Raw genomic sequence first — 72,089 nt, 5'->3', positions numbered from 1 at the left:
ACTACGGCCAGCAGTATTTGCCATTTCTATTTCTATCTACAAGGACTTGAATTTCTTTGTTGAATGCAATAAACAGATCTCACTCCCAAAACTAGCATTACATCATTGTACACATTTCTGTATATAGCTAAAAAAATCAAAACTCATCATAAGAAATCAACCCACTCTTTCTCATCCTTAATCCTCTCCATAGCCCCATCAACAGCAATATCAAAAGCATCCCTAAATCTCTTCACCCCTGCATTCGGCTTAGAATAGATAATCCTCGGAATCATCTCAATCACTCTCTCCCTCTTCCTCTGTATCTCCTCCTTGCCATACCTCTCCAGCACCTCCTTCACCACCACCTTCCCACTCCTCACCTCCTCCTGCTCTATCAAAACCGAGTAACTCTCCTGCTCCCCCGGCAGGAACCACTCATACTGCTCCTCATAAGCCCCCTTCCTGAAGAAAACCGGCACCGCCCCCGCCACCAGGCACTCGAACACCGCCCTGCTCGTGAAGCTGTCGCTCTTCGGCTGCAGGCAGAACTCCGCTTCCAGCAGCGGCAGCAGCGTTATGGAAGAATTCCTCGCGCAATCGCTCTCCCCGCAGTCCACGGCGCGGCAGGAGCTCGATTCGCGGCGGCACTCGTCCATCAGGAGGCGCCGGAGGTCGTCTCCCCCCCAATTCCGATCGGTGCCGATGAAGGTGAAGAGCGCCGCGCGCTTGTGATCGCGCACGAATCTCTGCCATTCGGCTAATTCATCGCTGGTTTTGGGGTGGAATCCGGTGGGGTAGGGCACGCTGACGTCCATTTCGTCGCCGGGGTGTTTCTCGATGATGAATCGGATGACTCTCTGCATCGACGGCATGTTGAGGAAGCTCGATCCCCACGATTTCCCCGGATCGGTCAATCGGCGGAAGTCCCAAGTGATCCGGCCGATCGAGATGAAGTGATCTGAGCCGTTCATGATTTTCCAGTAATTCTGCGATTTGATCCACGTCAGCATCAATTCGCAGTGACGATCCCTCGCTGACGTGTCGTTGCCCCATAGGTGCTTCCCGACGGCGAGGCCTGCGTAGAAGGGGATGTAGAAGGCGGTGGCGAGATCCGGATCTAGGGTTCGGCATTTGTGCTTGAGGATGCGGTGGTGGAAGAGGAGCTCCAGGGTGAATTCATTGGTGTGGTACCACGATTTGTGGAGGTCCCCGGGGAGGGTGCGGCGGAGCTCGGAGGCGGCGCGGCCGTAGCCGTGGTTGGGGGAGATGCCGCATTGCCAATCCCAGGGGTCGAGATCGGGGCAGGCGGAGGGAACGAGGTCGCGGTTGAAGGAGGGGGGGAGGTCGTAGGCGTAGACGCGGCCGGAGGGGCAATCGGCGGTGTAGCGCGGCGGGGGAGGTTCCGGCGCTGCGGGGGCGGTGGAGGAGGTGGTGTTGGGGGAGGGGATTTTGACGTAGCGGACGGAGAGGGGAGAGGAGCGGTCGGGGAAGCAGGGGGTGGGGGTGCGGGCGAGGGAGATGATGGTAAATTGAGCCCATAGGAAGAGGAGGAAGACGCAGATACGACCGGGGCTGGAGAAGATGTGGAGCTTGATTGAATTCAGAGCGGTCATTATGGAATTGGAAAGCATTGATTGGGGATGAAGAAGATGAGTTTGTAGAGAGAGTGAAAGAGTGAAAGAGAGAAAGAGTTTGTAGAGAGAGTGAAAGAGAGAAAGGGGGGAGTGATGAGACCTAGCACCGACTCAACATGGCCTATTGTTTTTACTCAGCCGCGGTAATGGTGCGCATATCCCGACTGACATCCCAACGGACTTCCCAAAAACATCTTCTGTCACATCATAAGACATTCCACTGCACAATGGCGGATATTCCGACGGACATCTACAATAATAAAAATTCACAAATTCACTAAATTAAACAACTTACGTAATTAAAATTTCAACACGAAAATAAAAAAAATTAACAAATCGGGACGTCCACGCGGGACGTCCGTCGTGTCACCGCAATGGCGGACGTCCCGCGCGGACGTCGCCAGATGACTGCGGATATGCGGTGTCTGCAGCGGACGTCCACATCCACCCTTCTCACGTTTAATGGTGGACGTCCCGCGCGAACACCCAGCACTCCGATCGGACGTCCTCCAGGAAATCCACGGTTGCGAATGCTCTCAATCTTATTATAGTAGTCATTTTTAATTAATGATATTATTCAGTCTTTGTAATTGATTTTGTGTCAATAATATTTTTAACCCTTTATACTTCCTATTATCAATGATATTTGATAGACATTTTAATACTACTACATTTATATAATCAAATTAGTTGTGATTATTGACTTTGACCCGTGATTGATTGCCTGCATTGCGTTTTATAATTGCGACCAAAATGGAATTATTTCAACAAATATAGTAGTACTAGGAATTTGTTGCTTTTTATAGTAGTATTACGATATGGTAAGTGTTGCATTGGAGGTTTTTATTTTAATTTTAGTATAGGTAGGAGTAGTAATCTACAGATGCTCAAGGTTCCAGAACGCCAGTTAAAAGTTCGGAATCTCCACTTCCAGTTCCGGAAAAATTTTGAACCAGAACTGAACTTTGAGCGTATTTCGCGGTTATGGTTACGGTTCGAAAAACCATCGGTTCCGATTTCGGTTTCGAACCTGCGGTTTTCCTCTAGTGTTTTGCGGTTCCGATTCGATTTCACGGGTTTTCTGTCGGTTTTTCGCAGTTTCGGGTTAGGTTTTGGTTCCGAAATTATGGAACCTAAACCGACCCACAGTTCTAAAGGTATCGGTTTCGGTTCCATTTAAATCTAAGGGTTCCGATTCGAACCATAACCGCCTATTACAGTTTTGCGATTAACCGCCCGAACCGTAAACCTTGGATATCTCTAATTAGTACTCCCCTCATCCCATAAAAATAAGAAAACTTTCCTTTTTCTCTTGTCCCATAAATATAGCACATTTCTATTTATGGAAAAATTTCTCCAACTTATTACTTATATACATCAATTTATTTATAACTTATACCATTAGGATCTACCATTAAATACCAATAATAATGTGAGTCTTACTATCCACTAACATTATTTTAATTATTTTCTCCTAATTTCTCTTACTTTATCAATTATGCATTAATTCTCGTATCATCCCAAATATCCCTATTTTATTTATTTGCAAGTGTATGGCTATTGTGATTAAAATCAATTATTTATTGATTAAATGAAAAATTACTTAACAATACTAGTATATTACTCCATCGGTTTACGAAAAATAGTTTTATTGTAGATAACATGAGTTTTAATGAAAAATTGGTAAGTAAGAAAGCACGGGGAAAAATGGATAAAGTAGAAGAGAGAGAGAAAGTACTAGAAGAAAAAGTAAGAGTAAGAATGAGAAAAGGTAGATAATATATAGGAGAAAGTTTCTGTTATTGAAATGATAGTCTCTTCGTTCAAAAGTATTAGAATCATTTCATTTTCTTCGCTCATTTTGAAAAAATAATTAAAAATAGTTAAAGTGGAGAAAAATAAAGTACCATAGCGAATAATATAGGTAAGACTATTTTCTACATTATTCTCTATATTACTTTCTATCTTTCTACTTTAACTATTTATTAATATCATTTTCCCTAAACGATGCAGAAAATTAAATGAGTACAACTATTTTTTTATGGACCCTCAAAATAGCAAAATGAGACTATTTTTCTTAGACGGAGAAAATATTACATTTAATTGTTTCACAATTAATATACGATTTTATCTCTCCATATAACACATAAAACAATATATCCTAAAATCTCGTGTCGTTACCCAAGTGTACCATCTATTATGGCAGGAAATGGGTATTATTTATTAATAATACATACTACTGTAATAATAATAAATAAAATTTATTCCCAATTATTAATCTCATTAAATAATTCAAATTATAATTATAGTTGGAATATTCATTAAGTAAAGAATTAATTATGATTTTCACTAGTTAAGAAATAATTAACATAATTATTCTCATTTATGCACAAAATCAATGCATAAAATTATTCATGCAAATATTACTCCTTCCGTCCCTGAAAAATATGAACATTTGGTTTGTCACAGGTTTTAATGCATAATTGGAAAAGTAAGAGAGATAAAGAAAAATGTTTTAAAATATTTTTAGCAGAGAATGTGTCCCACCTTATTAAAGAAAAAAAGAGTTTCTAAAATTAGAAAGTCATAGTATTTTTTAGGGACGGATTAAAAAGGAAAAAATTCATACTTGTCAGAGACGTATGGTGTAATATACAAAATTATTCTCATAATCAACACAATTATTCCATTTCTTTTTTCTTTTATGAATCTTGCTTTAAACTTATTAGTTTGATTTTGGGCTAAGCAAGTGTATCATATTGGTTACTTTGTGGGCTAACTAAATATATAATGTTACATCTTCTGCTATTTATATCAATTTTGTCGATAGAAAGGAAGGCTATAGGGGGTATATTGATCTCATTATTACACAACATCTACTAAGTGTAGAACTAGAGACCAAAAATTAGGTATTTGATCTAATTTTTTATGGATGAGATCAGATATGGTACATTTCATTTCCGTCATTCATCCTGAAGGTAAATTTAGGGCTAGGAATTCAGTCATCGGTTAGTCGGTTAACCGATAACCGAACCGAAAATATCGGTTCTCGGTTAACCGATAACCGAAAAAATCGGTTATCGGTTCGGTGTCGGTTCCCGTGTGAAGGTCACGATCGGTTCTCGGTTATAACCGAGAACCGATCGGTTATAACCATAAAGAATCGATTGGGCTTAGCTGATTTAATTTAATTATTTAAAAATGGCCCAAAGACTCATTTTAATTTTGAGCCCAAGTTACATGAGCCCAAACTTGATAAAACAAATACAAACCCTTTCTCCCACTCCCAGCGTCTGAACCACAGTCACACGACTCACTCCGCCCCTCCCACACGCCGGCGACACCCACCCGCCCGCGACTCTTTCCGCCGGCGACACCCACTCGCAGTTGTGTGTCTCTTTCCGCCGCACCGCCAGTCTCGCCGCCGCGTCTCCGACTGCCGTAGCCTCCAGCAAAGCCACATCAGGTAAGTCGCACAACCACAACTTATGCTCTGTCAGAATTATAGATTGGAAAAAATATGAATGCTAGTGCCAGAAAACTGTTTGATTAAATGCTTGAATGAATTGCGATGAATGCATCCTTGCGAGGATTGGAGAAATACTAGTATATAGGAGTATATAAATAGTTATGCTGTTGATTGACTCTAATGTCAGTAGAGATGAAACAATGCTTTTAGTTTTAAATATGAGTAGAATGTTCTTGGTTACATGCATATATGTAGATACATGTGTTAAATTTATGCTTTTTATTTAATTTTGATGTTGATCTTCATTGTCAATGATCATTCTTGGATACATGTGTTAAATTAAAGTAAGAAATGTATCTACACATATATGTAGATACATGTGTTAAATTAAAGTAAGAAATGTATTAATAAATTTGATATAATTAATATGAGTGGTTCTGATTTGAATAAGAAATAGGTATATTCAAGTTTGAATGTTGGTTTTAAATTATTTATTGTGCTCAATTGTGTAGTCTATCTCAATCAGCTTCCATTGATTCTTTATTTGTTGTCTGTTGAAGATGGAAACTTCAGAATCTCTCACCCAAGACGTAGGTAGCAACCGGCCAGACCTCGATATTCTTGAAGATATTGAAATTGAAGAACTAGGGCTAGGGGAAAAGGGAGAAGGAAAGGGAATGGCGTCAAAAAATGGGAATTCATCAAAAAAGCGTAAAAATGTAGAGAGGTCGGATGTGTGGGCTGAATTTGATAAAGTGATTGTTGATTCGGTTCAAAAAGGAAAATGCAAACGGTGTGATTCGTTGATAGCGGCTGATCCGAAGTTAAATGGCACATCCGCGATGTGGAGGCATCATGCTTCATGTTTGAAGAAGAAGAAGGATTGGTTGAGGTCTAGTTCAAGTGATCCAGATCAAAGTTAAATTAATCGTGCATTTGTTTTGGAATTTTGAAAAATTGAACTTGGAGGTTTTCTTTTGAATATTTGAACTTTGAATGTTTGTTGGATTGAGTAGGTTGTAAACTTTGTTGGATTGACCATGTTGTTTTGGAAACTTTGAACGGTGTTTACTTTTTTTGAATATTTGAACTTTTGGTACTATAATACTATTAGGTTGGCTGGCCATGTTTACTTTTGGATTGAGCAGGTTGTAAATTTTTTTAATTGTTGGATTAAGCATATTATAATAGGTTGTTTTTATTTTTTTTTAATTTATAATACGAAATATAAACATAAGTATTTCTACAAACATAAGAAAAACAAAGAGCATTGTAGCGCAAGTGGTAGGTTGGCTGTTTTTCTCATGCATTGACTAGGGATCGAATCCTGGCAACAACCTTTTTATTTTTTTTTCCAATTCGGTTCCTATCGGTTAGAACCGAACCGAACCGTGTAAAATCGGTTCCTAACCGAACCGAACCGATTCCTTCTCAGTTCCGGTTCTTTGTTTTTGAAAAATTGGAGAGTCGGTTAACCGACTTTTCGGTTCGGTTAGAACCGAACCGAACCGATTCCCAGCCCTAGGTAAATTACTTCATCCCTGGGGCTATTTAGTACTCCCTCCGTCCCATTCAAGATGATCACATTCTTGAGTGGCACGAGATTTTAGAAAATGTAGTTAGGTGGAATAAAGTAGAGAGAAAAAAGGTAATTGAATATTTTAATGAGAAGAGATGAGAGAGGGGGTTATTTCTAAAATTGAAAAGTAGTCATCTTAATTGGACAACAAAAAAAAAAGAAAAGATGGACATTGGATGAAGGGAGTAATTCTGTATAAGTCAACGCATTTTATTTTTGAAAATCCCATAAAATCAGGCTGTAAAATATCATGGGCGATTTAATTTTACCACAATCGACTTCTTGCTAAAGCACCCATTCATCTCTCCCCTCTTTCCTTGCAATTTTCTCCACGCGCCGATTTTGTGCCCATGTCGCATATTTCAATTTAAACCTTAACTTCAACATACAAGATTCCAAATCGGTTCATCATTAACGTTTATTTGGTTAATTTTGCAGTAAATATAGTTCATCACTATTGTTCGCCAATTTGAATCAATGGATGGGCGTGTTCGTAGGCCGGTGAAAGGCTTGAATCCTTCGAGTGTTCCTTTTTCTTGTTCTTGTCTTTAATCCGTCGCGCCAACTAAAGTGTGGGTTGATTGTTGCAGATTGATCAAAGTAGAGTACCCAATGGATCCGGTTGAACTATGTCTTCTGTTACTTGCACGTGTCCCATGAACGGACCCAGTGGAGAACCTAACTGATCAACTTAATTCAACCTACTCTTGTTATGTGAATATGCGAATGGGTGAACTCAAGGGCTTTCAAAAAAACTTAAGCCACAATATTATTACGTAGTAAATAGAAGTAAAGGTCGAATCCCACAGAGAAGATGCGTTCTACATTTGTTGAGGACAAGTTGGGGATGACTGCTATCACACTATAAAAGTGGGTTAAGTTGAGATTACTAAGAATCTAAACAAACTGAGAGACTAACTGAACTAAACTGATCAACTAAGCTAACTTGACTGAGGAACTTGTACAATGATTTCTGAAATAGCCACAGAATAAAAGTGAGCTGGTGTCAGAGCTCTGCAAAACGTACAATAAAGCAAAACTTTACTAACAAACTCATCTTCCTCATATCATCAATTCAAAAACAGAGTAAATCAGATCTGCAGAAACTTCCATCATAACAAACTTCGCATGAAGAAACAAACTTGCAAAATTGAACTCACGACTCTAGATTAAAGCAGAAAGAGATGACTACAAACCCGTAGATAAACTGATCGACCCATAATCATGCAGAAATCAAAATTCAACCATCAGATCTACAACTTCAGGAATTCAAATCAAGCATAATCACACCATCAATCAACAGAAATATACTCAGGTCTACTTCGTCATACTGCAACGAACAGATCTAAATATCCTAAAACATTCCATCCCAGATTTCTTCGCAACCAAACGAAATTTGTAAACCAAAAGCTCAGATTTAGCAAATAAAACAAAAGCAAAATCACTTAACTAAGCACTGCTCGCAAATTAGAAACCAAAGGTTACATAGTGAAATCATGCATGGTAAATAAACACATTTAAGATCAGCAACAACCATAGCATCAAATTTACTGCATCAAAAGCATCAGAGTCGATAACAGATCTGAATCTGCTCGATCAGTTTGCACCATCTACTTGATCCAACAGATGTGTCTTCATGTGGTGAGCTCCTCTTGATCAACTCAGTCATCTCATGTCTTTATGTTGTGAGATCCTCTTGATCAACTCAGTCATCTCATGTCTTCATGTGGTGAGCTCCTCTTGATCAACTCAGTCATCTCATGTCTTTATGTGGTGAGATCCTCTTGATCAACTCAGTCATCTCATGTCTTCATGTGGTGAGCTCTTCTTGATCAACTCAGTCATCTTATGTCTTTATGTGGTGAGATCCTATTGATCAACTTGCTAGCTAGCCAGGCTCCACTGCTCCGCTTGTCTCCAACTGATCAATTTGTCTTCAGCTCTGGCCATTTTTCGCTCCTTTTCTGAGTTGATCAAGTTGTTCCTACACTCTGTCACTTCAACACTTTTTTAGCTCATGCACACTTAAATTCACCACTTTTTCGCACATTACCAATCTGATTAGTATAATAAACCCTATAAAACCATGCTTGGAACGAGCCCTATCAATGGTATACCATAATACAGTTATACAAAAAAATATATTTTATACACAAATTATTTAAAATTATTATTTTATGGGATTTTTTCTATTTAATTCTATTTGATAAATGAATATAATATGATATTTATATAATATTTCAACATATATTAATTTTTCAGTATACACAAAGGATTCGGTATACCAAATCTACGTTATATACCGAATATTCGGTATACCGTGGTATAGGAAAATTGATACCGTTACCGCATCGAAAATTGCGATATATCGAAAAATCGATATTTTCAGTTTTTCGGTATGGTAAGTGTGTTATTTTGGTATCCCCCTCGAAATCTAACTAGTACTCTCTCCGTCCCACTCAAGATATCCACATTCTTGAGTGGCATGGGATTTTATAAAGAATTATTAGGTGGAATAAGTAGAGAGAAAAATGTAGTAGAATATTTTATAAGAAAAAAGAAGAGAGATATTTATTTCTAAATATAGAAAATAACCCTCTTGAGTGGGACGATGGGAATAGCAATATATTTAATGAGATTCATCACTATTTTAGTATGGAATTCTTGATATGCTTTCCATATCTGGGATACTATTAGTATCTTCCTACAGTCAAACATCTCAAGCATGTGTCTAGTGTGATATGAGATTTAAAATTTAACTAAGAAAAAAGAAAAATAAGTGTATAGATGTGTATACCTCTTGCGCATGTGTAACATGTAATAAAATGACCCCACGACATAAACAAGCAACTTCTTTGATCATCGTAGCATAACACACATATCTTTCCATCATATAAATCATCTGATGATGAAGTGCAACTCTTATTACGATTTGACTTAGTACCATCTTTGTTTGTCCCATACAATGAAATGGACCAAGCTTCTACATTTTGCGACAATAGACCACTCGTCTCACTCATCCTCATTCCTATGTCGTTGTCTTCATTGTTGGTATTCCACAAGAGTTTCATCATTATTGCAATAACCATAACAAACACAACTGAAATTCCAGCACCACAAAATAAATAAATGAATATAATGTTGAGCTACTAGCCAAAAAATACATCAAGTTTTGGTCAATTCGCGTTTTTACCATAGATGGAGTATTAAATATTGTAAAAACATACACAAACTTTTAAATTAGAGTAGTAAATTTTTCACAAAATTAAATTTCACCAAAATTTAACACTGCGTGATGCACCGGGATGTTCACGTTATTTGACTTTCAATTCCGTTAAACGACATAGTTTATAGGAGACAGTGACGAAGCCATGATTTCTACGTTGGGGGGCCCAAATCGCCGTTAATAGTTGTAGGGTATTCAAGTCATTTTAACATATGTGGGATATTTTCTCGTCGGTGCACAATGATTATCGTTAAAAGTGATGTCGATATCGGTAGATCACACTAAAATTCAATGTATATGACAAGAAATTGAATCAATGTAAAATGAACTTGGACAGTAAGAGTGTGTATAATAATAGAATAGATTTTTGTGAGTGTTTATGTGAAAAAACTTAATTAAAATGACATAGAAAATAGATAACAAGAAAAAGCGCATACTTTTTTGGAGCGAGATCATTTGGAATAAGGAAACAATTTTGAAATAACTAAAAAGAACTAGTACTAGTACTAAACTTGACTATATAATTAAATTGAAATGAAGAAAATCGCATGATTTTTGAACGAAGACAACTTGGAATAAGGAATAAAACAAATAAAAGAATCAGCACATATTTTTTGGAGTAGGATAATTTATGATGAGAAAGCAATTCTTAAATAATTATCAAGAACTATACTAAACTAAGATGAAATGGAGAAAAAAATGCATGTCTTTTTGTACTAAGACAATTTGGAATTAAGAAGTAAAACAGAAAATATTAAAAAGAACTAAACTAAAGTGAAATAAAAGTAAATTAACTAAATTAGAAGAACAGGATGCATTTCAAAACAAATGGGAGAGCCAAGGAATCAATCCTAGAGCTATTAGAGTGTAGAAATTGATGCACCAATACTTAGTGGAAAAATGAAGTGGGAGAGCCAGGTTCAATCCTAGAACTACTGGAGGGCAGACCACCACACCAACCATCTAAGCTAGATAACTGGATATTAATTTATACATGATATATATATATATAGTAATAGTTAGAATAGCTGAGGGGCCCATAGGCCCCTAGGCACCAATGTGGCTTCGTCCCTAATAGGAGAAACTTATAATGTTGAGAAATACTACACAAATTTAAATTCACCGAAAATTAAATTTAGTCGTGGTAAATTTCACAAGTTAAAAGTTGGTATTTTCACAATATTTAAATGTCGTGATCAAACCATAATTGGCTAAAAGTTAGTGTATTTTTTAGCTGTTAGCCATTTGATTATTCGCCTCATAATCAACGAAATGAATTGCTATGTTATGCGCTAACTTTAACCATAGAAAAAAATCCAATTAATAATCATAAATAGGGGTCTTTGATATAGTAATATTGCTAATCAAGAGTTTAAAAGAAGAAGTTGTGGGTATCCTTTAATTATAAAACTTGTACAGTGTATTTCTATGAAACCCTTGTTGCAAGCAACAATTAATGTATTGAGCAAAAATATTATTTACACATCAACTTTAGCAGTTGCAATTTGCAAGTTGCAAGGTTGGTTTCATCTCTTCGATCAACATTGTAACAAGACTGTCAATCCTAATTTACACCAGAAAATTAGATCTCAGTGTGGCAACAATTTCGAGTTTTCGAGTTACACTACCACTTATTGCGACGTAAATAACGACTTCTATAGTGAAGTCCGAGCTCGGATCGTTGTTCTGCAACACGAAAAAAGAGGATTAGAGATACAAGTTTAATCATAAGTAAATATGAATTATAAGCTCCTAATTTAACTTCTGACTCTTTATTTATGAATGATAATGTTTATATATTTGATCGTGTTAAAAAATATAATACGGAAAATAATAATTTCCTTATTCCAACAGATCGAGTGTAAAATAAAACAAAAAAGAAGTGAAAATATGATAGAAAGAATATTGTTTACCATGAGAGGGATCATGGCTCTCTGAGATTTTAAGGTTTTCGAATCGCCCCATAGGGGGTGAGGTGGTATAGTCTTTAATTTTTAAGGAAAAAATTGGACACTTATAGACACATAACTTTTATTTCTTAAATTAAAATGGAATATATTCAACATTAACTTTAAGTTAAAATAATGATTTCTTTTAACAAAGGTACGAATGGCTTGCACTTAAAGTACAATATTTCTCTAAATAATTAACAAGGCAACCATTGTTGTAGAACAACACATGGTCTCTCTCTTTTCACTCTCCAGATACTGTATAATTATTGTAGTTTTTATTAGTATTAATTCTCGTTATAGTTTTTTAATTTCAGCTACCTATTAGCTATTTTATTCCATTAAATAAAAACTCAAAAAATAAGCACAGTAGGGCTTAGAGGATCATGAATTGTAAATTCGTAAACAATTAAGATACGAAAGTAAAAATAGTTATTCCCTTAGGGACAAAAGGTGATTCGCTCACCCCAGGCGCCCCCATAACCCGGCCCGACATCGCTATGGAGGGGTTCAAACACGGTACCTCAGCGGCCCATTAGGTGGGAGGAACTTATACTGGAAAAAAAAAAAAAAATAGTTATTCCCTCCCTCTCGTCTCGGAATATACACTACAAAAATTGTCTATATTAGTGGCAGTAATAATGGCGGAATAGTGCCAGATAATCCGCTAGAGTATTTAGTGGCGGAATACCCACCGAACAACGGCGGATTTTAATTTATCCACACTATCCGCCGCTACAAATTAAATTTTAAATAAGATATATAAATATTATATAAAATAAGAGCATCCACAATGGTAATAGGTTAGCCATAGACCAACCACAACTCATCCTGCCACATTATCAGCACTAACTAAAAACTCCTCCTGCCACATCATCAGGACAAGCAATTGGACAAGCATTAGGCTAGCCACAATAAACAAAATTATAAAAAACAAATAATTAACAATCACACAAAATACAGAATTAAATTTACGACACAGATACGGGAAAATTCAATAATAATATTAAAATTAAAAAAAATACATTAATCTAAAAAAAATTACATTAATATAAAAAAAATTACATTAATTTAAAAAAAAAAACCCTCTTCCACACACGAGCCCCCGCCTCACTCCTCATGGCCGTCGCCGTCGAGGAGTGAAAATGACGTGCAAATCGTGTATATACAGTGTTTCAAAAATTAAAAAAAGTGTTGGCTGATCGCTCGCCGATCGCCCGCCTACAATGGCGGCCAGCCGATTGACGAGCGCATCGGCCAGCGCTCGAGAATCGGCGTCCGCTCGCCGATTTTTTCACCGATTTAGCGCTAGTCGACTCCAATGGTTCGGCGAGCGAACCGACTAGCACTGGGAATCGGCTAGCCGGTCCGCTAGTCGCCATTGGAGATGCTCTAAATATTAGTTGCGGATTACGTTCTTAATTAAATTAGGGCACACTTAGATTTGGGAAAATCTGGTTTCTAGGCTAGTTTGCCTTTAAAATAGCGTAAATGTACCCATTTTGTTATCTATTCCATAAATGGGAAAAACGCCACCCTCATTGGCGTGTTTTTAAGTGAAAACGCCAACCGTATTGGCGTTTTACAATTAAGAACCGTATGTGGCATGTACGTTGAAAAACGCCGACGCGGTTGGCGTTTCCACCTTGAATTAAGACGTCTATGGAGTTGGCGTCTTCACCTTGAATTAAGACGCCAATCTTGATGGCGTGTTTTGAATTAAAACGCCAATCTTGATGGCGTGTTTCACAAAACGCCATCTCCGTCGGTGAGTCTATACAGAATGTTGCCTTCCACCGTGGAAAAAAATGGCCAAAAATTCTCCAAGTTATACACGCCAATGGGATTGGCGTGTTTCAACGTACATGCAATAAGTAAATACGTGTCTATGTGTGTGTGCGCTTGTGCCTGATATGTTTTCTCGAGTCTACTTAAGAAGGAATTACGAACCTATGCTTGTATGGGTGTGTGCACTCTTGTATAACATGTTTTCTCGTGCTTATATGTTTTCAATCTATCGAACAAGTATATACGCACCTGTGTGTGTGTTGTGCTCGTGCCTAATATGTTTTCACTCGGCCTAACAAGTAAATATGTGCCTATATATGTGTGCGTGTGTGTGTGCTCATGCCTAATATGAAGGGATTCGTCTTTATGTATGGCTCGATAAGGTATGCTGAAATAGTTTTCTTGTAGGCTGAGCTTAGAGCTAGTGTGTTTGAAGCGATCGAAGAGGAAGATAAAGTAATTGAGAAGGAAGATGGATTGCCTCTTGCACTATTGGGTAGCTGCAATGATCGTGCTAAGCAGCTGCATAACTCACCTTCAGGTAGTTTTTGTTGTGACTGTTGGATTTTTCTTTCTTCACGATTGATCTGTGGATTCTTGTGGTTTACAAATCTATAGGATAATAACTTCCATGTAATATGTTTTCATTTTCAGGGAGGCTTCTAACTGCTTTGAGAATTTTTGTGAAACACGCCAATCCCACTGGCGTGTATAACTTGGAGAATTTTTGGCCTTTTTTTCCACAACGGAAGGCAACATTCTGTATAGACTCGCCGACCGAATTGGCGTTTTTTGAAACACGCCAGTGGGATTGGCGTTTTTTGTTAAACACGCTAGTGGAATTGGCGTTTTTCAACGTACATGCAATACGACGACACATACGGTTCTTAATTGTAAAACGCCAATATGGTTGGCGTTTTCACCTAAAAACACGCCAACGAGGTGGCGTTTTTCCCATTTATGGAATAGATAACAAAATCGGTACATTTACGTTATTTTAAAGGCAAACTAGCCTAGAAACCCGATTTTCCCCTTAGATTTACGCTTTTCATTCAATTCACTTCACGCTGTGCGAATTCTCCCCGTCGTCGCCGTCGGTCCCCTCTCCAGCTCCGTTGCCGTCGCTTGCTTGGAACAATCATCCAGATGTAAACAAGTCATGATGCACTGTTGGTTTTTATTGGCTTCTAGCCTGATTCTACTCTCTTTCTCTTTGTATATTTATTATTTATAAGTTGCTTTGGTGTTCATGTTCAAATTAGCATTTGTTTTACTTGTTTGTAGTTTCTGGTACTTCAGGTTAATTCGATTTCTGTCCACCGATTGATTGGGGGTCGTGGTTTGTGAGCAGCGTAAAAGCAGTCACAAATCCATTAATGACTATGAACCTCAGGTTAATTCGATTTTTGTCCACCGATTCCAATAATTTTCTATTTCTTTGTATTGTTTCAACTATGAGTTGATTAAATTAGTCATTGATTGCTTGAACAATGCCCCAATTTGTCTTCCTTATTTCTTAAGGTTTGATGAGGTTTGATCTGATCTCAGTAGTCTGAGTTGACAAACAATTAGGCCTCTGTTTTCCTATATTTAGATGCTAATAAGACGATATATGTGTTGCTCGCGTTGAGTTGGCATTGTTTGTTTTATTATGTGGAATTCAATGTCTGGAATTTTCTCTAGTGGTGTGCTTGTTTCTGGCCCTTAATTAATCTTCGATGGAGGAATGTCAGTTCTGACTGTGTTGCTTGCAATGAGAGCTAGTTCGGCTAGTTCAGGAAAGCTAGAGCAGGAGCAAGATCAGAGGTAGTTTATACCTATTGGAGGAAAAACTGAGATTTTAGTTTTATACTTGAGGGTTACTTTTTTATGCTAGATTTGATTGGATGATTGCTTAGGTAGATATTAGGTGTTTGATTTGTTATTGAAATGAACATAGTTTTAAAAGACCTCATATTAAAGAAAGCAGTGTTAAATGAAGAACAGGAAGGCATTATAAGCCATCACCAGTGGGAAACTACTATGCATGTGTGGGTGTTTGTGTCCTGGTGAATTCATTTTTAAAAGAACAGTTAAAAACTCAAATACAGCTTGTTAGGAACTTTACAGACAAAATTGGTTCATTGTAACAGTTTAAAATTGCTAACCAGTTTGTCAGAAACACACTTCTATTTTGACAGCAGTCAACTTAATATTCTTTTACTGAAATTTCCATATTTTACAGTAAAACACCTGCTAATTAAATTGTTGAGTATTTGGTTTAAAATATAGTTGGACTCGAATCATTCTTCTCACCTACTTAAATAAATAAAAAAGTGTTTTCATCATCAATTATGAACACACGTAGCCTCACCCTTAGTTTAAATTATCACAAAATTGGATTCCACCACTAATAGTGTAAGCACACAACTAGATTTTAATCTTCTCTTCACCCAAAGATTCCTTAATTATAAATATTTTTATTTTTATAATTCATCTTGAAATTTAATTTCAATAGGATGATATAATAGTGGAGCCGAATAATAATAGCATAGTAGCATACTCAAACTTGTACAGCTCAATTTTGAATCAGTTTTTTGATATAACTCACAGATAATCAATTCTGCAATTCTCTAGGAATGCTTCAAACATTTCTATGTTTTTTGTAATTACTTTATAATTTGTGTTTTGTTTACGTCAGTGTTGTTAATTCGGCGCTCGGGTCGCCCGGGTCGAGACCAGCACCGCCCCAACATGGGTGGGTTGATCGAGATGCATGGGTCGCGCTGGGTCGGCGGGGTCGAGCGTTTCGGGTGGGTCGCCCTAACGGCTAATACATGCTTCACAATTAACATTTTAAGGTAATTCCCCAATCTTTTCTTACGTAAATCTTTTCCTTTTTGCTGTTGAATTTTTTACTAAATTAAACATTAATATAAAAGTAAATTTACCTAAAAATCTGCAAATCTTTGATATCTCACACGGATCATTCTCAATCTCAATTCAATTCAATTCAATAATCTCTCTATATATGCACGCACACATCAAAATTTTCAAACTCAAACCCTACTTTCTACTCTTCATAATTCAGCCTCCTCTGCATTCCTAAACACACAAACAATTCAACGATCGTGTTTGCTGCCACTCTTTATATATTCCTTTGTTTAATCAAGGTATTGTTCTAACTTTCATCTTCTTTTTGAATTGTGTGCAGGAGTTAATTTTAAATTTAGGTCGGACCCTACAAATGATTGCAACTTGTACCACTTTATCTACCTATAGGTTATGTATTGAAACTTGAGTCTAGATGAGGAGTTAATTTTAATTTTTTTTATGTAACTTTATTTTTCCTACTTTTTGTATAGAACTATAGATCATGTGATATTTTATTGAATTGTAGATCCATGTATATTGCATAATTAAATTGAATTGTAGATCCATGTATATTGTATAATTAATAACAACCGAAAATTATTTGAACATCATTGATCATGTAATATTTTTATTGAATTATGGAATATAGATTCATCATGACTATCGTCTGTTGTACTTGTAGAATTTCTTAAAGCCTAAATCGTCTGTTGTACAATGTAGTTTGCTAGTTGTTTTTCTTTGGTCAAAATGAGAGTTTTAGTTTCTAAGACATAGTAACATATGTTTGTGACGGTGAATATCTGCATTCTTCAACACCATTGATCATGTCCCATCCACTCCCAAATATTTTTTTAGTAGTAAATGCATGCTTTCTTATCCATACATCATAACATGTATATATTTTTTTATCACAGTCAATATAAGATGCTTAAGATCCTGCAAGAAAATACGCAACTCCAAATCCAAAGACTAGATATTTATTTACGGGTAATTTTTGCTCAAAGAATATAACATCAGGGGTTCAAAGGGTCAAGGAACACTTGGTCGGTGGTTTTAAAAATGTCACGGCATGCCCTAAATATCCATCACATGTGAGAGATGAGATTATAGAGTTCATGAAGAAAAAAGAGGATGCTAAACTGGATCAAGATCTTCCGTCAGCATCACAAGGTAGGCAAGATTTTGAAGATTTAACCTTTGGAGATGACGAAGAGGATGATGTTTGTAATACAACAATTAAATCGAAGAAGCCGAGGAAGAAAGGTGCTTTGGATGTATATTACGACCGCGTTCCAGCAAAATGAGTCCAAGTACAAAAATTGAGCAAGGGAAAACAACAGACGATAAATGATGTTCAGGGAAAAGAGTTACGTGACAGGGCTTGCACTAAATTGGCTAAATGGTTTTATGAAGCCGGAATACCATTTAATGCTGCTAAGCACGAAAGCTTTAAGATTGCCATTGAATCTGTTGGACAGTATGGTCCCGGTATGAAGCCACCGAGTTATCATGAACTGAGAGTGCCTTTGCTGAAGAAAGAAGTTGAGAGTGTGAGTGCTCTCGTAAAAGAGCATAGAGATGATTGGGCTACTTATGGATGTTCAATTATATCTGATGGGTGGCGTGATTCTATTTCTCATAAAGAAATTATCAACTTCTTAGTGAATTCGCCAAAAGGTTCAATTTTCATCAAGTCTGTCGATGTGTCTGACATTGTAAAAGATGCAAACGCTCTGGTAGCAATGTTCGAAGAGATGATTGATTATGTTGGAGAGAAGAATGTGATCCAAATCGTGACGGATAATGCCTCCAATTACAAGAAAGCTGGAATGACGCTGCAAGTAAGGATACCCTCACTGTTTTGGTCTCCATGTGCAGCACATTGCATCGATTTGATGCTTGAAGATATTGGTAAAATACCGCTTATCAATGGTGTGATCAAAAAGTCAATAGCTTTGACCGGTTATATTTACAGTAAGATGGGCGTGCTGAACATGATGAGAAGATATACGAATAAGAGAGAGTTACTTAGGCCGGCAGCCACTAGATTTGCTACTTCCTTCATCACTTTGAGGTCCATCCATAACCAGCGGCAGAATCTCAGAAAAATGTTCACCAGTGATGAATGGACTACTAGTCAGTGGTACAAAGAGGCATCCGGAAAACAGGCAACTACTACTGTGTTGAATGATGCTTATTGGAGACATATTGTCCATGCACTCAAATTGGGTTCTCCTCTTATTGAGGTGTTGAGAATGGTTGATGCTGAGCGCAAGCCCGCGATGGGTTATATTTCTGAGGCTATGGATCGTTGTAAAGAGACCATTTCAAGTCATTCAAAGGAAACGAAGACAAGTATAAGAGAGCATTTGATGTAACTGACTCTAGATGGAATGATCAATTGCACAAACCATTGCATGCTGCAGGTCATTACTTGAATCCGACAGTCTTTTATAAAGATGTGAAAGGTATTTTAGCTTGTTCAGAGGTTATCGAAGGCTTGCACGAGTGTGTTCTAAAACTGGTTCCCGACATAAATATGCAAGATCAGATCATGAAAAAGGAAACGGCTTTGTATCGGGACGTTGTTTCCTGTTTCGGAAATCCTTTAGCTATTCGACATAGAAATCAAATGGCACCAGGTAAATATTATCATATTTTTCATTAAACTATTTATTTGATTGATATTCTCTATCTTGTTTTCTTCAGCTGAATGGTGGAAACATTATGGGTCTAAGGCACCAAATTTGCAAAACTTTGCAATTCGAGTCTTGAGCCTAACTTGTAGTGCTACTGGCTGTGAGAGGAATTGGAGTACTTTTCAACATGTAAGACTTGAAATTTGTGTTTATATTTGTGAGAAGCTAATATGTGTTATTTTTACCTTTTCATTTACAGATTCATAGCAAAAAGAAGAATCGTTTGGCACAAGAACGATTAAACAACTTAGTGTTTGTGAAGTACAACAGAGATCTTGAGCGAAGATTCAACATACAAAACGTCACTGATCCTATACTCCTAAGTGACATTGACGATAGTAATGAATGGTTAATGGGTAGGATGGAGGGGGAGGATGAGGATGAGGATGCGGGGGTGATGATTTTGTCTTCCAAAATGAGTCGCTCAGATGGAGAGATGTTGGTAAAGCTTCTGGTGTGTTGGAGCCATCTCACAATACTAGAGGCAACACAAATACTCGAGATCATGCCTCAAGCTCCAAGTCTGTTCGTATTCTTGTGTATGAAGATGAAGAGAATGAAGATATAAACTTGGTTGGAGCAGAATTTGATGAAGGAGAAGATTACTATCATCTAAGTGAAGATGATATATAACTTTCTTTTGACATTTTCAGACAATGGTTTCAATTATTTATTTTGTGTTATACTTATGACTTATGAATTGTTTTGATATTTTGATCATTTCTATTTTCCACTTTATCTCTATTCACATGAATTACGTCTACATTTATATTATTTGATATATTATAAACATTAGAGTAATATATTTATTTGATTTAATATTAAAAGGCAAAAAAATTATCCTAGATTAGTGGGTCTCTCGACCCAGTCGACTCGTCGACCCGCGACCCGAATTTTCACCTTATCGACCTGGTGCGACCCTCGACCCTAACAACACTGGTTTACGTGAAGGGTGATACTACATCATTAAGTTGACAAAAAGTAGAATTATGCATAATGATGGTTTGGCGAATTTTTGATGGTGATGAATGTAGGAAAATGCAGATCACGACACAGAGATTTACGTGGTTCGATTTACTGAGGTAAATCTACGTGGCGCCCACAGATGGCGCCAGTGATGGTTTGGCGAATTTTTGATGGTGATGAATGCAGGAAAATGCAGATCACGACACAGAGATTTACGTGGTTCGATTTACTGAGGTAAATCTACGTCCACGGGAAGAAAAGAGGGCAGAGTTGTATTGCTTGATCTGTTTTCTACAGCTTACAATACAGACTTGCTATTTTACATTTGATCTCTAGAGAACTTAACCCTTTTCTATCGGATCTAAGTTCTATTTATACATTGAACTAAGATCGTGGCTTGCATCACCACTAATGATGGTTGTGGATGTCGTGGAGGTCATGGAGATCCTGCATGGGTCCACTACCTCTTTGTTTGGTCCGCTTATCCCGCATGAGATCCTGCATGATTTGACACCACTAAATAGATCGTGTAGTGGTCATGAGATCCTGCATGGGTCCACTATCTCCCAGTTCGGTCGAATACTGAGACCGAACTGCTGAACTATTGCCGAGCAGCTTTTGCCGATCTGAGAGTAGAACTGATTGGTCGGCTTTTACCGAGCTGTAGGCTGGGGCCGAACTCTTTGGTAATGCCGAACTGATACTCTTCCTTGGGCTTTGGGCTGATGGGCCGTCACTGCTATTGGGCTTGTTTAGTCCGTACTCCATCACTACCCCCCCCCCGAAAAACGAAGTGAATCACTTCGGCGAAGCGAGTCACTTCGGCATTCTGGATAAAGGTACGGGGGAGGCTGACGTCAGGGGACGTGCCTTGCGCGTGACTGCATTAAATGCGACAGTAAAATCCGGCCGTTGAATCCTGAAAAGGTGGGATTCGAAACGGTGCGATGATTTTAAAATCTTCTCCGAATCTGATAAATACACCCTTTCTTCATCCTTTGAATACTTTTTGCTGTTGCTTCTTCTGCACTCTGTCTCTTTTGCGTAAAAAATTTCCTTCCGCTTTCAAGAATTTCTTCAGAATTTCTTCAGATTTTGCAAAGAGTAAGAACCATGTCTTCTTCTTCTTCTGAGTTAGGTAGCGGTAGGAAAGGGGGCAAGGGGTCTTCTAGCCGGAAAGAGTCCGGGGAGAAGACTGTAGAATACTTTCACAGCGTCTTGAGTAAGGACACCGTGATATCTCTACACGAAAAATATCTTCTTCCCGGGGGGAAGGCGGTGGTTCCCGACGATGATCATAGGGCTAACGACCCGCCGGAGGGTTATGCCACCGTTTACGAAGCCTGCTTAGAATGCGGGCTTCGTTTCCCTCTTCCCCCACCTTTTGTAGAGCTTCTTGATTTTTTTCAACTCCCTTTAGGTCAGGTGACTCCGAATTCTTGGAGGCACTTGTCGGCTTTTGCTGCCGAACTCCGTAGGCTAGATAAGGATCTGTCTCTGCGGGCAATCCTTAATTTTTTCCAGTTTAAAAGGAAGGGATCTTGGTTTTACTTGATCCCCTTACAGCCTTTTAGGGCCTTCTGCAAAACCAAGTGGCCGAAATGGCAAAACCGTTTCTTTTTTTATAATAGGACTTCGGCTCCGGGCTTTCCTTGGAGAGGGCCGAAGTCCGTGATTCCCCATCCTCGGTTAGAACCGTTGGCCGAGCTCGAGGGCGAGCTCAATAAGATTCCTATGATTAGGAAACAATACTCGGAAACTGAGCTCGTCAAGGGCGACCTCGTGTTCAATATCTCGTCTTCGGACGAAGAGACTGAGGGTGAGGATTTCTTTTTTATGCCTTACTGCTTTAGCGGCGAAAACTAACCTTGTTTCCTTGTTTTTCGGTAGTGAACATATTGAATAAGCTGAGCCGCAAATCTTCGGAGTCCAAGGAGCCGGAGAGGCCGAAAATCACCAGCTCGGCGTCTGATGCCGAGAGGACTCCGAAGAGGCAAAAAAACCTCTTCGGATCCGAAGAAGCCGGAGTCGACTTCGGCAAAGGGGAAGGGGAAGGCCCAGAAGCCCCCGAGAGCGCCAGAGAAAGACGTGGTCTTGGCGCCTCCTTCGGAACATATCTGTGAGCCGTTTTTATGGCCCACGGACTTCGCCGAGGTGAATTCTCTTCTTGATTTTCTGGCCTTGCTTTTTTCCTGTATTTTTTGTGGCCCCTTTGTTGACTTTTTTCTTTATCCATTTTCAGAGGAACGATATGCTCTCCAAGCTCGTCGCCGTCGAACTCTCCAAAGCGTCCAATGACTATGCTGAGATGCAGAGGAAGTTGGCGGCTGCTTGTCATCGGGCCGAACAGGCTGAGGCTAACTTTGAGAAGGCCAGAGCTGCTAGGATTTCGGCCCAGGATGAAGCTCAGTTTGCCAAAAACCAGCTCGTCATCCAGCGAGAGCAGACGAAACGGAGGGATGCTGCTGCCGTGGTTGCCCAAGGGGAGGTTCTCCGTGCTTTCGCGGAGAAACTCTTTCTGAGCAACCAATTTTCAGCCTTTGTCGGTGATCTGCTGAAACTGATGACAGATAATGTCGAGCAGGGGCCCGAAGTCGTCCTGCCGCTGTACGGCCGAGAGATAGCAGCTCGGCTTCAGAGTCTGCCGGTGCTTGAGGAGCTTGCTTCGTCCTCGGTCCTGCTTTCTGCAGACCAAGTTCGTAGTTGCCGAGCTGACCGCGATGAGAACATGGAGGCTATCTTTGCCTCCATAGGGTCAGTTTCACCCGCTCCAATTTTCCATGGAGAGGGTGAGACCGAGCAGCATGAGCGGCAGACCGGCGATGAGCAGGCCGAGCAGGAGGCGCAGCAGATCGGCTACGGTGGCGCCGAGCAGGCTGGGGAGAGCAGGGAGGCCGAGGCTGAAGCTGAAGCAGACGAGGAGAAGGAAGCTGAACCTCACCAAGAAGGCGGAGACGAAGCTAGCGGAGTATGATTTCGTCTTCCTTCTCTTAGTTTAGTTTCTTCCTTCTTGTAAAACGGCCTTGAAGCCCTTGTGTAGAAAAAATTTTTTCTTATGAATGAAAAAATTCTTCTTTCTGCTCTTGTGTCTTCGTATAGCCTTTCGTACTCTCTTACTCCTGTTGTGGTTTACTACCTGCTCGGTAAGCTGAAATGCCGAACTGACGTAGCTGCTTTGTATTCTTAACTCTCAAGGAGGTGGAGGTACTTCACTGGAAGCGGCTGTACTCTTCGGCTTTAGACGAAGCTGAGAAAAGAGCTATAGCTGACCAGATGAAGAATGACGAACTCTTGGCTCGTTCAATCAAGCTGGAGGCCGATAATAAGGACTTAGAGTCCGAAAAGAAGGATCTGGAGGCCGAGCTGAACACTGCCGTCGCTGAGAGGACTGCGTATGAGGATTTCATCTGCAGGCGTGGGGGAATGACCATCTCTGAAGTTCAAGAACGAGTTGACGAACTGTGGGAGGAATATCATGTACTCCGGAGGAACAATGCGCTGGAGAGCTCGGCTTGCCAACAAGTCGTGAAATCATTGCGGCGCTGGGCTTCTCGGTACGACATAGTTCTTTCCCGGCGTCCCTCAATTGAGAGATTCCTCAGGCATTTCCCGCCAACAGATGCTAGTACTCCAGCTCAAACCTCTGATTCACTTGCTCAAAACCGTACTCCAAGTCAGCAACGAACTCAGGGACAACCAGAGACGTCAAGTCGAGGACGGACTGAAGTTCGCAGAGGAGCTGTGGTTATGAGTGAGCAAGATCGGCAAATGCTTCGTGAAGAGACTCTTCGCCGCCGAGGTGCTAGGGCTTCTCGGGCTCAGGGAAGAGGCGGTAGGTCGATTAGAGCATCTCGTCGACCTGCTTATTCTTCAGCTGCCGAGAACGCCCGAACTCGGCTTCACGAGGATTTTGTGAATAGATGGCTCAACTTTAGCAACCCTGGACAGTAGGATAGTCCTTTGTAATAGCGTAACGCCATCTCGTAGGGTAGCGGAGTTGTGTGCCGAACAAGATTTGAAAAATGAAATTTTGTTTTCGCTTCTAACACTGTGTATTTACAGCTTAGCGAAAAAATTTCATCGTACTTGTCCTCGGTCTTATGAAGTAAACTTCTTTGACCGGACTCGTCTTTGGTCTGATGAAATAAACATCTTTGACCGGACTCGTCTTTGGTCTGATGAAATAAACATCTTTGACCGGACTCGTCTTTGGTCTGATGAAATAAACATCTTTGACCGGACTCGTCTTTGGTCTGATGAAATAAACATCTTTGACCGGACTCGTCTTTGGTCTGATGAAATAAACATCTTTGACCGGACTCGTCTTTGGTCTGATGAAATAAACATCTTTGACCGGACTCGTCTTTGGTCTGATGAAATAAACATCTTTGACCGGACTCGTCTTGTGTCCTAATTTGGCGAGTTTTATCGCTCGGATCGGACTTTCCGTTGTCCTAATTTGGGGATCGGACTTTCCCTTGTCCTAATTCGGCGAGTTTTATCGCGTGGATCGGACTTTCCCTTGTCCTAATTCAGGCAAGTTTTATCGCGTGAATCGGACTTTTGTTGCAGTTCGTTTCAGACGAAGTGCTTGATTCTTAAGCTGAATTGTGGTCTTGTATCCTCTTTAGAAGCTTGGACTTCACAATCGTTGGCTTATTGCAGTTCGTTTCAGACGAACTGCTTGTTTAAGCTGAATTGTGGTCTTGTATCCTCTTTAGAAGCTTTGACTCACAATCGTTGGCTTGTATATGTTCTAAGAAGGGGATCAGCCTTCGAAGAACAAGATACCTCAGTAACATTTGTAAGAGACGACACGCACAGAGACAGACAAAACACACAGACAAAACGCACAGAGACAAACAAAGACCAAGCAAACCAAAGAAAGCACATTGACCGAACAGGACTCAAGACTGACTGACCGGACTGTCTCTTACAAATGGAACTTTTTGAGGTTGGAAACGTACCATGTTCGGGGTACTTGTGCTCCTGACACGTGAGTCAATTTGTAAGACCCTTTGCCGAGGACTTCTGACACCCGATATGGACCTTCCCATGTGGGTTCGAGTTCGCCCAGCTTTTCTGCTCGGCTTACTTCGTTGTTTCTCAAGACGAGATCTCCCACTTGAAATTGCAGCTTTTTCACCCTTTGGTTATAATACCGGGCTACTTGCTCCTTGTACTTGGCTGCTTTTATGCAGGCCAATTCTCTTCTTTCTTCGGCAAGATCTAGTTCGGCTCTCAGTCCGTCACCATTCATTTCTGAGGAGAAATTGAGTTCGGGGACTGGGTATGCCGATCTCAACCGGAATCACTGCTTCAGTGCCGTACACCATCGAGTTCGGCTCTGGTGTGACTTCGGTCATTTCGCCTGCCTCTGACTCCGGCTGCTGTGATTGCTATGCTTGATGGTGCCGAACTGATTGCTCGGCACTTTTAAGCGCAATCTGCGAACACACTTGCTCTTTTTCGATCACCTCGGATGACCGCTATCCCTCCTTTGGTGGGGAAGGTGTTCGGCGAGGAAGCCTCTGATCGCTATGATCGGGCTTCTTTTTGTCTTCTCTAGATGAGCTGTCTAAAGACCGTTTTCGACGGTCTGCCTCATCGGCACGAGAAAACTTGTCCGCAATGTCCCACATCTCTTGAGCTGTTTGCGGACTGCATTCCACGAGCTTTCTGTAGAGAGCTCCGGGCAGGATTCCATTTTGGAATGCCGAAATGACAAGTAGATCGTTGAGATCATCTACTTGTAGGCATTCCTTGTGGAATCTCGTCATGAAGTCGTTGATCTTTTCGTCGCGACCTTGACGTATAGAAAGCAGCTGAGCCGAAGTGATCCGGGCTTCCGCTTTCTGAAAGAACCTCCTGTGGAAAGCCTCCGTACATGGCGAACCCAACATCTCTTCGGTATGGAGGAGATGGAGATCTCCTGTGATTCCGGTACCGAGGAGGAACAGGAACATGTCGGGGTTGAGGATTCTTCTTCCTGGAAGACACGGCACTACTGCGGTAGTGACTTTCATGTCTGGATGAGGAAGGAGAACCCACCGTTTTCGTCTTCGGCTGTTGGCTCTTTTGCAGGAAGGCTAAGAACTCATCCTGCTTCTCAGCCAAGAACAGCTTGACAGCCTCATTCAAATCAGGCTGCTGGGAAGACTCGGTGTGTGGACCTTTTGAGCGGCTTGTTCCTTCATCGTGAAAACTGGAAGTAGATGTCTCCCGAGGCTGTTTTCCGGACCTGCGGGCTGGACTAGCTTCCTCATGGTTTTCACGAACGGTATTACGGGTAGTGTGTGATCTGGTATGCATTTTTTTGGGGTGGAAAAAGGGTCAAAAATTCGTTTTATCACAAATTTGGTTCTCTGTTTCCCACAGACGGCGCCAGTGATGGTTTGGCGAATTTTTGATGGTGATGAATGCAGGAAAATGCAGATCACGACACAGAGATTTACGTGGTTCGATTTACTGAGGTAAATCTACGTGGCGCCCACAGATGGCGCCAGTGATGGTTTGGCGAATTTTTGATGGTGATGAATGCAGGAAAATGCAGATCACGACACAGAGATTTACGTGGTTCGATTTACTGAGGTAAATCTACGTCCACGGGAAGAAAAGAGGGCAGAGTTGTATTGCTTGATCTGTTTTCTACAGCTTACAATACAGACTTGCTATTTTACATTTGATCTCTAGAGAACTTAACCCTTTTCTATCGGATCTAAGTTCTATTTATACATTGAACTAAGATCGTGGCTTGCATCACCACTAATGATGGTTGTGGATGTCGTGGAGGTCATGGAGATCCTGCATGGGTCCACTACCTCTTTGTTTGGTCCGCTTATCCCGCATGAGATCCTGCATGATTTGACACCACTAAATAGATCGTGTAGTGGTCATGAGATCCTGCATGGGTCCACTATCTCCCAGTTCGGTCGAATACTGAGACCGAACTGCTGAACTATTGCCGAGCAGCTTTTGCCGATCTGAGAGTAGAACTGATTGGTCGGCTTTTACCGAGCTATAGGCTGGGGCCGAACTCTTTGGTAATGCCGAACTGATACTCTTCCTTGGGCTTTGGGCTGATGGGCCGTCACTGCTATTGGGCTTGTTTAGTCCGTACTCCATCACATAACTTTCTCGAACCTGTCATTCATGAACTTCTCTGAATTAACATGTATTACTCTCTTAAAATATAACTAAGTTTCTGTCTCTGTTGTATTAAATCTTGTTACCTCCCTTCTGGATATGTAAGCACACTTGCTAGTGTTCCTTTGCCATTCTTCTACATAGTAGGCCACAATTTAGTAAAGATGAACCGGGTGCTCTGCCTAGATTTGTACTCATTTTTGCTTCGGTATTTAGGATATATTTGCTTTGCTTTTGTTTATCTTGTTGATGGAATTTTGATCCTTCCAAATTCAATGAATAGGTAGTTGGTGCTAAGTGGTTAGAGAGGTGTTTGGGGGCATCTTCTTGAAGAAACATCTGGTAAGAAACATCTGGTAAGAAACATCTGGTATAAATTAGAAGTCACAAAATATATTTGATTCAATGTCTAATTAGTATGCACATCTGGTATGGTAAACGAGTACATGTTATAAATTAGAAGTCACACAATATATTTGATTCAATATTTGATCCAAAATATGGTCAGGTATAAGACGATGTTAGCATTATTTTACTATTGAATAAGCATTACTTGAATTAATCCCACTTGATTTGAATCCATAATTTTTCTGTCAATTAGTTAGATGTCTTTCAATGGAAAAGAAAATGCCAGTGATGCTAGTTCTAGAATTATTGCAAAGCATATACATAGTTTATATATGTATATATTTGGAGAGTTTAGGTTAATTATCCTTTAGTATCATTGGAAACACTAGTTTTAATGCTAATGTATGTGTGTGGCTTCAGGAGGTGGCTCAAAGATGAACATATAAATTTAATCCAAGATTTGGAAAGGAAAGCGACGAAGTTCATGAGACTAGGATGGAACAAGATATTTGTAGATGATAAATTTGCCAACAACGGTCCCACCAGATATGAGACTGAGAAGGAATATGAATCGCTATTTTGTTATTAACTAAGTTTTAGAATTTTCAGATTGAGAAGCTACATGAATCAATATTTTGTTATTAACTAAGTTTTAGCATTTGCATTGATGCTCAATATTATTAAACATTGGTGTTATGAGTAATTAATGAGTATTCGTGTATCTATTGTTATTTTTACTATGAAAAAAGTATTGATTTGTTGAAAAAATTATCGTATTAGGGTGGATAAATAATAAAATAAATATAATCAAATCTGTATATAAAATTACAGTGGCAGATGCATTCCGCCACTAAATAGCATTATATGTTAGTGGCGGAACAGTGGCGGAATTTCAGTAGTGGAACATTAGTGGCAGAATAGTGGCGGAATTTCAGTGGCGGAAACAAGTTCCGCCACTAATAATGGCGCCCCAAATCCGCCACTATTTTAAATTTTTACTGGCGGAATTTCTCCGATGGACTATATTCCGTGGCTAATCCGCCACAAATTCTGTGGCGGAAAAGTTTCCGCCGCTGGTATTTAGCGGCGATTATATTGCCGCGGTTTTGTTCCGCCACTAACTCCTTTAGTGGCGGATATTTCCGCCACTAAATAGCGATTTTCTTGTAGTGATAGGAGTCCATAATTGACACAATTTAATAAATGTTAGACAAATGGTGGAAAAATTTAGTGAAATATAAATCTCACTTTTTTTTATATTAATTTTATAATAAAATGTGAATTGAATGAGTTAAGTTTGATACCTATTTCTATTTATAGTATAACTATAAAAGGAGACTTTTAGTGAGACGAACCAAAACAACAAAGATTTTAATTGTGCAACTATAGAAAAGATAAACTAGTCTGTAGATTTTATGGAACACTTGTTATTATTGACCAATATAATTCATTTTGGGCTAAGCCCAAAAATTCTTCTATCCTGAATTCTTTAACCTCGAGCCAGCCCAAAAACGTCACTAGGTTTTGCACCCCACTACACACGTGATACTCAATGAAAAGTTAAACAACAAACCATTTCCCAAATCTTTTTCAAATTATGAAAAAATAATTAATTTTACCAAAAAAATATCTTAAATAATTAAACAAAATCTATTCAAACAATTATCACATGTATCATACTCAAAACTTGAATTAAAACATTCTATTTATTAATTGAAACCAAAAACATGCTTTTCTACAAAGAGGATTTAATAACTTCTTGTTTCTTTAAAGAATCGAAGATTGCTTTCAATTTTCCACGTGGTGATCTTCAATACTAGACCACAAATATTCTGACTGGTTCCCGAACTATACTTCAATATCAGGGTGGACTGATCTTATCAAAATATATAGGACTTGAATAAAAATGACATAACGCCCACAGAAAGTAGGAGAAGAAATCGACGCCTACTCAGAGAGAGGGGGGGATGATAATTATGAGTGGTTGTGTACTATGTCTTTCTTTTATTCTCCTATTTATATTTGAAATTATTCTCTTTTACGTTTCGCTTTCCTTCATCTTCTTTTTATCGTTGTGGCTTCCTCGAGTTGGATCGTCAAGATGATCAAGCTAGTCAGGGGCATGCAGAAATCCAAACTCATCTATCAGATCTAAATGTCCTAACACATTTCATCCATAATTCTCCTTCGCAATCAAACGAAACATAAATGAAAGACTCAGATACATTAGATAAAACAACGAAAAACATTTGAGCTAAGACATACATCGAGAATAAGAAATCAAACAGATCGGAGAGATTATGCATAACAACAGTAAATTCCAACGAGGATATGAGATCATAATACTGAAATTACTAAATCTGAAAGTCTTGAGTAGCAACAATAACATAGACCGAAAGCAACTAAGAAAATAGGAAATTATTTCATCGCTCCTTCTCGGAGCGGAATAGCCAAAATGACCTTCAAGACTAAACTAAAACAGAAACCAAGCATGTATGCAGTGGAATTAGGAGTGCGGAGTGTCGGGAGCTCCCATTTCAGCTCTGGAAGAGAGCTGAAAACTAATGAGCGTCGTCCGTTGTAAGCTGCCTCCTTCCTCCTTCTCTATTTCCATTTATAGGAAGGCGTGAGGTCTTGATCCTTAGGGCATTTGTTCTATGAAAAGTCTGCTTTACCCTTTTCCCTTGGCCATCTTTCTTATGTGACGCATTAGTCTTCTAATCAGGTGCTCCCACTGCATGCCATTTGATCCAACTTGATCCATTTGCGCAGCGAATTTAACTTCTTCTCCTGATCCATACGTCCGCCCAGTTGATCAACCCAGTTTCTGAAAATGGCGGACTTTCATACACACCTGGCTCAAAATTAGACGTTAGTTCACAGAATTTGATGTAGTTTAATGATAAAACACATGCATGAAACGAGCTTCATCAAACTGCTCACACTTAACCCATACTTGTTCTCAAGTATGAAAGATAAGAAAAAGAAAAGATGCAAGTATCAAAGCATGGTTCTTATTTAAAACAACATAAAACAAACGCAAATATGTGAAAGACCTAGAAAGTAAAGAAAAACATAAGTAAACTGAAACAAATGGTCATGTAAAGGAAAAGACAGAACTGGTTTATATTGTTTGACAAACGTCCCCACAAGCTTAAGATCAATCTAATTGTCCACAGTCTCAAATTCATTTCCCTCATCTCTTCTACCTAATTATGTCTGTCCGTTTGTGACGACTTCTATCTTTCCAACTGTTGGATTCGCTCAGTCACTCAATCTTCATAAGAATTGTTAGGACCATTCACTCATTTATTCTGCCATGCCGTTGATGCTGCGAGAATCTCCAACTTAGGCCAGTTCCTTAAGGTCTTTGATTAGGTTGTAATGGGGCTGAAAGGGTGTTATTTGAGCTTGGGTAAGAGTCCTAGGGGGTTCTAAGTTCATAATGGATAATAACTCAATTTCTGGGAACATGTGAACTTAGAGAAAAACCGAGACAACCTCCCAGTTTATTCTGACTATTTCCCATATATTCTTTTCCCCTTTTTCCTTAGCCATTCTACACCCTAGCATCTCTTCTTTTTTCTTTCTTTCCATGATCATGTTCTATGATTCCTGCCCTTTTGTTTTAATTTTTTTTATTTCGAAGGTTTCTCATTTTTTTGTGGGGGTCAAGTGTAAAGAACCATCCCCTCAAAGCTTATTTTTTCTTTTTTCCCTTTTTTCTGGGCACGTATTTTCTTTCTCTCTTATTTTCATCTGATCAGCCTATCTGTTCTACCCCAATTTGGTGAGTTGTCTCAGCCTTGTCCCCTCTGTTCACATGTGGGTAAAACTTGGTTTTCAAAAGAAGGGTTAAGTGTCTAGGCTTCAAGAGTGTAGTCTAGGGGTTGCCCATACAATAAGGCTGGTTATTTCCTAATGCCTTTAGTCCTTACTGCCTTCTGTCATATTCTTCATAGCATCAATGGCAGCCACTCTATTCTTCTAACAGTAGAAAGTGTTCTACTCTAAGCTTTTAACTCACATTTCAGAGGGCTTCACGAAAGATTTAGATTAAAGCACTTCTATCGTACTCACTTCATCCAAACAAATTTTTGTTTATTAAAGAAGGGAATCTTACAAATCAACATGCATACTTTCTTCAATCATTCTTACTAAGGGAATCTTGCCTTTATTATTTAAACCAGTTCATGTCTGAAAACACATAGGACTTAATTAAACAAGCATGCTTCAAAAACTGACTACACTGACTTTTCCCCTTTCCTACTTCATTTCAGCTTGCCCTCAAGCGAACTTAATGAAGTGGAAAACAAGGTAGTCAGTGTTTGGGCAAGGAAGACTGAAACTTCTCACACTTATTCCAAACATTGGGCTAAATTGGAGAAGGCAGCAAAAGCGGATATACCAAACCAAGCATGCTTGTACACATATGAACCAAGAACAAACAAACATATATATACAAAACTTTTCACACTTAGACTGTGCAACGGGCTAAGTGGGAAAAGACAAAACAAACAGAGACAAAGAACATGTATTAACAAATAAACTTCTCACACTTAGACCAAGCAATGGGCTGAGTGCAAGAAGGTCACACAAGACACAAAATTAGCATATATACAGATAGGCAGAAGCATGCTCAAAGAAAAACTTGAAACTAAAACCTAAAGTAAAATTTACTTGGTTCTCAGCTTAGTTTAGTTTTTCTTCTGGCTCCCTGAGGAGCTAGACCCCCGGACCATCTTAGTTGAGGTTGGTGTTGCTGCAGTTGGTTGGCTGGTGGTGGTGGTAGGCCTCCTGTTCGCAGCAGTTTGGATGTCGGGGTCATCATCCTCCCCACAAGGTCGACGACCTTGATCAGTTGCTCTTTCTGTTCTTTCATCAATGCTCGTTGTGTTGAATTCTCTACAACCAGTCCGTCCACCGTCTTCTCCATCTTTCTTTTATATTTAGCAGGCACCGTCATCTCTTCCTCCCCTGCTTCAACGTCATTTTGAGTTTCTAGGGTTGGACCTTGAAAGAGCAGGTTTGTGTCAGGTGTCGTGTCGAGCACATGATGTATCCTACTGATCAGGATGGAACCCCAGCTATGCCTGAACCTGGTATCAATAATTCCTCAACCCACTTCAACTGACTAGTATAGTGGACGTAAGGGTCGAATCCCATAGAGATGAATGTGCTTTGGGAATTGTGGTGAAATTCTGGAAAGGTTTGGTTAGCTACCACGCTTTGGGTTGAGACTTTATCTAGGCTGGAATTTAAGATGTTACTCTACTGACTAGGAGGCGGGGAGAAAGATGGTTGACATGTGGCTGTGTACGTGGAAAGTGGGGAGCATAGGTTTCAGGAATATATGGAAAGTACGAGTTTACTATAAAAGGCTAAACGGAATATCAGAGGAAAAGGGGTAGTTTGATGACTAGGCCTACAGATCAGAAAAAGTGACAGCTGAAAGGTAAAGAACAAAAGTAAAAAGTGGTTAAAAAGCAAAAGTGGTCCAAAAGTTGGATGGAGATGTTATCTTCTTCAACATGAATCAAATCAGATTAGCGAATCTAGAATTATCACCATAGAAACACAGATTAACAACTTCATGAACACAGATCTACAATTAAAACCTCAAATCATAAGATCAAATACCGAAACTGCAACTAAACTTACTGGGTGACATGCAAGGTGGCAGAAACTTCGTAAACTAGGCTTTCACATTTAACCATTTCAGATCTAAAATCTACCAGCAAACTGAACTCAAGAACTCAGATCTATCAATTCGGAAATGGAAACATGCTTGCAACAACTAGAAATTACCGTAACTACTGGATTTAAGCTATCTAGGCAGAAAAGAACGAGATCAAACAAGAACCGATGCACAAAAGCAACTTCATATCATAGAAACGTTTGGATCACCACTAAGACTGCAAAGTAAGCAAATATTGAAAGTGTAACAAATCCAACGTAAGAAAACAAAGTGCGATTAACTAAAAAAGCAAATAAAGATTGTTTGCCACTCCGGGCGATGAAACTGTTAACACTACGAGACACGCTGACTGGAAAGAAATGATGTGGAACTCCGGCGAACTGATGAGCTTCAGGTGACCATGGCTGTCGGCGAGGAACGATAATATGAAGGATAATGCTGAAGGATTGATCTACCGAAGAGAGCTTGCTAACTAAGTGTAGGAGTGGATGAACTAATCGATCCTGATTCTCTCTCCAAGTGACTTCTTTTATAGGGAGGCCTCCCTTGATTTTTAGGGTAGACTTCAAACATGAAATGACTCTTTTCCCCCTTGCTTGCGGCTGATCTTCCCAGCTATCCTTCTTCTCCATCTCGAGCCTTTTTGGCATGTATACTGGTCAGGATAGCAACATCCTGACGCCCTTCTCATCTGAATTCTCCTAACATTCCCGTACTGGCTAGAACACTTCCCTGCACACTTTAGCAACTGTTTTGTAGATATATTCCAATTATGCACATTATACTGACCAGTAACCAAGGCCTAGAATACGACTTATCAAAATGCTCACACTTACCACATGCTTGTCCTCAAGCGTGAAGAACAACAAAAGAAGTAAGTCAAATTCTAGCTTGGTTACTCCCCTGACCGACTCTATCCTAACCTATACCCTAAACTATGGCGTAAAGAAAAACACATAAGCACAGAGACATACACATAAACAGAACTAAAGACACTTAAACACGTTAACACAACTCAATTGGGCTATATTTTCAACCATCTCTCCCCTTGGGATCAGGTGCAATCCGGCCTTAGACAGCCTTGAATTTCCGCCCCCCCCCTTTTCCTTTTTAGTCAGTACATCCGCTTGTCAAGATCACCCACACTCGTGGCTTAACACTAGATTCTCTCAGTCACTCACTCCTCACTGGGGAGTTAGGACTGTATTCTCTTATAGCGCTGAACCACAGATGCTTCAGACTTAGATCTCACGTGCGGCTACTGAAGGTCTTTAAGGCTTGTAACGGGGCTATTGGGTTATAGTGTTTGGGGTGGTTGTTCCTAAGGCTCTAAGGTTCAAAAAACATTACTTTATTCTGATGCGGGGGAACTGTGTGCGCTCAGGCTTTCGGCTGCCACTTCTGCTTGGCTGGACTTTTTCCAAAGTTGCTTCCCAACTGGTCAGTAGCGTCTTGTGGCTTCGCCACCCTTATTCCTTCTCATTCTTTTTGTGATCAAGTGTTTTCGACCATTTTCTTCACATTTTCCTTCTTTCCTTCTTATTATTTTAGGGCCTGGAATGACTTCCTGGTCGATTTTCTCCCTGCTTCTCAATTCTTTTCGCTCCAGTTGGTTTCTTTATTGTATGTCCTTCTGGCCAGTTGCCTCCTTGCCTTATGCCTTGCACACACACAATTCCAGGGGCTAGGGGTAATATCTGGGTATATATGGCTAGAAAGTGGGGTTCTAAGGGTTGGAAAATATTTTTTTTCTTTTTTTTGTGGGGAGGGGTTCCTACTGCCTTCAGTGTTGCTACACGCGGTCACTTTACCCTAGGCACCTTGTGGCAGCCACTCTTTTCTTTTCTGAATTAGTGGAAAGTGGTTCCACTTTAGGCTTTTGACTCAAATTTTAAGAGGGCTTTTGTGTTTTGGCTCTAAGTGTGGGCTTTTCTCTCATACTCGCATCATCTATACTGACTAGGAGATACTAAGGGGGGGTGGTTTCAAATTTCCAGCATGTCCTATCTCCCTCAATTCCCCTCACCGTCAGTTCGAGACAGTTGAGTTTTAAGCCCAATCAAATAAAAAAAACATTACACAAACACTTAAACACAGATAACACATATGTACACATGTCATACTGACCAGTGCATTCCCCCCTCCCACTTCACACATGTCTGCTCTCAGATGAGGCTGTGAAGTGGAAAAAGGTAATGGCCAGTATGGCTGACACACAGACATACCAAAACACAACAAGACATACTTATATTAAAAACTTCTCACACTTAGACTATATAATAGGCTAAGTGGGAGAGTTTAAAATCTAAACAGAAACCATTAAACCTAAACATATATATACAACAAACTCCTCACACTTAGACTATATAATAGGCTAAGTGTGAGTTGACATGTATACGAAAAAGAAAATAGAAAACACAAACACATGTGCCAAAAATGGCAAACTCTTTACTTCTCACACTTAGACTATTGCGTAGGCTAAGTGTTATGAAAGGGGTTTGCTCACATACTACACAGATTATACTACCTTAAAACACAGCAAAACACAATAAAAATACGAAAAACTAAAAACTGAAAATAAAAAGAAAACTAACTGGTCAGTATGGTTGGTCACTTGTTCCTCCTGCTCCTTCGCGGGGCAGGTTGTGGTGCAGGTGGTTCTTTCGGTTGTTCCTCCTCGTTCTCGGACTGCTTGTTCCCAGATTCTGCCGACTCTTCGGCATCTCCTTCCTCTTGTGTCTCTTCTTCTGTCTCGGTCCCCATGGGTTCATCATCCTGGCCTCCATGGCCACTCGGTCCAGCTTCACGGACCAACTTCCCGGTTCCTTCCATCACAGTTGCCAAACGGCTTAACTCCGCTCTTGCGTTCCTATTATCATCGGCTAACTCTGCCACGGCTTTTTCCAACCTCTCCTACCTCTGCTCCTGCGCTGGTGTTCCCTAGGCTGCCGTCGCTCTCCCGGCTGGTATAGCTTCTTCTCCCATCGCGTAGAAACGTGGTATACCCTTCCTAATGTAAACGGTGTTCGTTCGGTCGAACAAAGGTGTATCAAAGAGGCTAGGAGGGTCGACCATCGTCAAGGGGGATAAGTCCTCTCCCTCCGAGATAGCTATGTTGTTCCTGACAAATACTCCCAATATATGGCAGAGGGAGACGTTCCTCGCTGGGTGGGTGGCGATGAGGTGACACTGGTACGCTGTCCAGAAGCCCAGGTGCACTGTCCTTCCGCGCTTAGCGCTCCAGAGGAGGTACAGTTCGGTCTTTGAAGTTCGGACGGCGGAATTTGATTGCCCCAACAAATTAAAATCCAGGTAAAGCTGTACCAGACGCAGAATCGGGGTTGTTGAAATGGACGGAGCGGGAGATAGTAGACTGGAACCGCCCTGCATCAGGGTGAGTAAGTTCATCCCAGGCTTCCTGGGGCTCAAATTCCACATGTCTGCGGGGAATTCCCCGCTCCCTACTTCTCCACTCAGGCCCTATGGCCTCCTCCAAACTGCACATTCCCAGACGCACGGTCCACTCAATCAAGCTCATCCGTATCTCTCCGCCAAACAGCCTAAAACTGATACATTCCTCATCTTGATCAGTGGTGACCTTAAACCTAAAGGTCGTGAAAAACTCCTTCGCTAATCTAACCGGGACACTCGGATCTCCATTCTCCAATAACCACTCAAAACCCAATGCACGCAAATAGGCTAGAAACGACTCACGAGCTTCCAACTCATCCAAGGAAGGGAAATGGAGTACCTTTCCACATTTAACCTATTTGTTCTTGTCATCCTTGGTGGCGAAAGCATCTTGGAGCTTTTTGGAGTCGAAAAGTTTCATCTCCCCCACTAACTCGTCCGTGAGTTCCACTGCCCATCTTCTGAATCGGAGTCTCTCCGCAGGAGGATGTAATAGCTCCCGATGATCGTCTGGGAGTTGTTGCTCCTTGTACTCCTCATCCTCCATGGATGTATCGCTATCTGATTCGGATTCATCGCTTGCAGTGTAATCGTTATCGCTCGACTCTCTGCGGTTTGGTGGGGTTCTCTGAGTGGCTTTAGTTATGACTACGCCAGTATTGAATGTGCGCTGCCTCTTGCTACTGGGCTTCTTCTTGACATGGGCTTTCCCTTTCCGTTTCCTTTCTACTTGATATCTGGCTTCCTCTCCGTCATCCTCGTCTTTCTCTTCTTCGGGTTCCTTCTCAGCTTGTGTCGAAAGTGGATCCTGGGTAGTAGGGCCGGTCTCTCCGCTGCTACAGGCATTGTGAATTCTCTGCTCCTCATGGCCTACTGACTTGGATGCGAGGTCCAGACCCTCAGCCATCCCGTCAGCCTCTTCACCTTGGACACTCGGTGTTGGAGAGACCGCTTCGGTTTCCATTGCAGTATCCTCTAGGTCAGTAGCAGGTAAAGACTCCTCCCCAGGTTTTGTGGGAGTGGTCCTCTCCTCTTCACTCAAGATCTCTACGGGATCTGCCTCCGTGTTCGGCTTCACCTTACTAGTTGCCCACTTTCCTAAGCATCGTTGAGATACCCTTTGCGACTTTGGCCGACTAGCCTCAGGTTCGCCCTTCAACACCAACTTCCTCTTGACGGCCTTCGGTTTCGTCACCGGAGGTGCCACTGGGTTGGGTACTTCTGGTCTTGCTTCTGTTTCTTCTGCTTCCACATGCACATCACTCTTCCCCGCCTCTGTCTGGGGTTCACTGACTCTGGCTCTTTCTCTCATGCCCTACCTTTTTCATCTTCTCATACTGCCCTAGATGTGAGGTTCAGATCCCCAACCATCGTGGCAGTATCATCTTCCCTCTGGTTTACTCCATCCAAAATCGCCTGAAATTTGTCATCCGTCATTAGGCCTTGTTTCTTGGCCGTCTCATTTAAATCTATCTCTTCCCTCACCGTTCCTTGAGAAACGGTCTCCGCCGCCGGCATTTTCTCTGGTTCATCATCTTCCTGTAGGCTCCCCTGTTCCCTGCTTTTACTAGCTTCACGTTCATCTGAGTCGGAATCATAATGGGTGGATATGGGGTCAACCTCCATTGAATCACATTGTTGTGGAGTTTGGGAGGGTTCCGAAGATTCTGGCGGTACGGTTACTGATGGAGATTTTCTTTCTGGTGGAATTTCGGTGGAAATCAGAATGGAAACAGTTGGTTGTACTATGGATTGAACATTATTCGGTTCAGATGGGGCTCCTCCGGTCATACTCCATTTTCCCCCCATTTGACTAAAACCGGCCAGCGCCGTCGCCCAATCTCTGTTAGGGTCCTGCAGTCGAAGGAATTCCTCCATTGCATCCAAGGAAACCATTGTTGGCGCCTGAGGAGTCGGTTCCGATGGTTGTGGGCTTGGCGGCCGTTCTTCCCGCGGCGGTGGTGATTTTGGAGTTTCTTCCCTGCGGGTTGAAGTGGGTTTGATTTTTGTTGCCAATGCTTTCTTTCCCATGGCTTAGACTTGTGATTTCTTGGGTGAATGTGGGTGGTGGTTTTTTGTGGAGTGATGGTGGAAAATTGCAGAGAGAAATGGAAAAATTGAGGGTTTGTGAAATGAAAAATGGGAGAGACGGTTCAGTTATGGGGTGGAAAAAGGGTAGTTGGGGTTTGTAACTGGTGATAGGCGGTTCTACGTTGGCTTTGGTTAGTGTGAGGGACGGTTTAGCCAGCGGTCTCCTGATTGGATGTCGCCCGTCCTTTCACTGCACCACGCACATCTTTTCAGTCGCTGCCCGCCTGCAAAGCTGCAGCAAACCCCAAATTCAAATTCTGCTTTATAATGATTTCCCCCTATATTTTCCTAGAGTAGAAACAAAGTAAAAAGGACACTTAAATAAATTGAGGAGTTTCACCAAAATGGTATTCTGATGGTCAGTACATACTCCCAATTAACATTTGAGGTCCTAAAAAATATTTTTGGGTTTTCTTAAATTAACTAACATGCAAAGGTTCGAATTAATTAACTACCACATATGTACCATATTTACATCTTCCTTAGGAAAATTGGAATTCTACTTTGCCAGCATATTGTCACGACCGCCCATACAAGGGGTACCACAAACGCGGCGATCGTGACCGACATGCATGGATTTCAATTTAAAAAAAAAAACTTAATTAATTTTGAAGAAAGGAAAACAACTTAGTTTAAAGATTTTAACGTTATTATTTTTTTTGAAAGGACATAAGATAAAAGAATACTTTTTAAAAAAAAGGACAACGGAAAAGTTAGACTTAAGAAATACATAAATTAAAAGTTTAAGTAAAACCCGCATTAAACTTAAATCTCAGAGAAAACCATTTTCAAAAGACAACGTAGATGCACGTTTAAAACCTAACACCACCATACATGTTCCAACACCAAAACGAAAAGCTTAAGATCTTAAGACATAAATTAAAACATAGCAGCGGATAAAAGGGTTCAAGGAGAGTCAAGGATCACGCCTATGTATGACGACACAACGTATCCTAAGTTCTCTAGCCAGCTCAACATCCACCGCAACATCCCGCTCAACCTGCAAAATTTTAAAAAGAAATTGCAGGGCTGAGTACTTGTTGTACTCAATGGGCTCATGCCGAAAATATTTATCAAGTTATGTCATCCATACCAGTGATCTCGAGTTTTATACGCAGTAAAGAAAAATATCACGAGAACACAAAAAGTTTCATAGACTGGCCAGTCAAATAATCTCCCCACTTTTCACATCAATCCAACAATCACAATCACAGTGCGACGAAAGTGTGGCCACACTATTCGCCCACGAGACCGGCCGACTTGCAAGGACGGCTCACGATCCCACCAGTGTACACAGCCCGATAGGGTTTACGGCCCTACTCGGACCCGAATTCGTTTCACATATACAGCCATATAGCCTAACGGAGTAAACTCATACGAACTAGGCATCAGGCACACAATCTCATAACAAAACAGTCCATGGCATGACATAACAGTTAAACCACCCTTATATCTCCACATAATATTTTCAGAAAAGTAAAGAGGTTTGAAAGAAAGCCCACCTCGTTCTCTTAGAAAAATCACAACCCAACTTAGCGATCCTCGAGTTCACGAAAACACAATACCCTTGCCAACGACAACACAAGTCAGTCTCACACAACAACATATCACTATGCATGTCCTATCGATTCTCTCTCATCGTTCTCCTCAATCCCAAAACCCAACATACATCACAAGGGTATAAAACATACGTAACAAATTTCAACTTATCGCAAGTGATTTCAACCTTTAAACACGTCCCTTGCACATACATGCATCATATAACACTTTTAAACTTGAAACTAAGTGTCATTTAATCAAGGCAGAAAACTGGCAGAAATGCGCGACCGTTTTGTAAAAATCACTTTAAATTCACCCGACCTCAAAACATGCTAAATTTTGGTCACGATACAGAGGACACATTCAAGTTAATCCATGAAAATTTTCATATCGAAATCACGTCATTTAGTCAGTCATATCACATATTGAACTCTCTGGTCAGAACATACAATTTCTGACAGTATTGCGCAGTTCATTTGACAAATTCACCATAAATTCATACGATGCCCAAAAAGGCTGAAAATTTTACACAATACAGAAGACACATCAAATATTCATATCGTTCAAGAATCACATCAATCGGAGTTCATTTGGTCAGTCAAACAAAAAACGAAACATTCATGACGAGAACTCGCGTTTCTGGCAGATTTGCGCAGTCGACTTCAAACATTTATTAAAAATTCATTTTTCGATAAAACAGGCTGAAATTCACACGAGACACCGAAAACATCTTGAAGTTTACTCAGTAAAAATTTCGTAGCAAAATTCGTTCGTTTGATGCGTCGACTACAGATCATAAGTCACTGGTCGAGCATCACAGAATTCTGGTTCAAATCCGAAAATAGGGTTTTTAAATTTCCACAACGAAAACACCGATTCTTCATGCTCGAAAACACATCATCATGCTTACACATTCCTCAAACACATATTTGCATACCAACTCATATTTTTCACAATTATTTCGATCCAATCACATGTGAATTCAACCAACAACGCAAAACCAAACAAGTTCATACGAACATACAATTCCCTCCCGTTAAAACTTTCGATCTATCGAACCTACGCTCTCTACATGCATGTAGGACTCAAAACATGGTTCAAAACGGAAGAGGAGTAGAAGTGAGCAATTATACCTTCCTTTGACAAAAACCAATCGGTAGAAGCGAAGAACAAGGCGATTCGTCGGAGATTCTTGAAGGAAACTCCAATGGATGCAAGAATAAGCTTGAATGGAGGTTTTTGGAGATGGGAGAGTGGGAGAATGGGAGAAACCGTGTGGGAGAGGAGAGAAGAGAGGGTGGCGTTTTTTTTTGAAGAATGGGGGCTAGGGTTTTAGCTTTTAATATTTATAGTTTAGGTTAAAATCCATGAATTAAATGAATAAATTGTGGGGAATTAAATATATAGACCAATGAATAAGAATCCCACAATTTTAAAGAGCCACATTTTCGAAAATTGGCTGAAAATTTAATAAGGAAATATAGCAATTATTTACTTGGAGAGAATATTCATAAATTAGGAAATAAAGGTGAATATTCCATAAACAAGGGAACAAAAATAAATTAAATCTCCAAGTAGGAATTAATATATTGGGGGCCGAAAATTTCAAGAGGAATTTGTACAAAAATTATTTAAATCCCCAATTAAATAGAATAGGATTTAAATTAGGTAATTTCTTTATGGAAAAAGGCTCCCATAAAATAGGCATCAATTAATTAAATTCCCACAAGGAAAATAATAGTATGGGACGTGTGACTTGGAAGGGAAGTAGTAGAAAAATATTCACATCCCCAATTAAAATGACATAGGAATTTATTTGAATAAAAAGGGGATCCCACAAATTAGGAAACAAATAAAATATCCCCCAAAATTTAGTGGAGGGGCCGAAAATTGCTAGGCTCAAATAGCCAAGGAAATATCCCAACTCTCTATTTATTTTGGGTGAAGAAATAAATTATCCCATGATTTAATTGGATTAAATTCAAAGGAAGGGAGTCAATAAAGCACCAATTAATCAAGGGATTAATTCATTCTCCTATAGGAGATTTTCGAAAACTCCCAAGGAAAAATAAAATGGAGTTCGAATTTCTTGTAGTATAATTTACGGTCCATGGGTTTGGATTTAATTTGGATTAAAGTCCCAAAATAATTTAATTAAATCCACAAAAGAAGTACTATCTCAATAATTAGGAAGGGCCGAATATTTCAATAAATTGACTTGAGAAAGAATAAATGCATGATCCTATTAATTATTTCCCCATATTGGAATGACATAAAGTCTCAAGCTCATCATTCACATTAACCACGACAATTTATTTCACGCAAAGCACTTAATCACATAAAATCAAACGTTTCAAAATTCCAAAATTCCAATAACATAATAAAAAGGGTCACAAAAGTTTGGGATGTTACATCCTTCCCCTCTAAACAGAAATTTCGTCCCGAAATTTAATCGTCTCACATAAACAGCTCGGGAAACTTTTCTTTCATCTTATCTTCTAACTCCCACGTAGCTTCTTCGGGGCCATGGTGCTTCCACAACACCTTCACGGACGCTATCGACTTGTTTCGTAGCTCTTGTACCTTTCGATCTAGGATTGCTTCGGGCCTTTCCTCGTAGCTCATGTCGGGGGTTAGGATCACTTCCTCTTGGTGAATCACATGTTTGGGGTCAAACACGTACTTGCGCAACTGCGACACGTGGAACACGTTATGCACGTTTCCAAAGCTGGGAGGTAACGCCAAACGATACGCTACAGGACCTACTTCGTCGATGATCTCGTACGGTCCCACAAAACGCGGTTTCAGCTTGCCCTTCACTCCAAATCTCACAACTCCTCTCGTCGGGGACACTTTCAAGAACACTTTGTAACCAACGTCGAATTTGATTTCCGTTCGACGTACGTCCGCATACGACTTCTGTCTATCTTGAGCTTCCTTGATCCTTGCGCGGATTTGATGCACAATTTCAGTCATCTCCTTTATAGCATCGGGCCCTAACATCTTTCTCTCGCCGACTTCATCCCAGTAAAGTGGGGATTGACACTTCCTGCCATACAAGGCTTCGTACGGGGCCATATCGATCGTCGCTTGATAGCTATTGTTGTAGGCGAATTCAACCAAAGGTAGAACCGTTTCCCAACTTTCCCCTCGATCTAAGACGACAGCTCGCAACATATCTTCAAGTGTCTGAATCGTCCTCTCTGATTGCCCGTCCGATTGCGGGTGATAAGCAGTACTAAAATTCAACTGTGTGCCCAATTCGCGTTGCAAACTCATCCAAAACTTTGATGTGAACTTCGTATCGCGGTCGGATACAATGGTCTTTGGCACTCCATGCAATCGCACAATCTCGTTCACGTAGAGCTTTGCTAGTTTGTCCGCGCCATAAGTAATCTTAATCGGTAAGAAGTGCGCGCTTTTAGTAAGTCGATCAATGATCACCCAGATCGCAGTGTTGCCCTTCGGTGACCTTGGCAAACCCGTCACGAAATCCATAGCTAGATGCTCCCACTTCCATTCAGGAATTTCGAGCGGTTGCAACTTCCCATATGGCCGTTGGTGTAAGGCCTTCACTTGTTGGCATGCTAGACATCGTTCCACAAAAGACGCTACGTCTCCTTTCATTCCATTCCACCAAAACCGTTGTTTCAAATCCCGATACATCTTCGTGCTTCCGGGGTGTGCGGTGTAAGGCGTGTCGTGCGCTTCACTCAAAATCTCCTCTTTTAGCACCTCATCGCTCGGCACACACAATCGTCCAACGTACGTCAAGGCATTATCCGCCTCCTCACGGTAATGATCAAGCTCCTCGGCTCGCACCTTCGCACGTAACTCCTCCAACTTTCCATCACGTCGCTGGGCTTCTATGAGCTTGGTCCTCAAATCTGGCTCAATCACTAGCGTCGCCAAACTTGCACCTACTGTCTCGGGCGCTTTTACTATCTCCAAACTCATCTTGTCGAACTCGTGAATCAACGCTTCCTCTTGCGTTAGGAAATAAGCTAGTTGAGGTTGGTTCTTCCTACTCAAGGCATCGGCGACCACGTTCGCCTTGCCCGGATGGTAATTAATACCGCAGTCATAGTCCTTCACGACCTCTAACCAACGCCGTTGTCGCATGTTTAGCTCCTTCTGCACGAAGAAGTACTTGAGACTCTTGTGATCCGTATAGATTTCGCATCTCACTCCATAGAGATGATGTCTCCAAATTTTCAGCGCGTGCACCACTGCTGCTAACTCCAAATCATGCGTCGGAAAATTCAACTCATTTGGTCTCAACTGTCGGGAAGCATATGCTATCACCTTCCCATCCTGCATCAACACGCATCCTAGTCCTACTTTTGACGCGTCCGTGTAGACGGCGAAGTCCTTGTCGGGTTCTGGTACCGCTAGGACTGGTGCTGTAGTCAATTTCTCCTTCAACAGTTGGAAACTCGCCTCGCACTCTGGCGTCCAAACTACCTTGATTCCCTTCTTTAGTAGTTGCGTCATCGGTCTCGCAATCTTAGAGAATCCTTCAATGAAGCGTCGATAATATCCCGCCAATCCCAAGAAACTGCGGATTTCACTTGGCGTTTTCGGCGATTTCCAATTCTGTACGGCCTCGACCTTTGCTGGGTCTACTTGAATCCCATTTGCCGTCACAATATGGCCAAGGAAGTTCACTCGAGTCAGCCAAAACTCACACTTACTAAACTTGGCATAAAGTTTCTCTCTTTGCAACGTTTCCAACACTGTTCGTAGGTGCTGTCCATGCTCCTCCTCGTTCTTCGAGTATACCAACACGTCGTCGATGAAGACTAACACAAACTTGTCAAGATACTCGTGGAAAACTCGGTTCATCAAGTCCATAAAAACGGCTGGGGCGTTGGTCAGACCAAACGGCATCACGACGAACTCATAATGGCCATAACGAGTGCGAAAAGCAGTCTTAGGCACATCCTCTCGTCGGACCTTTAGTTGATGATACCCTGATCTCAAATCCATTTTCGAGAATACGCCCGCTCCTCGAAGTTGGTCAAACAAGTCGTCAATCCTTGGCAGTGGGTACTTATTCTTCAAAGTCATCTTGTTTAGTTCACGATAGTCGATGCACATTCTCATCGTTCCGTCCTTCTTCTTAACGAACAGAACTGGCGCTCCCCATGGTGACACACTGGGTCGAATGAAACCCAAGTCCAACAGTTCCTGCAACTGGACCTTCAACTCGGCCAACTCCTTAGGGGCCATTCGGTATGGCGCCTTTGATACTGGCGCTGATCCTGGTTCTAAATCAATGATGAACTCCACCTGTCTGTCGGGTGGCGGTCCTGGTAAAGCTTCGGGGAACACCTCGGGAAAATCTCGCACCACTGCCACGTCTTCCACCCTCAATTCTTTCTTTTCTTCCCCATTCAAGTATACCAGATACGCCGGACGTCCTTTCCTTATCATCGTAGTTGCTTGCAATGCGGAGATTATGGAGGTTCGTCGGTTCATGGAGATCCCATACAAGATAGTCGGCTCTTCGCCCGGGGCTTGAAAGGAAATCTGTCTCTCTTTACAGTAAATCGTTGCGTGGTTCTCGGTAAGCCAATCCATTCCCAAGATTATGTCTACGTTCTCCAAAGGCATAACGTGCAAGAGTTGAGCCACTACTTCTAGTTCTCCTAACACAAACTCTATGTTCGGGCAAGTTCTCACAATATCAATCAATCCTCCAACCGGTGAGGACACATTCAAACTCGATTCAAGCATAGCAGTAGGGAGTTCTAAGGCATTCGCACATGACATGGAAATAAAAGAATGCGAAGCACCCGTATCAAACAGCACAATAATAGGCAGTTGTTGGAGCGTTCTCATACCTGCCAAATTTTCCTTGTCCTTGATGGCTTGGGGTTCCTTCCCTTGATTCCCCTTGAGTGCATATGCCCTTGCTTGCTGTGGGGCCACTTGTCGGATTGGTTGAGGCTGCTGTGGTGGTCTCTGTCCTTGCCCATTCTTCACTCCACTTTTCTTATTGTTTGGGCATTCTCGAGACATGTGCCCGTTTCCACCGCAGGCATAACACCGAATGCCTCCAACTCGGCACTCCCCAACATGATGCTTGGAGCACCGATTACAGTAGGGTGTTCTCTGTGGGTTTCCCCTCTGTTGTGGCACAATTTGGCGCCCATGATTCTGTGGTTGCCGAAAAGTGGAGAAACGCCTCTTGTTATCAAAAGAAGCTCGGTTTCCCTCCCATTTCCTCTTTTCTCTAAAGTTCGCTTGGGGTGCAGATGGGGTAGGGTTTGTTGTCCTCTCATTCTTGGGCAGTGCTTCATCCACATCTAAGGCACAGCCCAGCACCTCGGAATAAGGAATTCCCCTCCGACTAGCCACTGCGACCCTTATCTCTGTCCTAAGGCCAGAACGGAACTTCGCGGCCATCTTCTCGTCTGTATCCACCAATTCTGGCGCATAGCGAGTCATCTCACATAGGGCGCGGTCGTACTCTGTGACCGTCATACTTCCTTGCTTCAACGTGTGGAACTCCACTACCTTCGCCCGCCGATAACTTTCCGGAACATACTTGTTGTACACCTCTTCCTTAAAATCCTCCCAAGTAAGCGCCTCACGGCGAGCGGGGTCCATAGTTCTCTTCTTTGTTTCCCACCAAAAGTCAGCGGGTCCTGTCAGCTGATAAGTCACGCAGGCCAGGCGTTCTCTGTCCGTGCATCCCATGAACTCAAAGATACGCTCAATATCGCGCACCCATGCCTCCGCCTTCGGGGGCTCTCCCAATCCATCAAACTTAGGTGGGTTCTCTTTCCGAAAGGCTTTGATGTACTCCCTTTCGTTTGGTTGGGGTAGAGGTGGTGGTGGAGGCGGGGGTGGATTGCCGACACTTCCTTCCGTCTGCTCCCCCACATTGTTCTCCACACGCGGACCACGTCTACGTCTCGGGGGCATGTTGATCTAAAACACAGGTTAGCACCGTTGTGAGTACATCGTTATTAAAACATCATCGCTTTCATGCACGCGTACGATACGATAAAACACAATTACTTAAAAGCACGTGAAGAGGGAAACTTCCATAAACAACGTGGAAAGGAAAAACAAAAGCATTCGTTCGGAAAACAAAAAGGTGCTACTTCCACTGTCTTAACAACTTAAGGAAAAGAAAACAACATCACACATCTATCTAGTGCTAATATCCTCTTCCGGGTCTTCTTCCTCTTCCGGGTCCTCTTCCTCTTCTACGTGGTACTCATCAATCATACGGAGATCTTCTTCGTCATCCATACTATCATCCGTGTTAACATCCACGTAGTCATCTTCAAAACCCGGGACCATGCCTTCTTGTGGTACGGCTTCTCTTACTGCCGTTGGTTTAACCTCGATCACATCTTTGTCTTCCCAAAAGGTCTCATCTTCTTCTTTCTCTGTCGATGGTGGTCGCTCGGAACATGAGCCAATCAAAGCACAGGTTAAGGCCTTTAGAAAACCTTTCATGTCGCCGGCCATCATCTGGTTTCTTGGTTCGTACCACGTGAACCGACTGGCTGTTGTTTCCAACCAAGACTCCCAATTGTCGGGCATCAACTCAATTAGTCTTCTTATGCCACCATAGGCCGTTACATGGTACCCGTAGACATCTCGCCATAGGGTCTAAAAACGGGCGACAACCTCTCTCAAAGCCTTGCCTTCCTCTCTCTCATAGTGGTCGTAATCGTAAATCGCTTGTCGCATTCTAGCACTATACTGACTGCTCTTAAGCGCGGTTTGTTTCGTTCGTACCATCTACGCGGAGACGAAAATTTCTTTTAAAACACCAAATTGTATTATTGTTTGAAAAAAGTTGTTAAGTTTGTCGCGTAGTTCGAAAGTTTGTCGCTGTCTTAACGTTTCATATCTTTGCATGCTATCGTTGTAGTATTTTCGCGCATAAAACACATTTAGCAACATCACTTAGTTCATACACACAAGTATTCATGCCATATCGGTATCACCTTTGCACATAAAATACATGTCTCAATTATCATGCCAATCATACTTGTACTTCCACGAAACCATGCTATTACAACATCATAATCATAAACATAGCACATGCTCAAGGTATTATGTCAATCATGCTCGTATAACCATTCCATTACAACTCATCCTCATGCATATCATTCACTCCCATGCATAAACTTGTCAATGTCATATCATATCATCATACATTTTCATGCACTACTCTTCCATACTTCCAACAATTTAAACATACCTCACTTTCATCGGTTGAGCGTGATGCCTGGATGTTGAGCCTTCATGACACTTCTAGTCAAATAAGGGTTCACTAACTTAGACTTAAAGTGAAAGAAGACTCTCGGACCAGAGCGAAAGAACAAAGCTTTGATACCACTCTGTCACGACCGCCCATACAAGGGGTACCACAAACGCGGCGATCGTGACCGACATGCATGGATTTCAATTTAAAAAAAAAAAACTTAATTAATTTTGAAGAAAGGAAAACAACTTAGTTTAAAGATTTTAACGTTATTATTTTTTTTGAAAGGACATAAGATAAAAGAATACTTTTTAAAAAAAAGGACAACGGAAAAGTTAGACTTAAGAAATACATAAATTAAAAGTTTAAGTAAAACCCGCATTAAACTTAAATCTCAGAGAAAACCATTTTCAAAAGACAACGTAGATGCACGTTTAAAACCTAACACCACCATACATGTTCCAACACCAAAACGAAAAGCTTAAGATCTTAAGACATAAATTAAAACATAGCAGCGGATAAAAGGGTTCAAGGAGAGTCAAGGATCACGCCTATGTATGACGACACAACGTATCCTAAGTTCTCTAGCCAGCTCAACATCCACCGCAACATCCCGCTCAACCTGCAAAATTTTAAAAAGAAATTGCAGGGCTGAGTACTTGTTGTACTCAATGGGCTCATGCCGAAAATATTTATCAAGTTATGTCATCCATACCAGTGATCTCGAGTTTTATACGCAGTAAAGAAAAATATCACGAGAACACAAAAAGTTTCATAGACTGGCCAGTCAAATAATCTCCCCACTTTTCACATCAATCCAACAATCACAATCACAGTGCGACGAAAGTGTGGCCACACTATTCGCCCACGAGACCGGCCGACTTGCAAGGACGGCTCACGATCCCACCAGTGTACACAGCCCGATAGGGTTTACGGCCCTACTCGGACCCGAATTCGTTTCACATATACAGCCATATAGCCTAACGGAGTAAACTCATACGAACTAGGCATCAGGCACACAATCTCATAACAAAACAGTCCATGGCATGACATAACAGTTAAACCACCCTTATATCTCCACATAATATTTTCAGAAAAGTAAAGAGGTTTGAAAGAAAGCCCACCTCGTTCTCTTAGAAAAATCACAACCCAACTTAGCGATCCTCGAGTTCACGAAAACACAATACCCTTGCCAACGACAACACAAGTCAGTCTCACACAACAACATATCACTATGCATGTCCTATCGATTCTCTCTCATCGTTCTCCTCAATCCCAAAACCCAACATACATCACAAGGGTATAAAACATACGTAACAAATTTCAACTTATCGCAAGTGATTTCAACCTTTAAACACGTCCCTTGCACATACATGCATCATATAACACTTTTAAACTTGAAACTAAGTGTCATTTAATCAAGGCAGAAAACTGGCAGAAATGCGCGACCGTTTTGTAAAAATCACTTTAAATTCACCCGACCTCAAAACATGCTAAATTTTGGTCACGATACAGAGGACACATTCAAGTTAATCCATGAAAATTTTCATATCGAAATCACGTCATTTAGTCAGTCATATCACATATTGAACTCTCTGGTCAGAACATACAATTTCTGACAGTATTGCGCAGTTCATTTGACAAATTCACCATAAATTCATACGATGCCCAAAAAGGCTGAAAATTTTACACAATACAGAAGACACATCAAATATTCATATCGTTCAAGAATCACATCAATCGGAGTTCATTTGGTCAGTCAAACAAAAAACGAAACATTCATGACGAGAACTCGCGTTTCTGGCAGATTTGCGCAGTCGACTTCAAACATTTATTAAAAATTCATTTTTCGATAAAACAGGCTGAAATTCACACGAGACACCGAAAACATCTTGAAGTTTACTCAGTAAAAATTTCGTAGCAAAATTCGTTCGTTTGATGCGTCGACTACAGATCATAAGTCACTGGTCGAGCATCACAGAATTCTGGTTCAAATCCGAAAATAGGGTTTTTAAATTTCCACAACGAAAACACCGATTCTTCATGCTCGAAAACACATCATCATGCTTACACATTCCTCAAACACATATTTGCATACCAACTCATATTTTTCACAATTATTTCGATCCAATCACATGTGAATTCAACCAACAACGCAAAACCAAACAAGTTCATACGAACATACAATTCCCTCCCGTTAAAACTTTCGATCTATCGAACCTACGCTCTCTACATGCATGTAGGACTCAAAACATGGTTCAAAAACGGAAGAGGAGTAGAAGTGAGCAATTATACCTTCCTTTGACAAAAACCAATCGGTAGAAGCGAAGAACAAGGCGATTCGTCGGAGATTCTTGAAGGAAACTCCAATGGATGCAAGAATAAGCTTGAATGGAGGTTTTTGGAGATGGGAGAGTGGGAGAATGGGAGAAACCGTGTGGGAGAGGAGAGAAGAGAGGGTGGCGTTTTTTTTTGAAGAATGGGGGCTAGGGTTTTAGCTTTTAATATTTATAGTTTAGGTTAAAATCCATGAATTAAATGAATAAATTGTGGGGAATTAAATATATAGACCAATGAATAAGAATCCCACAATTTTAAAGAGCCACATTTTCGAAAATTGGCTGAAAATTTAATAAGAAAATATAGCAATTATTTACTTGGAGAGAATATTCATAAATTAGGAAATAAAGGTGAATATTCCATAAACAAGGGAACAAAAATAAATTAAATCTCCAAGTAGGAATTAATATATTGGGGGCCGAAAATTTCAAGAGGAATTTGTACAAAAATTATTTAAATCCCCAATTAAATAGAATAGGATTTAAATTAGGTAATTTCTTTATGGAAAAAGGCTCCCATAAAATAGGCATCAATTAATTAAATTCCCACAAGGAAAATAATAGTATGGGACGTGTGACTTGGAAGGGAAGTAGTAGAAAAATATTCACATCCCCAATTAAAATGACATAGGAATTTATTTGAATAAAAAGGGGATCCCACAAATTAGGAAATAAATAAAATATCCCCCAAAATTTAGTGGAGGGGCCGAAAATTGCTAGGCTCAAATAGCCAAGGAAATATCCCAACTCTCTATTTATTTTGGGTGAAGAAATAAATTATCCCATGATTTAATTGGATTAAATTCAAAGGAAGGGAGTCAATAAAGCACCAATTAATCAAGGGATTAATTCATTCTCCTATAGGAGATTTTCGAAAACTCCCAAGGAAAAATAAAATGGAGTTCGAATTTCTTGTAGTATAATTTACGGTCCATGGGTTTGGATTTAATTTGGATTAAAGTCCCAAAATAATTTAATTAAATCCACAAAAGAAGTACTATCTCAATAATTAGGAAGGGCCGAATATTTCAATAAATTGACTTGAGAAAGAATAAATGCATGATCCTATTAATTATTTCCCCATATTGGAATGACATAAAGTCTCAAGCTCATCATTCACATTAACCACGACAATTTATTTCACGCAAAGCACTTAATCACATAAAATCAAACGTTTCAAAATTCCAAAATTCCAATAACATAATAAAAAGGGTCACAAAAGTTTGGGATGTTACACATATGTACATTACGCTAAAGGAGCTAGCTCAGTAGAATCCCAATCCCTTTCCTACCGGTTAGTATGATACCTGAGTATGTGGTTGCAGTGGGATCTCATCCACTACAGCCACATCACTATTGGCCCTAAATACCTTTAGCCTATACCCATTCACAATAAAAGGTTCAGAGTTAGGAAGACTCCCTGAAATCTCCACTGCTCCATTAGAACGGAGTGCGGTGTTGACATAAGGCCCTGTCCATTTCGACTTGAGCTTTCCAGGCATGAGCTTCAACCTCGACTAGAAGAGTAGTACTTTCTGCCCAACATGAAGATCCTTGGTCCTCAGATTCCTGTCGTGCCACAATTTGGTTCGCTCTTTGTACCACATGGCTGAATCAAACGACTCCAATCAGAGTTCCTCTAACTCCTGCAGCTGCAGCTTCCTTTCCTCTTCACAGGCTGTAGCATCCATATTCACTTGCTGTACTGCCCAGTATGCTCGGTGCTCAATTCCCACTGGTAAGTGGCACATCTTTCCAAAAACGATTCAGTACGGGGACATTCCTATGGGGGTTTTGTAGGCTGTGCGATATGCCCATAGAGCATCCTCTAACCTCATACTCCAGTCCTTTCTGGAAGGATTTACGGTCTTCTCCAGAATCTTCTTTATCTCTCGGTTACAGATCTCTGCCTGCCCGTTTGCTTGTGGGTGGTAGGGGCTTGATAGTCTGTGATGCACACCGTACTTCTTCATCAAGGCTTCGATGGTGCGGTTACAGAAGTGGGTACCTTGATCGGATATTATGGCCCTTGGTACTCCGAATCGACTGAAAATGTTACTTTTGAGGAACTTGGCTACCTCCCTTGCTTCACACGTGCTCGTGGCCTTGGCCTCTACCCATTTGAAGACGTAGTCAACTGCAACTAAGATATATAAGTTCCCATACGATGAGGGAAAAGGCCCCATGAATTCCATCCCCCATATGTCGAACAACTCACAAACAATGATCGAGACTTGTGGCATTTCATCTCGCGCGGATATTCCACCGGTCAGTTGACAACGCTCACAACTTCTACAAAACTCGTAGGCATCTTTGTTGAGGGTTGGCCAATAAAATCCGCTATCCAGAATCTTTCTCGCCGTCTTCTTGGGACCGAAATGTCCTCCACATGCCAGAGAGTGGCAATGCGTCAATACGTCCCTCTGCTCCCAGTCAGGAACGCATCTTATTATCACTTGATCGGCTCCTACCCTCCAAAGATACGGGTCGTCCCAAAAGTAGTATTTCGACTCATTCTTGATCTTCATTCTTTGAGCTTTGGTGACGTTCGGCACTTCTGGAAGCTCCCCTGAAACGAGGTAGTTGGCTAGGTCCGCATACCATGGCTCCTCCCCTACTTTTTCCTTTCCTCTTTCTGTCACATCCTGGCCAGTAAGCTTCATCACTTCTTCCCAGTCAATTTTTCTGGCGGCAAAAATTACTTCACACAAGTGTTCTTCCGGGAATCGATCTCTCACCTCCTCGCTGTTTCCATCCTGCACTATCCTGCTCAAATGATCCGCAACCTTATTCTCAACCCCTTTCTTGTCTTCCACCTCCCAATCGAACTCTTGTAACAAGAGTACCCATCGGATTAAGCGGGATTTGGATTCCTTCTTGGTAACTAGGTACCTAATGGTTGCATGGTCAGTATAAACAATGACCCTTGACCCCAACAAGTACTGCCGAAACTTCTCGAATGAATAAACCACGGCTAGCATCTCATTCTCCGAACGGATGATCCCAGTCATGAGCCCGGATAATCGGTGCGGATATCAGCTTTTCCTTGAGCAAGTTGAAAGCAGCCTTGCATTGATCATCAAAATTGAATTCTACTTCGTTTTGGAGAAGTCTGGTGAGGGGTTGGGCAATTTTGGCGAAGTCTTTAATGAATCGGCGATAAAATCCCGCGTGCCCCAGGAAACCCCTTATTTCCTTCTGGTCAGTAGGAAGAGGTAGTTTGGAAATGATGTCCACTTTGGCTTGATCCACCTGGATACCCCTCTCTGACACCACATGCCCTAGGACGATGCCCTTTGTGACCATGAAATGACATTTCTCAAAATTCAAGACTAGGCTCTTCGCTAGACACCTCTCCAACACTACATCCAAATGACGAAGGCATGAGTCTGTGAAGTCATCCATGAATATTTCTATACACTCCTCAATTAGATCAGGAAATATGCTCATCATGCATCGCTGAAATGTTCCCGGAGCGTTGCAAAGTCCGAACGGCATGCGTCTGTACGCATAGGTTCCAAACGGTCAGGTGAAGGTAGTTTTATCCTGGTCTTCAGGATTCACGTAAATCTGAAAATACCCGCTGTACCCATCCAAAAAACAAAAGTACTTCTTCCCAGCCAGTCGCTCCAACATCTGATCGATGAACGGTAGGGGGAAGTGGTCTTTCCTGGTCGCGGCGTTCAGCTTGCGGTAGTCTATGCTCATCCGCCAACCAGTGACTAGCCTTGTCGGTATCAGCTCATTCCTCTCATTTTGAACCACTTGAATCCCGGACTTCTTGGAGACCATGTGCACAGGGCTGACCCACTCGCTATCAGGCACCAAATAGATAATCCCTAATGACAACAACTTCAAGATTTCCTTCAATATTTCCTCCCACATGTTGGGATTAACCTTTCTCTACGAATCTCGATGTGCCTTCGCCCCTTCTTCTAGCCTAATATGATGCATACAGACGTCAGGGCTTATTCCCAGCAAATCTGTAAGGCTCCATCCAATTTCTTTCATGTTCCTGCCTAGAACGGTCAGTAGCCTTGCTTTTGCTCCTTTGTCAGGCTACTGCTTATTATCACCGGATATAAGTTTTCCTCCCCGAGAAAGGCACACTTCAGGGTTGCTGGCAACTTCTTCAATTCAACTTGTGGGGGAAGTGTGTCTGCTGGGAGAGGGTTTCTTGCAGCATCCCCTTCCTTTTCTAATTTTCCCTCAGAGAGTTCATCTGTACTGACTGGTAGCTTAGCCCCTGCGGCTCCAATAAATTCTGATTGCTGGCAAAAGTCCTTAATAGCTCCTTCTATCTCTTCATCAGTTAACCCTTAGCTACTGATCAGGTCACACCATGCAGCTGCCTCTACATCAGCCTACCCATATACATCCAATGCTTGCAGCTTTTCGTGCAATAGTTCAGTCTCAAGAAAATCTTGGGCTAGAGGGTCAATTACATCCACATAGCATAGATTTTCAGAATCGATAGGCTTTTTCATGGCCTCATTGATATCAAAGGTAAACTTTTCTCCATGAAAATCAATACAAATTGTTCCCTCAGCCATATCTACAATCGTCTTGGTTGTCCTAAGAAATGGCCTTCCTAACAAAATACTGCTAGACTCCCTAGCTTCAGACTCACCCATCTTGATCACGTAAAAGTCAGCAGGATAAGTAAAATCATGTACTCTTACCAACACATTCTCTAACACTCCCTCAGGACTTATACACGACCTATCAACCAGTTGGATTAATACCCTAGTGCTAGATAACGTTACTCCCTTCAGCCGATTATAAACTAACAATGGCATAACACTTATAGAAGCTCCCAGATCACACATTGCATGCTTGATTTTTACATCTCCTATAGTTATGGGCAAAGTGAACATACATGGGTCTGCTCTTTTGGGTGGTAGCTTTTCTTGCACAATTGCTGACGCTATCCCTTCCACCATGATCTTCCCATCCTTCTGGGCTTTCCCGGCTATGAATTCTTTGATAAATGTTCCAAGCGGGGGTAGCTTCACGGCTTCGAGGAATGGTATGGTGACATCCAGCTTCCCAAAAATTGACATGTAATCCACTGGGTTTTCCTTCTTCCTCTTGGTCACGAAAGGATAAGGGAATGGCTTTTTCCTTTCTTTTTTTCGACCAGCTCCTTGACAGCCTTCCCGGAGTCTTTCTAGGGCACATTCTGGGCTGGAGTTTTCTTCGTCAGTTCTTTTTCCTTAGATGAGTCCACCTTGGGCTGCCTGCTTCCGGTTTCACTGTTCCTCGACGGTTCCTCACTCAAGAAAAATGGATCTTGCATTTGGGGTAGAGGTTTGTGTAGCTCCTCTTCCAAGACAACGTCTTTCAGTAATGTTGCTCCACTTGATTCCCCACTGGACTTCTTTGGTTTGGGCCCCTCATAGGAGCTACCGGACCGCAATGTGACCTTGCTCACGTTTGCTTTCTCAGGCACATGGACTGTAGACGGGAGTTTCCCTGAATTTCCTTTTAACTCACCCATCGAACTTGCCAGCTGGGCCAACTGCCTATTCATCATATCAATGTTCACTTTATGCTCCTTCTGGGCATTCTGCATCCCCTGCACTACTTCATTATTGGACTGCAACTCACCCTTGATGCCCTGCTGCGAAGCAAGCAATTCTCCCATCATGTCCTCCATAGATCTCCTCGACCTGTTAGGATATTGGGACTGATTTAGTCCTTGGTGATGGTTATACTGGGGGTTTTGGTTGGGTTGGTAATTTTGGAAGTTTTGCTGGTTCTGGTTAGATGGGTAGTGGTTATACTGGCCATGAGGGTTGTACTGGTCTTGGTGATGTTGGTTCTGGTTTTGGTTTTGAAACTGGTTTTGGTTCTGCTGATGTCGTTGACCCTGATTAGGCTGATTCTGGTAATTTTGAAAGTTTCTCTGGTGGGGTAGTATATAAACAGGGTTCGGGTTCTGGTTTTGTGAGTTCTGGTTATGGGTTTGTTAGTTCCTTCCTGACCAGTTGGCTTGGTGGTCAGGATTTGCTGGGCCACGGTTGGGATTCTGGTTCGGGTGGGGGTTGTATTGGTTCTGACCTTGACCTTGGCTCTGATTTTGGTTCCCGTCTCCCCATCGAAAGTTCGGATGGTCCCTCCATGGTGCGTCCCGCTGCCTTCCCTGGATCCAATTCCCATTAGAATTATAGTACCCCGCAGCATTGACTTGCTCCATATTGACGAAATCATTAGGCTGATCATAGCCTGGTCCTTGATTTCCCTGCTCTGTACCCTTGTAGTTCCTAGTTGGGGAAGTTGGTGGTGCGTTCTTCTCGATCGCGCTAAGGAGTGTCTTCTTCAATTCGTCCATTTTCAAATCCATCTTCTGCTCTAACTTGTGCTCCTGGTCAGTAGACAAGGCACTAGCAATCCTTTCTCTGCTGTAACCATCTCTTGAATTGTCGTACTCCATCTTTGCACTCAATAACTTCCCTAGGACTCTTCTAGCTTCACTGACCCTTAACTGCATGAAACTTCCTCCTGACGAGGAGTTTGCTAGGTCCTTTGTTGCCTTGTTCATCCCCTCATAAAAGGTATGATGTATTTCTATATCGGCCATACGATGATTCGAACATGCATCCAAGAGGCTCATATATTTCGCCCAATAGTCACTCAAGGGTTCATCGTACCCTTGTTTCACACTAGTGATCTCTCTCTTCAGTGCGCTCGTCTTTAATGACTGGAAGAATTCCCCTAAGAATGCCGACTTGAAATCTGCCCAACTCTCAATGGAATTGGGGGGCAGTCGCATGAACCAGGTGTTAGCCTCCCTTTTTAGAACGACCGGCAAAGCCTTCAATCTATAGTCATCCTCGGTCGCCCCTGCTGGCCTTCTCTGTGCCCTACAAATCTTACAAAACTCATGGAGGAATTCGTAAGGGCCTTCATAGCTCTTTCCACAGTACGTGGGCAGGATTGCAATAGCATGGGGCTTCACATCACAGGCTGTCTGCCCCAGGGTGACTACTATAGCTTGTGGTGGTTCTCCTTCGGCATGCGCATTCAGCGTTCCGATCTCTGGATCGTCATCATCGTGGTCAGCCATTCTCCTTGTATTGCCTTCCAACTGTAGCCTTGGATTGTCTGGTATTCCTCCTTATATGGTGTCTTGTTCTTCGTCACTACTCGAACCTAAATCAGACAAAGCTGTCGACAGGCCGGATCGAGTGGTTACGAGTATAGATCCTCGCTGAAGTATCTTCGGTCTCCACTGGTCAGGAGCCGAACTGCTTCTCATAAACTGAAATAAAAAGAAATAGAAAAATTATCCACAATATGTACGCCAAAGTCTCACACACAATAACAGTTAATAACACCATTCATCCCCGACAACGGCGCCATTTGAAAGAGCAGGTTTGTGTCAGGTGTCGTGTCGAGCACATGATGTATCCTACTGATCAGGATGGAACCCCAGCTATGTCTGAACCTGGTATCAATAATTCCTCAACGCACTTCAACTGACTAGTATAGTGGACGTAAGGGTCGAATCCCACAGAGATGAGTGCGCTTTGGGAATTGTGGTGAAATTCTAGAAAGGTTTGGTTAGCTACCACGCTTTGGGTTGAGACTTTATCTAGGCTGGAATTTAAGATGTTACTCTACTGACTAGGAGGCGGGGAGAAAGATGGTTGACATGTGGCTGTGTACGTGGAAAGTGGGGAGCATAGGTTTTAGGAAATATATGGAAAGTACGAGTTTACTATAAAAGGCTAAACGGAATATTATAGGAAAAAGGTAGTTAGGTGACTAGGCCTACAAATCTGAAAAGTGACAGCTGAAAAGTAAAGGACAAAAGTAAAAAGTGGTTAAAAAGCAAAAGTGGTCCAAAAGTTGGATGGAGATGTTATCTTCTTCAACATGAATCAAATCAGATCATCGAATCCAGAATTATCACCATAAAAATACAGATTAACAACTTCATGAACACAGATCTATAATTAAAACCTCAAATCAAAAGATCAAATACAGAAAATGCAACTAAACTTACTGGGTGACATGCAAGGTGACAGAAACTTTGTAAACTAGACTTTCACATTTAACCATTTGAGATCTAAAATCTACCAGCAAACTGAACTCAAGAACTCAGATCTATCGATTCGGAAATGGAAACATGCTTGCAACAACTAGAAATTACCGTACCTACTGGATTTAAGCTATCTAGGCAGAAAAGAACGAGATCAAACAAGAACCGATGCACAAAAACAACTTCATATCATAGAAACGTTTGGATCACAACTAAGACTGCAAATTAAGCAAATATTGAAAGTGTAACAAATCCAACGTAAGAAAACAAAGTGCGATTAACTAAGAAAGCAAATAAAGATTGTTTGCCACTCCGGGCGATGAAACTGTTAACACTACGAGACACGCTGACTGGAACGAAAGGATGTGGAACTGCGACGAACTGATGAGCTTTAGGTGACCATGGCTATCGGCGAGGAACGAGAATATGAAGGATAATGCTGAAGGATTGATCTACCGAAAAGAGATTGCTAACTAAGTGTAGGAGTGGATGAACTAATCGATCCTGATTCTCTCTCCAAGTGGCTTCCTTTTATAGGGAGGCCTCCCTTGATTTTTAGGGTAGACTTCAAACATGAAATGACTCTTTTGCCCCCTTGCTTGCGGCTGATCTTCCTAGCTATCCTTCTTCTCCATCTCGAGCCTTTTTGGCATATATACTGGTCAGGATAGCAACATCCTGACGCCCTTCTCACCTGAATTCTCCTAACATTCCCATACTGGCTAGAACACTTCCCTGCACACTTTAGCAACTGTTTTGCAGATATATTCCAATTATGCACATTATACTGACAAGTAACCAAGGCCTAGAATACGACTTATCAGACCTTCTAGTTTTCTATTGATTTCCTTTTCCGTTTCCTGTCTTGCATCTCCCTAATCGCTTCAGACGCGACTTCCTTAAGAGGGAATCGTGTTCTGTCCACCCCCTACTAACTTGTCTGCCTAGAATTACCCTTCATCTCCTCCTCATCCTCCTCAGAGTCTATCACCACGATATCCACCAATTCTCTTCCTGCCGCCACTCGTTCCATTCCTACCGACCACTCTCTGTAGGTCATCTCTCCTTCGGCCCAATTGCTCCCTGTATCTCCTTCCTTGTTGTCTATGTCCGCAATTATGTCGTGTGAGGAAGAGGGCGTGCAGATCATGGCTTGAGTGTCAGAGAGAGATGCGGTTTCGTCCAAACTCTCGAGGGAATTTGGCGCAGAGGGGGGAATTTCTTCGTTTCTGGAGCTGATGGCTTGGTAGGTGAACGGGTAAGGCATTCCTACCGTAGGTTTGGTTCTCCGCATCACACCCTTAGGACTCCCTGACTGTGAATCACTCGGAGAAGTCACCGGAGACTAGGTGGAATCAGTGGTCGATGACGACGAGCTTGTAGGTGTTGGAGGTTCTTGACGAGGAGTAGCCGGAATTAAGCGCACCCTTTGGCTGGAGGCGGGTTTCTGGGGAGGGCCGGAAGCGAAGGCTCTGTCCATCGTTGTTTCGCCTAAGAATTTAGGGAATAGATTTGGGTATTTTTTTTGGGTGGAGAAGTTGTAAAAGCTACGAAATGGGGGTGAGTGGGAGAGAGGCGCGCGGATATCGGAGTAATAGAGGGAAGAGGGAACGATCACTTATGACATCAACGTCTGTTCGCCTTCCTGCGTCAATTTTCAAATTTCAAAGTTAAATAATTTTGCTTTTACTATTCCTGGTTAAAAACAAATTTACTCATTATTTTCTCCCTCTCACTTATTCAGCTAAACCCTGACCCAAAGTAAAATAAACAAAAAGAGAGATTTGTGGAGTACTAGACGGAGATTCTCTTCCGAGAATTAAAAGATTTATCATTTAAATTTAAAAACACCTTCCAGATACATCCGAAATTTTTTTATTTTCTGAAATCAAAAATTTGTTTGGGATTTTCTAAAAAAACATTTATTCCCAGCCGTGAGCAATTCTTGAAATCTATTTGATCAAATGTCTTGCTCCCACACATGTATTGAGCTGAGTAAGTAGATTCTGAAAATTTCCCAATAAACATTTATTTACTTGATCAGGCTGAGTACGTACAGTGGGATTTCCCCCGCTACATACACTGTCGATTTATTTATCAAAAATTTCTTTTAAATACGGAGGAGTAAGAACTAGTAACAAATCAGGATACTCCCTTCAAACTTTGTGATTCCCACAAGGTGGTGGATTGGTGGAGTCGAGAGTCGTTCCTTGTTTTCCTGAATTGACTTGCTTCGATTCCTACCAAGACTTGAGGAGTAGTACTTTCTGCCCAGTTAATCATCCTTGCATCCTTGTGCTCTTAGATTGACAGCTTCCTTCCCTCTTTTCAGTCATCCATCCTCAGGTTCCCGTTGCCATCCAAGCATTCAACTGGATCAACTGGGGTTGAGCTTCCTTCCAACTTGATCAGTTCAGAGATTGACAACCTGTGGATGGAAATAATCATCAATTGGGGATCCTGAACGAACTTTTCCTCTTTCACTCCCCCGATTTTTTCTAAAGGCATATCACCATCACGATAGCCCGCTTTTTCTTGTGATTCTTCTTTTCCTTGGGGCATAATCCAGTGTCAAGATTGTTCCACCTTGAATTGCCTAGGCCATGACTCTAGTTGTACCCAGTAGATGGCTCTTGCGTCTCTTCCTTTCGGCCTTCCCTCCTTCAGCTCTGGTCATTCTTCATCGTGGTATTCGTCGAGCTTATCTATCACTGGAGGTGGTCTCTCTGACCGTGCATTTTCTCCTTCCACTTTAGGTACAACCCTCTCTGTTTCTTCTTCCAGGAGATGCTCTGTTTTCGTCTGGAGGTAGAATAACGAAGCTCCCAATTTCTCACAGTGTTTGATGTCCTCTTCTCCTGTCCCTTGAGGCTCATCCTTAGGTTCCTCTGGGGTTTCTCATGCTATATCATTCATGAGAGGCGCGACGCTCGACTCTTCTTCAGTTTGAGACTCTTCTTCTGCTAATCCGGCCTCAGTAGCTACTACCGCTCCTTGCTTCTCCAGTGATTCCTCCAACTTTTTCTCAACATCTGATGGCTCCTTCTCCTCAGGCCCATTCACACCTTCTTCTTTTACCCTCTTCTTATTTACCATGGCTTCTGCCCTGTTCTCTTGTATCCCTTTCATTATATCAGCTAGTAGGGCGACTTGCTTAATCATTTCGGCCATGCTTGATTTCTGCTCTTCATACGTGTGCTGCATTTCAAGTGTTAGCTCATCATTCGATTTTAAGCAATGCCTCATGCTCTGCTGGTATACGATCAATCCTCCGATCTTTTCTTCTGTGGAATCTGCATAATGATACTTATCCACGGGTGGTTCAAGACTCTGTTGAAGCTGAGGTTGATATTGAGGTTGATCAGGGCAAGCTTTGTTTTGGTGACACTAGGGATCTTGAGTTTGTCAATCCCCTCATTGCCATGTTGAGATATAATCCTCTGCACCTGTGAACCACGGGCTATGGGGTTGATCTTGGAAGGGTGGATAGTGGCTGGGGTAGTGTGCTTGATAAGTTTGCTGACTGGGCTCATGGACGTGAAGATCAGGGTAAAGTGGGGAGTCTGGATATACCATCTGCCATGTGGGCATTTGGGTGACAGTTGGATATGGCTCTGACTGGTACTAGGCAGGCAAGTACTCTTCAGACCAGCTCCATTCTCCGCTGGGTTGGTATATTTTTTGGCACACATTTGCTTGCCGCCCAGGATCCCAACTCTTGTTTGAACTCCAAATCTCTCATGTATTCTAGTGGTGACTTACTTGATCAGTCTGGAAATGGAGTCTGATTGAAGAAATTTGTGGATGGATTGACTCAAGAACTGAACTGAACACTTCTTCAAGTTTGTCAATTCGGCTTCTCAGCTGCGTGTTGTCATCCATTGTGGGAGTGTTCATCTCATTCTTTTGGGACAGAGTTTCTGATGTATCATCGTTCCTTCTTTTTGCACTTAGAAGTTTCTCCAGGACAATCTTGGCTTTACTCAACCGTAGTTGAGAGAAATTCCCCCCACTCCACGAGTTCACAAGGTCCTTACTCCTTGCATCCATTCCATCGTAGAACCTTGAGTAGATTTCCACTTCCAACATATTGTGATTCAGGCATGGATCCAGAGGTCCTCTGTATCTATGCCAATATTTGCTTAAGCTCACATCATATCCTTGGGTAGCCTCTCTGATTTCCCTTCGGAGTACATTTGACTTTGCTGCTGGGAAGGATTGGTTCAGGAACTCCCTCTCGAAATCCGACCATGCCTTAATGGTGTTGGGTTCCAATCCTCGCAACCAAGCATATGCTTCGCCCTTTAAAGTAAGGGGAACAACCCTTAGCTTCAGGTCCTCCTCACTTGACCCCTTTGGTCTTTTCTGCACTCTGCAGATCTTTTTGAAATTGCGAAGAAATTCAATCGGGCTTTCAGTATTACCTCCCAGGAACATAGGTAAAACAACCAGTGATTCCGGCTTCACATATACAGTTTCTAGCCCAAAGGTGTTTGAGATAGCATGGGTTGGCTCATTCCCAGTGTGGGGATAGATTGAACCCATCTCCGGATCATCCTCTTGATCGCTAACCATGGTGGTTTCTACCTCCTTTGGGTAAGCTACTGATTCTGGCGGATTCACGAAGGTGATGTCCTATTTTTCTTCACGGTTGGCATCTAGATCATTCGGCTGGGCAGGAAGTGGTTCTCGTGGGACAACGACACCATTTGAAATTATTCTCTTTTACGTTTCGCTTTCCTTCATCTTCTTTTTATCGTTGTGGCTTGCTTGAGTTGGATCGTCAAGCTGATCAAGCTGGTCAAGGGCATGCCTTCTACCTGCGAACACAAGTGAGTGGATCTAGTGGAGATTTAGACTGATCAACTGAACTTAATCCGCCTTGAGTGAGATGAACAGGGAGACGCAAAAGTGTTTTCAAAAATTTAACCCACAATACTATTAACTAGTATAGGGAAGTAAGGATCGATCCCACAAAGATGATGTGTTTAACATTGGTTGCAGACACGAATAGGATGGCTGCTGCCACGCTTCACTACACTGGGTTAAGTTGGGACACTTGACTTGAAAGACTAAACTAACTAAAGTGAACTGATCCACTTGCTAAACTAATTAAATCTACTTGATCAACTCATCCTATCATTTCCTGAAATGGACAAACAGAATAAAAGATAACTGTCAGTCTCCTGCAAAACGTACGATGAAGCAAAACTTCCTTAACAACTTCATCTTCTTCACAGAATCAACAAGAAAAATAGAGTAAAGCAGATCTGAACGATTACTAGTAATGAAACATCATAACAACTTGCAAACTTAAATCTACTCCTAAGAATTGAACTACATTCACGTAAACAAGAAGCTAACCCTTAAGCATGCAGAAATCCAAACTCATCTATCAGATCTAAACGTCCTAACACATTTCATCCTTAATTCTCCTTCGCATTCAAACGAAACATGAAACAATGACTCAGATACATCAGATCAATCCGCGGCAAACATTTGAGCTAAGACATACATCACGAATGGGAAATCAAACAGATCGGAGAGATTATGCATAACAACAGGAAATTCCAACGAGGATATGAGATCATAATACAAAAATTACTAAATCTGAAAATCATGAGTAGCAACAAAAACATAGACCGAAAGCAACTAAGAAAACTGGAAATTGTTTCATCGCTCCTTCTCGAAGCGGAATAGCCAAAATGACCAATTACAGTGACAAAAACCAACACCAAACACCTTCAAGACTAAACTAAAACAGAAACCAAGCGTGTATGCAGTGGAATTAGGAGTGCGGAGTGTTGGGAGTTCCCATTTCAGCTCTAGAAGAGAGCTGAAAACTAATGAGTGTCGTCCGTTGGAAGTTGCCTTCTTCCTCCCTCTCTATTTCCATTTATAGGAAGGCGTGAGGTCTTGATCCTTAGGGCATTTGTTCTCTAAAAAGTCTGATTTACCCTTTTCCCTTGGGATCTTTCTTGTGTCACGCATTAGTCTTCTAACCAGGTGCTCCCGCTGCATGCCATTTGATCCAACTTGATTCATTTGCGCAGCGAATTTAACTCCTTCCCCTGATTCATTCGTCCGCCCAGTTGATCAACTCAGTTTCTGAAAATGGCGGACTTTCATACACACCTGGCTCAAAATTAGACGTTAGTTCACATAATTTGATGTAGTTTTATGATAGAACACATGCGTGAAACGAGCCTCATCAATATTAAATTACATATTGGGCTTAGTCAGGGATCTACGAAGGTTTGGATGAGACCACACCCAATTATCTCTTATCTAATTAATTGAACCCAAATTTAATTCAAGCTCGGATTATAATATTTTTATCAACCACTACATTAATATTATTGAATCACCCATTCAAATCCGAAATTACAAGTAATCCGAGTTTCCACTTTTAGAAATCACATTTCAAGTGATTGGATACATGTGATGATTACGCAAATAGAATTTGTCTAAACAATCACCTAAATAGATGAATTCTCTTATTTATTTTTCTTTAGCTCCCAACCCCATCAATCCCAACCCCATCAATGATATGGAGGCGTTACATGAAAGGTGAAAGGTGAAAGATGGTAACCTCATTTAACAACTATAAATTAATAAAAAAAATAAGGGATAAAAAATATAAATAATAATGTATTAATGTTATCGGAATCTGGCCCGAATCAAACTCAAACCTAACCCAAAATCATCGTGTCCTTATTGAGTCAATCTAATGAAGACACGTAAGGATTGACAGAAACCCATTAATTCTTTGTGTTCGAGTCGTATAAAAAACTGTGCTTATAAAAATTTTAGATTTACACATCAAGTGTTTTAGTTTTTTATCACAAGAAAATATGTTTTGGTCCAATAATTTCGTAGAAAATTAACGGTCAATCACATTTTTATCACATTATGAGTTGATCTAATTATGAGTTAAATTAATGAACCGAAACATATTGTCTAGAACATGAATCTAACACATACTTAACGTGTATGACCAAATAAGTTTTATGTACAAATGTACATGAAAAGTTTTGGACTTAGACCATCTCCAACAGTACTGCAAAACCTAAAATGCAGTAGAATAAAACCTGCAACATTACTGCAAAACCAATCCCATTATAGGTTTTTGAAGAAAAAATACTTATATTTAGATTTGCACTAAAAGTATACCCAAAACACTTTTTATAGTTTTAGTTATTGTAATTTTAGGTCTTTTTAAATCATAATAGATATGCACTCAAGTTCACAAATTATCCCTAATATTACCACTCCACTGCAAGAGTATAGCTTCGTGTGTAGTAATTTAAGGTGTCGATCCACAGGGAAGGTAAGTTCGTTTAACTCCAAATAAATAAAAATAACAATAAAGATGAAGGTTTTTGTTTGAAGTTAGTTTTCTGAAAATAATGAAAAATAAAGTTGAATTCAAATTAACAAAAGTGAGACAATTGTTACTCCAAACACTTGTAAACAAGGCACAGATTAATCCTATGCATTCAATTCTATCTCATACGTTCGGGACAATTTAAAATAAATCAACATGCAAGCATTAAACATGCTAAACATCCACTAGTCAAAGAATAGCTAAACACTTACTCTTTAAACCAAATTCAATAATCCTAAGAGCACCCGCAACGCGGGCCGCAGGCGTTCCGCGTGCCGTTCCGCCGGAACGGTTTCGCCGCGGAACGCGTTGCTGCGCATGGTTTCGTCCCGGTTCCGTTCCCATTCCGTGACGGGTGCCGACGGAACGAAACGCGGCACGGTCTGTGCCGCCACGCGCTTCGGCGACGTGGCGCTCCCCGCGGCGTGCGTGAGTCCCACTCGCCGGCCCGCGAGTGGGACACGTCACCTGCTGACGCAATAATTATTTTTTTTAAAAAAAATTGATTTTTTTAAACCTCGACCGCCTCCGGAGGATGATTCGCAGGCGGAATAGTTTTTTTTATTTTCCCACGTTGAAGTGTGTGTGTTTTTTGTTTTTTTTAAGTTTAAGTTTTAATTTTTTTTAATGTTGTGTGTTTTTTAATAAAGTGTGTTTGTTTTTTATTAAAGTGTGTTTATTTAAATTGAATTGGGTTGGAAATAAAAATAAAAAATGAAATTGAATGAATAGTAATTTAAGGAACGGTTAAGGAACGGATAAGAAACGGAGGGTTGCAGGTTCCGTTCCTTAGTTAAGGAATGGAGTAAATAAGTACAGTGGGACCCTCAAATAGTGGTTTAAGGAACAGTTTAGGAACAGCGTTGTAGATGGCCTAAGAACCCTACGAAAGCGCTAGATTCAAAGTACAATTGCAATTAAGATCAAAATCCATTATCAAGTTGTCATCTAAACAATTCCAATTGATAATTCATTACCATCACAATCCATCTCAATTCAAGCTAAAGAGGCATTAAATCAAGACAATAGAATTATCACTAAAGATGCACATAAAGTAATAAATTCATTCAATTAAATAAGTAGTAATAACGAACATGAGATAAAAACGAGCATAGAATAATCACGAAATCAAAAAGTCATACTACGTGTTTGGAGCAACACAAGATTCTTAGCATAACATAATTAAACCAAGAACAATGATAAATGAAAATAAAACCTTAGAAATCATGGAGTAAATTTGAAGCAGATAATGACTGGAATTTTCTCCGTTCTCTTCTCTCTTAATTCCTCACGCTGAATTTTTCTCTCAAAAGGCGCCTGCCTCTTTTTTTTCTCTCTGTCTTCTCTGCTCAAAAAAAAGTGGCGTCTCCTTTTATACTTTGAATTCCTCCTTCTCCAACTAGGTCACGTCTTTTTTTTTTCCTCCAAATCCAAACTACTTTATTTTTTTTGTTAATTGCTCACATGTATACTTTGTACATGCAAAACAAACAAATAAATATATTAGACTTTGTACCACACGTGCATCTCCCATTTATATGTACCTTTACCAATTGATAAATAACAATTAATGATTAACTGATATATGATTTAATATAAAAATTAGGAGAAATCTTTGAGTAGAAATAGCATTATTTGATTTACATCAATACCCAAAACACTTTTTATAGTTTGAGTTATTGCATTCAAATCCAAATCAATTTATATTTACCAAAATAGAAGAAGTGAAGGAGGAGAAATTAAAATACAGTTAAAAAGAACTTACAGAGAAGAAAGCGGCGTGGAAAAGATGAAGATATGAATTAACCTAATATCTTATTAATATTTGATTTAGTTATTAAATAGTGGGCTGACCCATATTAATATTATATTATTCAATATATTGGAAAAAAAATCTATTATTTATACTACTAAAGAGCCGTCACTTTTGTCCAGAACACAATTTTATTATATAGATTAATAACTAACGGTACATATAAAATTTATGGAAACAATTATTTTATTAGTTAATTAAATACTATACGTACATTAATATATTCACATAAAATATGCTATCAACTATAACAAAAAATAGTTAAACATTAGTAATTACTAAAACAATACATAATATAGAGATTCTAAAATAGAAACATAAGCCAACTAAATAAAATAGCATAAAATTTTAATTTGAGTTTTAATTATTTTATGTGTACATTGTAATATTATTTTATAGTAGTATTTTTATTGTATTAAAATTTTCTATATTTTGTAATTTATTATTTAATGAATATTAGATTTCATATTTAGTTATATTAATTAATAAATCTTATATTATATTATTTAATTTAATTTAAGATATTGACAAAGTGCCATGGGGTTATCGTGTAATTTAGATAAAATATATAGGTATGATTGAAAAGTATAAAAAGTTAGTGGGTGAGGAATATTCTTTTGAGTTTGAGTTTAGTGTAAATGGTTGGAGCAAAATCAATATTTAGTATGACATTTACACTAAAATAGGTTTGAGTTTAGTGTAATGGTTGGAGATGCTCTTATAAAATAAAATTGATGATTATTTTTTATAAGACTATTAAACATGGACCAAAACATATTATTTAGGATAAAAAAACTAACATACGTAATGTATAATACTACCCTGCATCCCACAATAAAAGTCCTATTTCATTTTTGTCTATCCCGCAATAAGAGTCATGTTTCACTTTTTTTTACCATAAATGGTAAGTAGACATCACATTCCACCAACTTATTCCACTCACATTTGATTACTCCCTCTGTCTCCCAATAAGAGTCATCTTTTGTCATTTTAGTTCATCCCATAATAAGAGTCATATTTCACTTTACTATAAATATGCTTCACTCATGATCTCATTTCTGAGTGTCTCGTCATTAGGCACACACAATCATCCTTCAAAAGTGAGAGCGTTATCCGCCTCTTCGCGGTAACTTTCTTCTTGTCCAGTCCTCACTCTCAAACGGATTTTCTCTAATGCTTCATCACGTCTTTGAGCCTCAACGATTTTGACCCTTAGGTCTGGTTCAATCACCAAGGTGGCGATCCTACTTTCCACCGTCTTAGGTGCTCTTACCACCTCCAACTGCATCATCGCAAACTCACGTCTAAGATCTTCATTCTGCGTGAGAAAAGTGGCCAATTGGGGTGTAGTCGTTATGCTCAAGGCGTCTGCCACTACGTTTGGCTTGCCTGGATGGTAGTTTATACCACAATCATAATCCTTTACTAATTCAAGCCATCTGCATTACCGCATGTACAAATCCTTCTGCTCGAAGAAGTACTTGAGGCTTTTGTGATCCGTGAAGATTTCACATCGAACTCCGTAGAGGTTATGTCTCCAAATCTTCAAGGCATGTACCACTGCAGCTAATTCTAGGTCATGCGTTGGGTAGTTTAACTCGTGCGGCCTGAGTTGACGTGATGCGTACGCAATCACCTTACCATTCTGCATCAGCACGCATCCGAGTCTGACTTTTGATGCTTCTGTGTACACCACATAATTTGTTCCTGGTTCTGGCACGGCTAGGACTGGTGTGGTTAACTTTTCCTTTAACAACTGAAAGCTTGCTTCATATTCTGGTGTCCAATTGACCTTAACTCATTTCCTGAGTTGTTGAGTAATTGGCCTTGCTATTTTGGAAAATCCTCAATAAATCTTCGTAGCATCCGGCTAATCCTAAGAAACTTCGAATTTCATTAGGTGTTGTTAGTGACTGACAATATTTTATTACTTTCAACTTTGCAGGGTCTACTCGAATCCCTTCTGCCATCACAATGTGTCAAATAAAATTCACTTCGTTAAGCCAAAACTCACATTTGCTAAACTTAGCATAGAGCTTCTCAGCTCTTAACTTCTTCAAGGTGGTTCTCAGATGTTCTCCGTGTTCCTTCTCATTCTCCAAGTAGATGAGCACATCATCTATAAAGACTAGGACGAACCTGTCCAAGTACGGGTGGAACACGCGGTTCATTAGATCCATGAACACAATTGGGGCATTTGTAAGCCCAAAAGGCATTACAGTGAACAAGTAATGGCCATATCTGGTGCGGAATGCAGTCTTGGGTACATCATCCTGTCGGACTTTCAGTCGGTGATAGCCTGATCTCAAGTCCATTTTCGAGAATATACCCGCTCCTCGAAGTTGGTCAAAAAGGTCATCAATCCTCGGTAGAGGGTACTTGTTATTAAGCGTCAACTTGTTCAACTCTCGGTAATCTATACACCTTCTGAACGTTCCGTTCTTCTTTACAAATTATATTGTTGTACCCCATGGTCACACACTAGGTCTAATAAAACCCAGGCCTAGTAGTTTTTGTAACTGGATCTTAAGTTCTTCTTGCTCCTTAAGCGCCATTCTGTATGGTGACTAAGATAATGTAGTTGATTCAAGCCATCATAAAATAATTTATTTTCTCTAACTAGTGAAGTCATTTCATGTTTTAGGTTTCATCGTCACATACTGAGTTCTCTAACACTTGCATCGGTCGTAATTGTAGTCATTGACTAGCAGGTTTTGTAACGACCCGCTAAGCCGATATTATTAGAAACAATATTATTAGCTTGAATACCTATATAAGTAACTTTTATACGATTAAATCCGAGCTACGATAGATTATCGTTGTTGTTTGTTTTGACGATAGGCAAGTGAATAAAACATGCAAATATATAATATATCTATATGAATATAAAAAAAAATTATATAAATAAATAAATAAGATCCCAAAAATCAAAAATTTTAATGTCCGATACATCCGATAAAAGTCCAACAAAAATTTAAATTAATACATCTTTCGTTCTAAAGAAAATCGGGTACATCAACAAGAGTAGCTCCGAACTGAAATTGGATTTTCCTGCACCAAATCAAACAAATAAACAAATAAAATTTTCTTTACAAATGAATAATCTAATGCAATAAATCTGATGCAAATCATTTAAGATAGATATTCCGACATATCATTTATTAAAGCATTAAATGTTAGCAGAAAATGCATTAAATGTTCTACAAAAGGAGAATGATTAAGGGGAAGAATGTTGGCAACTTGTTGCCAACAAACTTGCTGCCAACGTCTCATGCATTTTTTTATACACATGTATAGCAATCATTTTCTTCACCCCACATCACCATCACACCATCTATTCTCTCTATAATTCTCCTTCACAATCGCTTTTTCCCTAATTTCAATTCTCTGCAACAAGAACTCACAAGAACAAGACTTATCTCAATCAAATTCAAGAAACCGTGAACCAAACTTGAAAGACGGAGCTATCGGTTGTTTTCTCAAACTTTGTTCAAGGTATACTCCCTCCCAACTCCAATTCCTTTTTAGTATATCATACGGGAGCATGCCATATAGTTTAGAACTCAAATACCTACTAGAACGTACCACTCAGAAATCGAACCAAATTAAAAGAAACCAACACCGAGCAAACTTTAATAATCGAATACCCGCTGTGATTAACCGAAAATGCGAAAGAACGTAATTTTGAAAGAGAACTTATCCTTTGGTGAAAATCGGGGTGGTTCGGGTTTGTATCAGAGTCGGTCGGGGCTGATTCGGGGCTGTCCGGATACTTTCGGAGTTGCGCGAACGGAGGCTGATCGGTACAACGGCAGCGACGCGCACATCGGCGGGAGGAGCTGCACGAGGTGATAACGGGATCCATGGCGGCTGGGGAGGCCCTCGGCGACGG

General features: G+C 40.8%; 2 protein-coding genes and 3 long non-coding RNA genes across 8 annotated transcripts in view; 3 read left to right on the top strand and 2 right to left on the bottom strand.

The window, feature by feature from the left end:
* Positions 1-2,132, bottom strand: part of LOC121777989 (xyloglucan galactosyltransferase XLT2-like) — a 2,248-nt gene extending 116 nt beyond the window's left edge. The window contains exon 1 of the mRNA XM_042175345.1: positions 1-2,132. This exon is cut by the window's left edge and continues 116 nt beyond it. Within this exon, the coding sequence (XP_042031279.1) occupies positions 147-1,613 (1,467 nt within the window). The 5' untranslated portion in view covers positions 1,614-2,132 and the 3' untranslated portion in view covers positions 1-146.
* Positions 2,133-14,676: 12,544 nt separating this feature from the next.
* On the top strand, positions 14,677-28,323 carry LOC121776455. Of its 4 annotated transcripts, none has more exons than XR_006045292.1 (4): positions 14,677-14,796; positions 14,927-15,020; positions 27,575-27,633; positions 28,060-28,323. It is a non-coding gene; the product is annotated as an uncharacterized LOC121776455 (long non-coding RNA). The 4 variants fall into 4 exon arrangements; XR_006045294.1 differs by having other exon boundaries at positions 14,690-14,775; XR_006045293.1 differs by having other exon boundaries at positions 14,690-14,796; positions 14,912-15,020.
* On the top strand, positions 18,994-19,393 carry LOC121776456. Its single transcript, XR_006045296.1, has 3 exons — positions 18,994-19,122; positions 19,190-19,308; positions 19,379-19,393. It is a non-coding gene; the product is annotated as an uncharacterized LOC121776456 (long non-coding RNA).
* A 17,786-nt stretch (positions 28,324-46,109) lies between the features above and the next one.
* Positions 46,110-47,311, bottom strand: LOC121776734. The gene is made up of 3 exons (XM_042173906.1): positions 46,709-47,311; positions 46,188-46,540; positions 46,110-46,131 (listed from the first exon to the last, which is right to left on the bottom strand). Exons 1-3 carry the CDS (start codon positions 47,309-47,311, stop codon positions 46,110-46,112), a joined length of 978 nt encoding a protein of 325 aa, XP_042029840.1.
* A 23,772-nt stretch (positions 47,312-71,083) lies between these two features.
* Positions 71,084-72,089, top strand: part of LOC121777136 — a 9,798-nt gene continuing 8,792 nt past the window's right edge. The window contains exon 1 of the long non-coding RNA XR_006045380.1: positions 71,084-71,692. This is a non-coding gene — a long non-coding RNA (uncharacterized LOC121777136). The remainder of the gene's footprint in view (positions 71,693-72,089) is intronic.

The sequence above is a fragment of the Salvia splendens genome, chromosome 18, assembly GCF_004379255.2.
Source record: "Salvia splendens isolate huo1 chromosome 18, SspV2, whole genome shotgun sequence".
NCBI lineage: Eukaryota > Viridiplantae > Streptophyta > Magnoliopsida > Lamiales > Lamiaceae > Salvia > Salvia splendens.
This window is presented reverse-complemented; position numbering and strand designations above follow the sequence as displayed.

What these genes read in the sequence shown, in the direction of transcription:
- LOC121776734 (XM_042173906.1), bottom strand. Translation starts at nt 47,311, where the DNA reads ATGCCCCCGAGACGTAGACGTGGTCCGCGTGTGGAGAACAATGTGGGG. An exon ending in GGGGAATTCCTTATTCCGAG is followed by an intron (nt 46,541 to 46,708) that starts GTGCTGGGCTGT and finishes CGGCAACCACAG; the next exon opens with AATCATGGGCGCCAAATTGT. An exon ending in CAACTGCCTATTATTGTGCT is followed by an intron (nt 46,132 to 46,187) that starts GTTTGATACGGG and finishes CGAATGCCTTAG; the next exon opens with AACTCCCTACTGCTATGCTT.